Genomic DNA, 72,089 nt, shown 5'->3' with positions numbered 1-72,089 from the left:
GGTGTACGGTTTCCTTTCTAAGCAAGGGATTTTAACTAGAAGACTTCCAAGGTCCCTTCCAACTCTGTTATTCTATTCTATTCTATTCTATTCTATTCTATTCTATTCTATTCTATTCTATTCTATTCTATTCTATTCTATTCTATTCCATTCCCTTCCCTTCCCTTCCCTTCCATTCCATTCCATTCCATTCCATTCCATTCCATTCCATTCCATTCCATTCCATTCCATTCCATTCCATTCTATTCTATTCTATTCTATTCTATTCTATTCTATTCTATTCTATGCAAAGCTCTTTCTATTGCTTTGTGTCATACATTTCTTTCAGGCCCGGGGTTATTAAAAAAAAGACTGGAAATATTTATAGTGTGTTTGACAAAATGGACTTTTCAGGTTGGAGGAAATTAATAATTTTTTAATGCAGAAATAAAGACCTTTATAAATGTTTATCCCACTCTTCTTAGGTAATATATCGGGCCGGGGTAAACAATTTTCCTCATTGCTCCTCTTAACAGACCCTAATCGTAAATCAGCATTTATCTATTCAGTTAGTTAGAAATTCTGGAATTGCAATCTAAAGGCCTCTAGAGGGCATCAATTTGGAGACGGGCTGATCTGTTTTCGGTATAAGCACTTTAAGTATGGGGGATACGCATTTAAAACCCATCCGGGAGAGGCCGTGTAAAGTTTTAGTTTAGAGTTTCAGACTAAATCTGCTTCAGTTTCTGAACCTGGCGATTGGATCAGAAGCCTCCCAACTGGAAGCACCTTCTCCAGGCTTGCAAAATTTTGGAAACTGATTCAGATGGTCTGGTAGGATCCCATCAGGGATTCAGATCTGTTCAGCACTTGAACCAGTGGTGGGATTCAGCCAGTTCGCACCTATTTGGGAGAACCGGTTGTTAACTTTCTAAGCAGTTCAGAGAACCGGTTGTTGGAAGAAATGTCATTTTGTTTTTTTCCACTTTACAGGGCTAATCCTGTAAGGAAGGCAGGAAGGAAACATTCTGGTGTTGTTTCTAGCCTAATCTTTATTGCCCTGCTTACAGAAACTGCCTCTCTCGTTAACCCTTATTACATTGGAACAGCTAAGGTGAAGCGCCCATCAACGTGAATGACCTTGAGTTGGCCACACCCACCGAGTCACATGATCACCGAGCCCCAACTACCCAGCTGGACATTAGGGCAGAGAACTGGCTGTTAAATTATTTGAAACCCACCATTGAATTGAATATTTTCTGAGGGGTGAACCAAGCTGCATCTGGAGTAGAAATGAATATGGGATCAAGGTATTTCTTTAGACGCCTTTTACTCTCTGTTCCAAGCAGAGAGATGTAGGAAAAAAATAGAGAGGCCTGAACTGTGCAAAATTGTGTTGTAATTGTGGCAGCTTGTTGTGGACTTAACTAGCAGCGGGTTTCACATTTTGTTACCATTGGTTCACCACGCGCATGCTCACTTCACATGTCGGAAGTGGTGTACGGTTTCCTGTCTAAGTAGGGGGTTGGACTAGAAGACCTCCAAGGTCCCTTCCAATTCTGCTGCTTTGTTCTATTCCATTCCATTCCATTATATTCCATTTCATTCTATTCTATTCTTCCTCATAGCTATTTCTGTTGCTTTGCTGATCGTCCGTGTGTCATACATTTCTTTCGAGCCTGGTAGTTATTTAAAAAAAAGCTTGGAAATATTTATAGTGTATATTTGTATACAAATATACACCAATACACTATTTGTATTAGTATATTTGACAATTTGAAAATTGTGCTGTAATTGTGGCAGCTTGTTGTGGACTTAACCAGTGGTGGGTTTCACATTTTGTTACCATTGATTTGCGCGCAAACTGTTAGGTAAGCTGTTAGGTAAGCTGCCCATTGGGAGAGCGAGTACATTCAGAGAAGCGTTTTGAGAGTTGTGTTGGAGAACACACAGAGACACTCAGTTTAAATAGGCTTTTACTTTCATGGAAACAGAGGTATCAGAGTCCATCAAACAGTCCAAGTCATACACGGATAAGACAGTCAGTCACCAATGTCTTTCAGTTAAGGGATAATCCAAATAACATAGTCCAGTATCATATAATCAGTTCAGTACTCAAAGTTTACTAACAGTTGCAAAACTTACAATAGCTCATGGCACTTTCTAACAGCCAGCTTCCAAAACACTCAACTCAGATCAGCCCAGCATCTAACGAAAAGAGAGCTAACAGTCATTCTGGCTCCCTCTTATGGCCGATTGAGGAAAACGGCAACCAATCACAATTTACAGTATGATTCAAAGAAACAGGTACAACATTGTTACATGATTTATATATTGCCAACCCAACCGTTAGATTATATTCCTAACACTCGCTTCACATGTGGACGCCCCTTCCGCAGGTGCATGGGCCCAGCCTTCCACACATGTGCTTTGCTTGCATGTGCACCTTCCATGCATGTGCCCGCCTCAAAAACATACCTAAACAGGACAACATAGAACCGGGTGGGTGGGTGGCACCCACAATTTTCGCTGAACCGTTCCAAACCGGCTGAATACCACCTCTGGACTTAACCCCAAATTGCAGATCTGTTGCTGAAGGCTCCTGTCCCTTGGACAAAACATGATAAAAAGATGCCTTCTCTGTATTTCATACTTGTACCAAACCCAGGAAACCAACTGACCTTATGTCTCTTCTACAGGGAATTATGGAGACTGTTACCATATTAATACAAGCATCATGATTGCGATTGTAGTGGGAGACCTTCTTCTCACCCTCCTCCTCCTCGTCCCTGTTTATTGCTGTATCCGTCAAAAAAATGTGAGGAAGAGGAAAATAGGTAAGTGACCCATGCTTGAGAATGAGTTTCTTATGGCAGAAAGGGAAACGAGGAAGGAAGAACGGGGAGAATGGCCCACTGGACTCAAGTGCTATTCCTTTCTGCCTCATCCAGCCTTCCTCAACCCGGAGCCCACCAAATGTGCCACATTATAAATCACAACATCTCCAGTGATGGCCGGTAGAGATTCTCAGTCATCCAGGTCACGATTGTCCCAAAGGTGCTTTTTTCAGGAGGCAACTGGACTTCCTTGTTTTTCTTTTGAAGACGTTTTGCTTCTCATCCAAGAAGCTTCTTCACCTCGGTCAAGATAGTGGGGAGCGGAAGGATGTATATTCCGGTTTCCACCACAAAACTGCGCTAGAATAAACCGCACCCGACTAAACCGCGTCGCTGACATCATCAACAGGGCGACAACAGCGTGGAGACAGAAGCACGCTGTAAACCCTAAACCTAAAATTAACCCCTAAACCTAAACCTAACCTCCCTAAACCTAATCCTAATCCTAAACCTAACCCTAAACCTAATCCTTAACCTAACCCTAACCCTAACCCTAACCCTAACCCTAACCCTAACCCTTAACCTAACCCTAACCCTTAACCTAACCTAACCCTAACCCTAACCCTAACCCTAACCCTAACCCTAACCCTAACCCTTAACCTAACCCTAACCCTAACCCTAACCCTAACCCTAACCCTAACCCTAACCCTAACCCTTAACCTAACCCTAAAGCTAACCCTAAAGCTAACCCTAAAGCTAACCCTTACCTTAAGTTGAATCGGCTTGCTTTCAAAGCGCTATTTAAAGCGCCCTTCTTTCTCCGCGCTGGCTGTTGTCGCCCTGTTGATGATGTCAGCGACGCGGTTTAATCGGGCGCGGCTTAGTCGAGCGCGGTTTTGACGGGTCACGGTATATTCCTTGCAGGAAGCTGGTCATTTGCATCCTTTTTGAGGGTCGTTGAAGCACTGGGAGGTTTATCTGTGTCCTCAGGCCCACCTGAGTTGTGCTCCTGGTTCAACCACACTCTAAAAGAATGCAAATGGCTAGAAGTCTGGAAAGGAATATAAATCCTTCCATTCCCCACCACCATCCAGTCGGAACTGAAGAAGTAAACCCAAACTAGGTAACATCACCACAGCTAGTAAAGAGTGGGGTTTGCTCTTGTTTAGATTCTAGTGGCACATAAATTCTTAATCCTAACTCCATTCACATCAAGTGTGATATGGCAAGGCATATCCTAATTATCCCAGTTACTAATAACAAATAAGATCTCAAGGGTTCCAAGTAGTAATCCCATATCAAGCAACTTTGTTGTATACATGATGTACAATGACAATAAAGGCTATACTATATAAAACTCTGAGGCAGGTGAAGTCCTCAAGAAATAGCTTTATTGGAAATATCCTGTTGGCACAGATCTGGTGGAAACCGACTCTAAACATTCCCGTGGTTTTCACCTGATTAAAAGTAAAAGTTTGTCACTTCCTCCAAACCCTCAGTCACATGGTCCAATCAGCATACATTCCAGCTGCTAAATGACCTCAGTCTGCTCCAGTGGTGGGATTTCAACCAGTTCGCACCACTTCGGGAGAACCGCTTGTTAACTTTCTGAGTAATTTGGTGAACTGATTGTTGGAAGAAATAATTAGGGCAGAGAACCAATTGTTAAATTATTTGAATCCCACCACTGGTCTGCTCTTTCTGAACACCTGCAGGAATGTCCTTGGTTCCCAAGAGAAAGCATTTTGTTTTGGCTACAGCAACCCAACTATCTCTATTCCCCCCCCCTCCCTATCCCCCAGCTCCAGTATGTGTCAGCACTGAAGCGGAAAGCGGGAAGCCTTGGTTCAGCCAACTTCAGGGTTGATATCAGGAGTGTGCAAGGGAGATCAAGATGTTGGCTGGGGCCACCTGATAGAAGCCCCGCCTCAGTTTAGGCACACGGGAAAAAGGGAGGCCCTTCAATTGCATTGTAGCCGCTATTTGAATATTAGTTGGTCCCATTGAGAAGGTCAGGGTTCCAAGGAACACCCCCAAGGAAAGAAGACTCTGAGGCTTGAAGTTCCTCAAAGTTCCATTTTATCAGAGATGTCCTATTGGCACATCTGGGGAAACTCTGAAAGCTTCTAGGTTTCCCCAACCCAAATGAAAGTCCAAGCCCCTTCCCTTGCACCCACACACCCATCCCATGGCCCAAACAGTCACCATCCCAACTGGAGATGCCTTTTAATCACACCCTTCCAGGTGTAGGGCAAGATGTCCTTGACTCTCTGAGAAAGGAATGTTATTTTGACTATATATCTCCCATACTCCATATAATCCCCCCTCCCATTTTCCCACAGCATTACCGTATTTTTCACAGTATAAGATGCACTGGAGTATAGGAAACACCAAGATTTTGAAGAGGCAAATTAAAAAAAAAAGTTTTTGCACTCTGCAAACCTCACAAAAACAGCTCATTTTTCATGAAAACGGGGCCGGTTTTTGTAAAAAAAAAAAAGGGGGGGCATGCATAGTCTTTAGGAGGCTTATAGAGTCCTCCTGGGGACTGGGGGACAAAAACGAGCAAAAAACAGCCCATTTTTGGTTCCACCACAAAACCGCGTTCGACTAAACCGCGCTCGACGAAACCGCGTAGCTGATGTCATCAAGAGGGCGACAACAGCGCGGAGACAGAAGCAGCGTGGAGACAGAATGCTAAACCTAAAATTAACCCCTAAACCTAAACCTAACCCCGCTAAACCTAATCCTAAACCTAACCCTAAACCTAACTCTTAACCTAACCCTAAACCTAACCCTAACCCTTAACCTAACCCTAAACCTAATCCTAACCCTTAACCTAACCCTAACCCTAACGCTAACCCTAACCCTAACCCTAACCCTAACCCTAAACCCTAACCCTTAACCTAACCCTAACCCTAACCCTAACCCTAACCCTTAACCTAACCCTAACCCTTAACCTAACCCTAACCCTAACCCTAACCCTAACCCTAACCCTAACCCTAACCCTAACCCTAACCCTAACCCTAACCCTAACCCTAACCCTAACCCTAACCCTAACCCTAACCCTTAACCTAACCCTAACCCTTAACCTAACCCTAACCCTAGCCCTTAACCTAACCCTAACCCTAACCCTAACCCTAACCCTAACCCTAACCCTAACCCTAACCCTAACCCTAACCCTAACCCTAACCCTAACCCTAACCCTAACCCTAACCCTAACCCTAACCCTAACCCTTAACCTAACCCTAAACCTAATCCTTACCCTTAACCTAACCCTAACCCTTAACCTAACCCTAACCCTAACCCTTAACCTAACCCTAAAGCTAACCCTAAAGCTAACCCTTACCTTAAGTTGAATCGGCTTGCTTTCAAAGCGCTATTTAAAGCACCCTTCTTTCTCCGCGCTGGCTGTTGTTGCCCTGTTGATGACGTCAGCGACGCGGTTTAATCGGGGGCGGTTTAGTCGAGCGCGGTTTTGACGGGTCACGCCCATTTTTCATTCATTTTTGCCGTCCTCAGTTCCCAGGAGCACTTTGGAAGCCTCCTAAAGGCTGTGCATGGCCATTTTTGCAAAGGGAGCAGGGTTTCGAGAGGCCAAAAATGCTGTATTCAGTGAATAAGACGCACTCAGATTTTCACCCTCTTTTTTTTTAGGGAAAAAGGTGAGTCTTATACTCTGAAAAATACGGTAAATGTGGCAGGCCAGAAGGTCCAATGCAAAAAGTGGCTCCCAGGCCTGTCACTCTCTTTCATTGCCTATTCGGTGAGCATATGTGGGCCTTTCCAGAGCCCCTGACCTTAACTCTCTATCTGTGAAATTGGCCTAGCAGCTATTGCTTTTACCGCAAATATGAACAGGCTGGCAAGTTTTTATTATAATTCCTCTCCTAAACTCTAACCCCTGCCTATCATACAGTTACGTGTTCTTTGGGCGAGAAAATGCCAACCCTTGTTGTTTCGCTCAAAATTATTTTCAATTCATTTAAGTGCAGGCCATTACGATGCTGTCCTTTTGCAGAGAGGTGTTTTTTTCTTCTAATTAAAGCCGGAATATTAAAAATAAAAAAACCCCAACCCTATCAAAACTAATTGATTCTCCCCCCCTCCTCCCGCTTTATTCTTTCTACAGATGAACCAAGGAATTATGTTAACATGATTGGAATACAGAAATAATATCCCCTTCTGGTTGGAAGTGCATTTGTGCCATCTGCATCGGATACCATCAGACTTGTGCTTCTGCAGAATTAAATACCAGGAGGCAGAAACTGGTCCCTGGGATTGAGGATCGAAGCCTGGAATTGCCTCGACAGTGAATTCCCTGAGACTTCCTCCCTAAGTCTCTCAGAATCACCTTGCCCGTCAGAAATAGTTTGCAAATTCTCAAGCGCAATGTTTTCTTCCTTTCTGCCTTCCCTTCTCTTGGCAAAGCCCTTCATCAAGGAAAGCCAAAGATAATAGCAATAGCACTTAGACTTATATACCGCTTCACAGTGCTTTATAACCCTCTCTAAGCGGTTTTACAGAGTCAGCCTCTTGTCCCAAACAATCTGGGTCCTCATTTTACCCACCTTACCGCCAATTACCAATTACCTCCAATAGACCGATTAGATCCCACAGATTAGGCCTCCTCCGAATTCCATCCGCCGGCCAATGCCGACTGGCGACTACCCGGAGGAGAGTCTTCTCTGTGGCTGCTCTGACCCTCTGGAACAACCTCCCAGTGGGGATTCGAACCCTCACCACCCTCCAGGCCTTCCTCAAAGCCCTAAAAACCTGGATGTTCCAACAGGCCTGGGGCTAAAGAACTTTTGCACCCCTCCTCGAATGGTATGGCTGTTGTGGGCTTTTAAATTGTGTATTGTTCTGTTCGTCTTTTTTATCCCCTGTCTGTACCCCCTTCCCTGACTTGAATTGTGAGCCGCCCTGAGTCCCCTTCGGGGAAAAGGGTGGCATATAAATGTAATAAATCCAATCCAATCCAACCTTGGAAGGGCGGAAGGCTTGAGTCAACCTTGAGCCTGGTGAGATTCGAACTGCCGAACTGCAGCTAAAGTCAACTGAAGTAGTGCTGCACTCTAACCACTGTGCCACCGTGGCTCGGATAAGGTGACCTCTGATTAGATCATCGCACATCTGGCTGGCCCTTAAACCTTCAATACTGATTGGCATTTAGAACAGTATCGGTTCTTTTTTTTTTTGAAATGTATTTCTAATAGCTTTTAAAATAATAATGGAAAAAGAGAAACGAAGAAACCAAGCACGAAAATAATTGTAATGCAAACACATACGTACAAAGACACATAAAAGTGTCTTAAAAATGAAATATATATATATATAGAAAAGGAAACAAAAAGAAACAAAGTGTAATATATTGTTACGACTGTGAACTGATAAAATTCTATATATATATATGTAACTAATGTAAATATTATTCAAGTGCTTATATGTAGATTTTTTAAAGATCTATCATTCTTTTTAACCTACTATTCTTTCTATAAATGAGTTCTAAGTTTCATTATACTTGTCCGTACAAAATCTATGTCTGTGAACCACTTTTGGAAAATTTGGAATTGCCTGTTCTGACATCTGAACGTTCCACGTTTTCATCTCTCTTCCCAAACTGGGGACCAATGAAGGATCTATAGGTGGTTAGAAAACAAATTGTCCATTTTTAAAGGAAATTTTAAAATCCCTGCATGCTGCTTGGGAGAGAAACAGAACAACAGCGTTGGAAGGGACCTTGGAGGTCTTCTAGTCCAACCCCCTGCTCAAACAGGAGAAATCTCCAATGTTGGAGCATTCACAACTTCTGGAGGCAAGTCGTTCCACTGATTAATTGTTCTAACTGTCAGGAAATTTCTCCTTAGTTTTAGGTTAGGGAGAATAGAGCTAAGGGAGGATTCTAGGGAAAATGGGCTGTTGGACTGTTCTTACGTTATTGCTAGATATGTGCAGAAGTGGACTTCAAAAATTTCAGCAATGGGTTCTCTGCCCGGTTCCTAGGTGGGCATGGTCATGCTGGGGGTGGCATAGTCGCCCTCCTGAACCATGGTGGGTGGGCCTGTGTTCACCTTCTCCAGGTTTTGGAGGCTTTCCTTGAGCCTCCGGGAGGGCGAAAGCTGCCTTCCCCAGGCTCCAAAGGCCTTCTGGGAGGCCCGTTTCCCCCCTCCCCCAGCCTCCATGCAGGTCCTGCACCTACCTCGTATCCAAAACCGGCTGCATGGAAACTCTTGGGAGGGGAGGTGCGAGGGTGGGGCGGGGCCAGCTAGTGGGATTTCTAGGTTCTCTGAACTAGCCATAATGTCCGAATCAGGGCAAACCCATAGCAGCCCACCCCTAGATATGTGTATATCAAATCAAGCAGCAGATGGAAATTTCCCCCCAAAAGAGAACCATCCCACTTGTTGCACCATCCATAACATCGTATAGATCTGAACTCTGAACTCTGTATCTTGAATTTAATACATAGAAATAGTTGGAATTTTCCATCACGGCATCTTACACGTTCTACAATAAAAATTACTCATCAGACGTTCCTGGATATTTGCACACTTGTTTCATAAGTTCCTGTTGAGCCAGTCGGAAAAGAAGCCTGACCTGTGTCAATTCTGCTATGGGATTAATAAAAAAAAATGCTTCTCTAAATTAGTTCACTGGCTGTTCAGATAGCAATAGCAAAAGCACTTAGACTTATATACCGCTTCGCAGTGCTTTACAGCTCTCTCTAAGCAGTTCTACAGAGTCAGCCAGTGGTGGGTTTCAAAAATTGTTCGAACCTACTCTGTGGGTGTGGCCTCCTTTGTGGGAGTGGCTTGCCGCCCATGTGACCGGATGGGAGTGGCTTGCCGCCCATGTGACCGGATATGAAGATGCCGATGACACTTGTCAGAACCACCTTAAATTACCTGACACACAGCCCTGGCATGCATAAGAATATGATGTAAACTTGTTTTTTAAAAGGCATCTTTGGTTTGCATTAAAACAACTTCAACACACGCAATGTTCTGATTGCACCACAAACGCAGTAGTCATCCTTACCTTTCACAGAGGCACTGAGTTTTATAAATATGAGCATGATAGCGTAGGATAATCATATCCAAGGACCAGTGGTGGGTTTCAAAATTTTTTGGAACCTCTTCTGTAGGTGTGGCCTGCTTTCCGGGTCCACTGGTGGAACCTCTTCTAACTGGTTCGGTAGATTTGACAAACCGGTTCTACCGAATAGGTGCGAATTGGTAGGAACCCACCTCTGGAGTCAGCCTATTGCCCCAAATAATCTGGGTCCTCATTTTACCCACCTTGGAAGGGCGGAAGGCTTGAGTCAACCTTGAGCCTGCTGAGATTCGAACTGCCAAATTGCAGGCAGCAGGCAGTCAGCAGAAGTAGCCTGCAGTACTGCACTCTAACCACTGCGCCACCGTGGCTCGTATCCTAGTCTAGGGAGTCTCTGTATTAGAATATATAGCTAGGCCAATAAACACTAAAGGTGCAATTGGATCCACAAAGTACAGTAGGTGCCAATTATGGGTGCAATTCAATGTGCTGGCTATCACCTTTAACACCGAGGACCTGCTATCTTCAAGAGTGCTTGTAACCATTTGGTTAATGACTGTTCAATGCTACAACGGCACTAAACAAAGTGATTATCATATGCATGAGGACTTTACAAAAAAGAAGAGAAACAAAATGAAGGGGAGAAGTTGGATTCACTTAATGACCGCATAATTCACTTAAGGACTGCAGTGATTTGTTTAACAACCGTGGCAAAAAAAAGGTCATAAAATCTGGCACGGGTTACTTCATCACCAACTTGCTTTCGAGATAAGTTCCAGTCCCGATTTTGGTTATAAATTGAAGACCACCTGAATTCAGAAACAAATGTGTCTCTCTGCTAAGGGGCAGAACTGGGACTCTGCAAAGTGTCCCCTCTGTTGAGAAACTCCATCCACAGAGATGCCACAGCACAGGGGTGTCAAACTCAATTTCATTAAGGACTGCATCAGGGCGGTAGTTGACCTTGGGGGGCTAGGTCGGTGTGGCTGGCTGGGTGGGAGTGGCTGGCTGGCTGGGTGTGGCCAGCTGGCTGGGTATGGCCAGCTGGGTGGGAGTGGCCAGCTGGGTGGATGTGGCCAGCTGAATGGGCATGGCCAGCTTGATGCCACTCACTGGATGTGGCCGGCTGGGTAGGTGTCACCAACTGGGTGGGGGTGGCCAACTGGGTGGGGGTGGCCAGCTTAATGCCACTGCTGGCATGTTTCCTCTTCACATTGGGTAGTCCGGGCCGAAGCGACACAGGCTGGCCACTTACATTTTCCAGGACAGTCCTGTAGGCCGGATCCAATCACTTTGCGGGCCGAATCCGGCCTGCGGGCCTTGTGTTTGACACCCTTGCCATCGCACATTATCACACTGATGTCTCCCTGACTTTTATTTGAAGGATCTTGCCCATGTCAATAGAGTATTAACTCTTCTCCAATCTGTTTTCACAAGCAAGAAAAAGGTTCTCTGTAGAAAAGCTCTGGTTTTTGGGGGGGATGTATTAACATTTGATTTCTATCCCTGTTGATCAGTGCCATTAAATATTATTAGGATTCTGCTTCTAATATTATGGTGTTGTTGTTTTTTCTGCATACACTGCTCTGAACGTTGAGAATGGAGGGTCATGGAAATGTTAATTATCTGTAATAAAATAAATGCTACTTTCAGGGCAAAGCATGGGTAGCCCTTACAAAGGGCAGATCGTTGTAAGTCATGTGTGAATAGCGGCACTCTTGTTTTGTGGTGAAAGCAGAACTTCGGATACAGAAAGTCCCAGGGCACACAACCCACAACCCCACATCCCATTAAAGTATCTAAAGCATCACTCTGGATGCAGGGGGATAGCACTTTCAAAATTTGGCAGCACAATGGCCAATTGCCCTCCCTTGTTGTTCTTCTTAGAAGCCTAAAATGTAAAAGGGAGATGAAAATAATAATAATAATAATAGGTAGTTCTCTCCTGAAAGTGTGCTCAGCCAAAAGATTGGAAGGTTGAGTTATATCCAAAGTAAGAGAGTAGGAAGGGACCTTAGAGATCTTCTACACCAACCCACCAACTCAAACAAGAGATCTTATACCGTTTCAGACAAATAGCTGTCTAATCTCTTCTTTAAAATCTCCAGTGATGGAGCACCCACAATTTCTGGAGAAAAGCTTTTCACTGAATAAATCTTCTACCGTCAGATAATTTCGTGGTTTTCAGTTGGTTCTCTCCTTGATTAGTTTCCATCCATTGCTTCTTATCCTGCCCTTGGTGCTTTGTGGCAGTCCTCTTAAATATTGGCAGATTGCTATCACCCCTAGTCTTTCCCTTCACAAGACTGGACATGCCCGATTTCTGCAGCTGTTCTTCATATGTTTTACCTCCAGCCCCCCCTGTTGCACTTATCATTTAATAATATATATTTTTAACGATATAGATAATTGTTTATGCCCCTTATCTTCAAGGCTGTCTATCCCTACTCCAGTGGTGGGTTTCAAATTTTTTTTAGAACCTCTTCTATAGGTGTGGCCTGCTTTGTGGGAGTTGCTTGCCAGCCATGTGACTGGATGGGAGTGGCTTGCTGGCCATTTGACAGGGTGGGAGTGGCTTGCCAGCCATGTGACTGGGGGGGGGGAGTGCCAACTTGTAAAATGTGGTGAAACTCACTTAACAACGCTCTTGCTTAGCAATCAAAATGTTGGCTCAGAAACTCTGGCATTTGAAGCACGCAAGTCTTAAAGCTGTCAAGTTACAAGAAAAAAAACCCCAGAGGTGTTCAAACTTGACAGCTTTAAGACTTGTGGACTTCAACTCCCAGAATTCCTCCTCTCGCTCTTCATTTTGATGATGTGCAGACAGGTGGGGGGGAAGGAGCTGGAACCGGTTCTAAACGGCACTGTAGATTTGTGGAACCTCTTTTATAGAAAAGGTTAGAACTGCTCTAATTCTGAAAAATGTTGCATTGCAAATGGTCACAGTTTGCCAATGCAGCCTGTCTAAACAAAAGTGACTCTATAAATTTTGGATCTGTGACATGACAGCCCTCCCCGCCACAAAAGGAAGAATAGTGTAGTATAGAAATATTCAAGAGGAAATAATCAACTGCACTTGCCTTCCTCTTTCATTCCAGCAGGGGGAGAATTGAGTTAGAAAAACCTCTGCTCCTGGACATACGGGCCGTTGCCATATTTGTGTGGGTTCCTTTCTCGACTTCCTTTCTTGAGTTGTGATTTCGGGTAGCCATTCCAACTGCTCATGCAACCCTGAGTGATCTGTGCCCAAGAAGAGCCCCCCCCCTTTTTCCTGTCCTTCCTCACTTCCTCTTTCTTGTTGCAACTATTCAGCTCTAAAGATTTTGTTGTATTGGGTTTTTTGCACAGACGACACCCGGTGAATTGTAACCCAACATTTTACAAAAGTGAAAAGAAGGTTTAGGGATGTGTGTGACAGGATAGCACTGTTCCAATATCTCAGGAGTTGCCACAAAGATGAGGGAGTCAAGCTATTCTCCAAAGCAGAACTGAGGGCAGGACAAGAAGCAATGGGTGGAAACTAATCAAGGAGAGAAGCAACTTAGAACTAAGGAGAAATTTCCTGACAGTGAGAACAATTAATCAGTGCAACAACTTGCCTCTAGAAGTTGTGAATGCTCCCACACTGGAGGTTTTTAAGAAGAGGTTGGATATCCATTTGTCTGAAGTGGTGTAGGGTTTCCTGCCTAAGCAGGGGGTTGGACTAGAAGACCTTCAAAGTCCCTTCCAACTTGGTTATTCTATATCTATATCTATATCTATATCTATATCTATATCTATATCTATATCTATATCTATATCTATATCTATATCTATATCTATATCTATATCTATATCTATATCTATATCTATATCTATATCTATATCTATATCTATATCTATATCTATCTATATCTATATCTATATCTATATCTATATCTATATCTATATCTATGTCTGTCTACCTACCTACCTACCTACCTACCTACCTACCTACCTACCTACCTACCTATCATCCATCCATCCATCCATCCATCCATCCATCCATCCATCCATCCATCCATCCATCCATCCATCCATCCATCTATCTATCTATCTATCTATCTATCTATCTATCTGCAGAAGGCTGCAGTAGGGAGTCAAATGAATGACTACATCTCCGCAAGTATTGCATCGGCAAACATAACACTTTACCAAGGTTCATTGGGGGCGTTTGTGCATGTTCACACCAAATTTCATCTAAACCTGTAATGGTCAAGCAGGGAACCCCAGATCACTTGTCATGGGGTGATCCATAGGTCAGATTTCCAGGGAAAATGGGTATTGCTCTTGCTAGAGCTATGCACATTGACCATTCAAAGCGAACTTTTGAAATCAGATTAAGGACTCATTAAGGCTGCACATGGGACCCAATGTTGCACATTACTTACCCCTATCTTAGAGACTTATTGACTTCTCCCTTCCTCCCAGAGGCGGGGGGGAGGGGGGCTTTGGCTTTTTGGTCTTTAGCTTTATCTCTTATCTTCCTGTTTCTTTTATCAGACAATCTTCATTTTCTGAGATTGCGTAATGCCACAAATCATGAAGAGGCTCTACTTCATAACTCATGCTAGTGCTTGCACACATGTTCACTTATTAACCCATTCATAATCAAATTTACGCTAAACCTTTCACAGCAATGCAACGAAATTTCAGATTATATAGTCCTCATACTGATAGACTCTTATTAGTGTGGTTCCAGAGAAGTGGTGGGTTGCCATTTTTTTTTTACTATCGGTTCAGGCGCGCAACTGGTCCAGGTGGGTGGGCGGAGCCTCCCGCCACTGCTGCTACCGGTTCGCCTGATCCGGGCTGAACTGTCAGCAACCCACCAGCAACCAGAGAGTTAGTTTGATCTACCCGCCATGCTAGAAAAGAGGAGACCAGAAGTTCTCGTCCTGCTTTAGGCATGAAAACCAGCTGGGTGACTCTGTTTTTCCTTGAAGGCATTTCACTTTTCATCTAATAAGCTTCTTCAGTTGAGAACTGAACTGAAGAAGCTTCTTGGATGAGATGGGAAACTTTTTCCAGGAAAAACAACATCCAGCTGCCTTTTGGAGAAATAAAAAGCACCTTTGGATATTAACTGTGCCTTCAATTATCTGTAAAACCATAAAGGCAGGATACAAATTATAAACGAGTAAACAAATTTTCAGTAAAGGTTTTTTTTCAGTTGGCCGTGCCAATTTGTGAATACCGTTGTAGATTTATAACTTACAGGTCAAGCAACTCTCTTTTCTACGACATTCCAACTGCAGAGGGAAATGATGCTGCTTCCTCATAGGAGTAATAGGAGCATCTACCTAATGGGAGAAGGTCGGATGGAGAAAAGTCCTGATTCTTATGAGAGTCCCAAATATTTCTGAGCCGTCTTGGTTCTTTAAGGGGCCGCCGACGTCCTGATTTCATAAGAAAAATTGTGGTGTGCTCAAGAAAACAGAACCGACTGCTCTGACCCATTTTATCTAACTCCGTCCAGCCTTCCCTACAGCTTTCAGTCAAAAAAAAAAAAAAAAAGAAGAAGCAAATTTTGAATCAAACATGATCTTAAAACAGACTGAATATTAAGTAATGGAATTCGTTTAGCTGACTGCTGATTTCAGCAGAAAAATAAAAGGAACATTAGCTATAGAACGTAGCCAACAGACATTTACATCTCTCTCTCTCTCTCTTCTCTCTCTCTCTCTCTCTTTCTCTCTCAACATCTGAACTGGATAACTGCCTTTCTTTTTTCTTTTTTCTTTTTTCTCCTTGTTTGATGGTGTTGTTGTTGTACGAGACAGAAAATGGAAACTTTAGAAGAAGAAGAAAATTGAAAACCAGATGCCCTTCCTGACTCATCTCGTCACATGTGCCTATCGCAGGCCGAGTTTTTTGCAAGAAGGGCAGAACCAATGACACTGCGTTTCAAGACGACACTGGAAATGTGACAATATAGTAGCTGCAGGACACGATAAAGTTGTCTGTAGTTCTGCTTACAGACCTGACAATTTAATCACAATCAAAGGAGTTTTCCGCCGGTGCATAAAATATTGAAGCCTGACTTGTCAAACCAGGGAAGTCTAATCTAAGACCTTTTCACACAATCACAGGCTTTGGTGCAGCCCCACACAACCCCTAAGGATTTAATAGAATAGAACAGTGGTTCCCAAACTTGGCAACTTTAAGACTTGTGGACTTCAACTCCCAGAATTCTCCAGCCAGCTCTGCTCTGCTGGCTGGAGAATTCTGGGAGTTGAAGTCCACAAGTCTTAAAGTTGCCAAGTTTGGGAACCACTGGAATAGAATAACAAGAGTTGGAAGGGACCTTGAAGGTCTTCTAGTCCAACCCCCTGCTTAGGCAGGAAACTCTATACCACTTCAGACAAATGGATATCCAACCTCTTCTTAAAAACTTCCAGTGTTGGAGCATTCACAACTTCTGGAGGCAAGTTGTTCCACTGATTAATTGTTCTATCAGGAAATTTCTCCTTAGTTCTAGATTGCTTCTTTCCTTGACTGGTTTCCATCCATTGTTTCTTGTCCTGCCCTCAGGTGCTTTGGAGAATAGCTTCTTTGTGGCAAACCCTGAGATATTGGAACTCTGCTATCATGTCTCCCCTAGTCCTTCTTTTCATCAAACTAGACATACCCAGTTCCTGCAACCGTTCTTCATATGTTTTAGCCTCCAGTCCCCTAATCATCTTGGTTGCTCTTCTCTGCACTCTTTCTAGAGTCTCCACATCTTTTTTTTTTACATTGTGGCAACCAAAACTGCATGCAGTATTCCAAGTGTGGCCTTACCAAGGCATTAGAAACTTATTTTTTATAAGTTAGCGTGATTGTCCTCACCGAAGTGATTTAGCCCACGCAGCATGTTTTCTTTCGATCTGTCCCATTTTCCTCAGAGCTGGGCAGTGGCGGAAGAATAGAAAGATGGTGGCCAGGGGCTCCTCACTGTTTCTTGGTCATGTGTGACAAGGATGCAGAGAATAAAAGTAATAGCCGGTAGATTGGCAAAAAAAAGCATTTCTCAAATCTGCCTGAAATTGCAAAAAAAGAATGAGTTGCAAGGCCCGTGGTATCTGATCTCAAGAGGAAGGAAGGGAGGAAGGAACCCCAGAGTTACAGAGCGGTAAGATGAGGCAAGTGTTTTCATGGAGATGAAGAAACTTCTCACCACCCAGTTCCAGGTGAAACCTTGCACAATGGCCCTCCTATTTCTTGAGTGCAGCTGCCGAACTAATCCAGCTTGTGAAAACCATCCGTCTTGATGGCACAGGGAACTCGCGTGCACCTTCAACCGCAGGACGAATCCCGATCAGCCAAGGATCATCCTAATGTTAGGGAGCCTCTGGAAGGTTCCATCTCAAGGGCTTCGCCTTCTTTTTGAGATGCCTTCTCCTTTCGAAGCAATTTACAGCCCGATTCAGACCACGCGAAGCGTTGCTTAAAAAAAATTGGCTCAAAGCATTCATTGTTCCATTGTTTAAAATATGCAGAATACAACAAGCAGCAAAATAGATAAAAAAGAAGCCCATAAAAACAAAACAAAATCACAAGAGGAATGAGCCCCACAAGAGGAAATAAAGCCCCCCCCCCCCCTCAGGAGCACTCTATAAACCTCCTAAAGGCTATCCATACCCTTTTTTTTGACATAAAACAGGCCTGTTTTCGGGAGGTCCGCAGAGTGCAAAAACTTTTATTTTTAATTTGCCTCTTCAAAATCTTGGTGTGTCTTTACACGGTAATTAGTTATTTAATTTCTATCCCAGCCAGCTCACTAGCCAAAGCAACTCTCTATGAATAAAAGGGGAACTCATAGGTCTTCCTATCTTGGGCTTCTAGCGTGGGAAATGATTCTTTATTCCAAAAACTTGCCATGTGAGAAATAAATAAATAATAATCCAAAAATGTAGCTGCTTTGCTGCAAAAGATAGCAATAGTACTTCGACTTATATACTGCTTCACAATGTTTTTACAGCCCTCTCTAAGTGGTTTACAGAGTCAGTCTCTTGCCCCCAACCATCTGGGTCCTCACTTTACCTACCTCGGAAAGATGGAAGGCTGAGTCAACCTTGAGCCGGTGAGATTTGAACTGCCAAACTGCAGCAAGCTGCCAGCTGAAGTAGCCTGTAGTACTGCACTCTCACCACTGTGCCACCTCGGCTCTTATAGTATAGATGTACTATATGTTTGTGGATGAATTTGTTAACAAATGGAATTAATAATACACCCAGATCCCATTTGAAGATGATGTGCCAGTATAATCAAATAAGGCCATTGCAGCTGATCTAAAGCCTTAGAAATATCTAAAGTGTGGGTGGCAATGGGAGCTTTTAGTGTTTCTGCTGTAATACAGGCCATTCAGAATGTGACGAATCGGATCTGCTATCTGCCTGTCTTTAAGAAAACCTGCTTGGTCAGGATTTATATAATCCTCCATGAAAGAGTTTTGAGCCTTCTAAACCAAACAAGCTGTAAAAAATCTTTAACTCTTGATTAAGCTGGGTGAACGGACAATACGATTTCTACTAGTCCGGAGTTTAAGAGGCATGGTTGATCTCAAGGCAGTGGTAGGATTCAGCCAGTTCGCACCTATTCGCGAGAACCGGTTGTTAACTTTCTAAGCAGTTCAGAGAACCGGTTGTTGGAAGAAATCTCCTTTTGTTTTTTTCCACCTTACAGGTGGGCTAATCCTGTAAGGAAGGCAGGAAGGAGACATTCTGGTGTTGTTTCCAGCCTAATCTTTATTGCCCTGCTTACAGAAACTGCCTCTCTGGTTAACCCTTATTACATTGCCACAGCTAAGGCGAAGCGCCCATCGACCTAAGGGACGTTGAGTTGACCATGCCCACCCAGTCACATGACCACCAAGCCCCACCTACCTATCTGGTCATTAGGGCAGAGAACCGGTTGTTAAATTATTTGAATCCCACCACTGTCTCAAGGTGAGATCCGTGATTCTTAAACCTTTACGGCAGAGTTTAAAGGAGCCACTAATTTAGGGAAGTAGTACATCTCTGAATTTCTTGGTTGTGCAGCCACCTGGGTGGAGGCTGTGTGTGTGTGTGTGTGTGTGTGAGAATGTGATTTATGGCTTTTAAAATTTGAGATAACATCTTGCACTATACCTCATCTTTCATAAAGGGGGAGTTTAATTAATCTGGATGCTGCTGTCTCCAATCATTTCACTCACCTACTACGTTCCAGAAGAGTGGCTTTGCTCTAACTTCCCTCCATTAAATGTTGTCATCTTGCGAGATCAAGGAAGCATGAGTTCTTTGTTGTGGTCCCCGCCCTCTGGAACAGTGTCCCCCACAGCTGTGGGTTTCACATTTTGTTACCACTGGTTCATCACGTATGGACTTGCTCGCTTTGCATGCACGCACCTGCTTTGCAGGCATATGCGCACCTTCTGCGCATGCGCCCGGCCTTTGTGCATGTGCTTTGTTCGCTCACACGCCTTCACCAGTGCTGGGTTTCAAAAATTTTGGAACTTCTTCTGTAGGTGTGGCTTGCTTTCTGGGTCCACTGGTGGAACCTCTTCTAACCGGTTCGGTAGATTTGACGAACCGATTTTACCGAACCGGTGCGAACTGGTAGGAACCCACCTCTGGCCTTCACACATGCAACTGGCTTAAAAAATTGTGCCTAAATAGAACGGCACAGGGCTGGGGCCCACCTGTGATTTCCGTTACTGGTTTGGGTGAACCGGTCAAAGCCGGCTGAATACCTCCTCTGGTGTCCCCCAGGGAATAAGGATGGCCTTTTCTCTCTAGGGTCCTAGAATGTCTTTAAAATCTGGTTGGGGTCCTAGGCCTGCATCTGAAATTTATTAATTGTCCAAGGCACCTGTTTTGTTTTGTTGATTTTATTGTTTATTGCCGTATTTTTCGGACTATAAGACGCACCGGTATATAAGATTTCAAAGAAGTAAGTAAGAAAAAAAACGTTTTTGCCTTCCCTCAGCCCCCAGCAGCACTTTGCAGGCTTCAGCAGGACTGGGGCAAGGCAAAAATGCCCCCATTTCTACCTTGCTCCAACCCTGCTGAAGCCTGCAGAGGGCTGCTGGGGGCTGAGGGAAGGCAAAAAAGCCTCAATTTTTGCAAAAAATGGCCTGTTTTTCACACAAATGGGATGCAGGGGTGGGGCTTCGGGAGGCCAAAAATGACTGTATTCGGTCTATAAGATGCACCAACATTTCCACGCTCTTTTAGGGTGGGAAGGTACGTCATATACTCAGAAAAATACGGTAGCTCATTTTAGTCTGGATTTTCCATCTAATTTAACATTTTTGCTGTTTTTGTTTGTTTGTTTATTTCTGGAGTCCATTGGAGTCAGGTGGGCAATCCATTTAAATCAGGGTTTCTCAATCTCAGCAGCTTTCTGACATATGGACTTCAACTCCCAGAATTCCTCAGCCAGCTGCCGGCTGGGGAATTCTGGGTTGCTGAAGTCCCCACGTCTTAAAGCTGCAGAGGTTGAGAACCTCTGATTTTCAGAGACGAATTTGTAATGGGCATATCGATTTAAAATAAGTCATTTTCTTCTCTAGGGTGGAGAAAGTATGAAGATTGTAAAGATGAAATATCAGAACAATATAAATGATTTCCGATTTCTTAAATATTCAGAGTAGAAGATATACAGAAGGCAAAAGAAAACCAAGGAAAAGTGCTACGGAGTTCTTATCTCCAAATTATTCTAATGCCATTAGGATTTTTACCTGCTTACGTGGCTCCGTGTTTCCTTTTATTCCCCTCGAAAAAATCCATTTGCTTTTGTCTTGAGTTTTTTTATTCCCGTGTTCGTAAAAGTGTCTGCATTGTGTAAATTAAATTGGTGGCACTCTTCAAGAGCTTTCTTCTCTTTTGTGTGCATTTTTTAAAATATATTTTGCCCTTGATTTGGATCCTTTATGAATTGATTCTAACACTTCTCCTTTTTAAAGAGTTCTTGAATAAGGACTCTCTTCAAAGTGGTTTTTACAGCATCCAATAATGGGATGATGTTAAGAAGCCTCTGAAACTCTCGGTGTTAGTTCCTCGATGTTTCACGTGCGCTTCCTTGTGTTTCTATGTGCACATGATATGCTGCACCGCCGACTGGCCAATGGCACGTGAGCCTGCTCGGTCGATGGCAAAGCGATTTCCCAAATTTAAAACCTTTGCTTAAGTTTGCATCCCTGTGTTCTGCAACACAGAAGAAACCCAAAAGGTTCCTCCTTCAGATATGCAGCGCGCCAGGAGGAAGAAAACTGTGTGTGGCTATGTTGCAAGGCCACTAATTAAAAAAATAATAATTAAAAAGTGAGAGTGTGCCCAATGATCGCACAAGGCTGTAGTACAGATTGCTCCATTTTTGTAATTAGCCAGTTGGCTAAGATCATGCAGATGGCACATGGGTTTCACAATGCTTTGCATTGCCCTGTCCAGTTTTTGGCCCAGCCTAGTTAAATCAGAACAGAACAGAATAGCAGAGTCGGAAGGGACCATGGAGGTCTTCTAGTCCAAACCCTTGCTTAGGCTTTCGCCACTTCAGAAAAATGGTTATCCAGTCTTTTCTTAAAAACTTGCAGTGATGATGGTAATATAATAAATATCTGAGTTAAAATATTAGAATTAATATGAAATATATTTGATGACGGTGGAAGAGATGCACAAAAGCCTTTTGTAACCAACTGATACACTTTCTACAGTATGTAAAGGAGGATTTGTATGTTTGTTTTGAAAATAAAAATTTATATATAAATTGTGACACTAAATATATACCTTCTTCCCTGGCTTCAGCTGATAAGGAGGAGACCTGTGGCATAATGGCTAAGACGTTTGCCTAAGATGCAATACAGCACAGGTTCGAATCCTGGCTAGCTGATGAGAGCTAAATAGCTTGAAATAGATCTATACTAGTCTCCCTTTATTTATTTATCAGCACAAATAAAACTATATATATATATATATATATATATATATATATATATATATGTGTGTGTGTGTGTGTGTGTGTGTGTGTGTGTGTGTGTGTGTGTGTGTGTGTGTGTGTGTGTGTGTGTGTGTGTGTGTGTGTGTGTGTGTATGTATGTATGTATGTATATACAGTTATATATATATAACTTGCAGTGTTGGAGCATTTACAATTTCTGGAGGCAAGTTGTTCCACTGGTTAATTGTTCTCACTGCCAGGAAATTTCTCCTTAGTTCTAAGTTGCTTCTCTCCTTGATTAGTTTCCATCCATTGCTTCTAACCTTAGGTGCTTTGGGGAATAGCTTGACTCCCTCTTCTTTGGGGCAGCCCTGAGATATTGGAACACTGCTCTCATGTCTCCCCTAGTCCTTCTTTCCATTAAACTAGACATGCCCAGTTCAAGAAAACGTTCTTTATATGTTCTAGCCTCCAGTCTTCTAATCATCTTTGTGGCTCTTCTCTGCACTCTTTGATGAACAACTGGCAACTGGACAGTAGGGATGTTAGAGCTGCCATCCTTCACTCATATTTATGGTCCACTAAATTCCAGTCTGCCATAAATCACTGGGGGAGGGGGAAAGCTGTGGGAAGATGAAGGGGAAACTGAAAGTGGTCTTTGTACCATCTGGTGACGTCCCAAAGCCTCAGATCTGTCAATGGATAGCAACACCTATCCATCTACCCAACCGTTGTAGGGACAGTTATCAAAACATCTTCTTTGAATGTGGCTGAACAATGGGGAGATATCAGGGGGGTGGAATGGAGAATGGGAAGTTCATTAGGATTCCTAAATTCTTTGCGTGCAAACCTTTAGATCCGGCTTTACTACTTTTAACCACTTGGCTTGGAATAAAAGTAACCTTTTTGCTACCAATAGAGTCCAGAGTGTTTTTTTCCTAGGATAGCAGGCTGGGCCAGGCCTGACAGGGGGACCGATCTCTGTGGAGGGGCAAAGTTAATGCCAATAAGCCTAAGTGATCTTGAGTAATAGTTTCCCCACTGCTACAGATTCATTGTTCTGTCAGGAAATGGCTCCTTACTCCTTAAATTACTTCTCTCCTTGATTAGCTTCCACCCATTGATTCTTGTCCTGCCTTCAGGTGCTTTGGAGAAGCCCCTGAGATATCGGAACATTGCTATCATGTCTCCCCTAGTCCTTCTTTTCATCAGACTAGCCACGCCCAGTTCCTGCAAACGTCCATCGTATGTTTTTAGCCTCCAGCCCCCTAAATCATCTTGGTTGCTCTACTCTGCACTCTTTCTAGAGTCTCGACATCATTTTTATATTGTGTCCAACAAAACTGAATGCAAGATAGAGATCAAATATTACCCTAACTTCCTTCTCACCTTTGCCTTTTGAAGTGAAGGAAACAAAACTGAGAGCCACTATCTTTTAGAGTATCCAAGGGGCGTCTTTACAAGAATTACAATTTACAAGAAGTGAGCCCAGCATTTTAGGAGTGGAGAAGGAACTCTGAAGAGCAGACCAGTGGGATGAAACAAGTGCTCTCCCCAGTGAGAAAGTGTCCACCAACTCAGTTCCAGATGAAATCTTCCTTCTATGCTGTCCCAAAATTTCCAGAAGCTCAGCAACTGAACTAGAAATCATTGGCATTGCTTGTGACCACCGGCCCTTTGGTGCACGGAAGAGGTTCTACTTGGCTGCTGGTGTAGACGTTTCAACCAATAGCTGGAATGATAGGTAGCCCTCAACTCATGACCCCAGTTGAGCTAAGCAAGCATTTTTAAAAGTGAATTTTGCCCCATTGTTTGTTTGTTTGTTTGTTTATTTATTTATTAGATTTATATACCGCTTCATAGGGCTTTCAGCCCTCTCTAAGCGGTTTACATTTTTTTTTTTAGCAAATTGAGTCAGCAACTTGCCCCCACAGTCCAGGTCCTCATTTCACCCACCTCGGAAGGATGGAAGGCTGAGTCTACCTTGAGCCGGTGAGATTTGAACCGCTGAGCTGCAGATCACAGTCAGCTAAAGTGGCCTGCAGTACTGCACCCTAAACACTGCGCCACCTCGGCTCCTATAATTATTATATGAACTTTCTTGCATTGTTAACACAAGCACTGCAGTTGTTAAGTTAGCAACATGATTGTTAAGTGAATGTGGCCCGCCCATTGTCTTTGCTTGTCAGAAGGTCACCAAAGGGGGAGGTCACATGACTCTTGGACACTGCAACTGTCATAAATAGAAATCAGTGGCCAAGGATCGGAATTTTAAGCCCAAGGACCATGGGGAAGCTTCAATGGTTGTAAGTGTGAAAAGTGGTCATAAGCCACTCTTTCTGGTGTTGTTGCAACTTTGGGCAGTCACGAAATGAACTCTTGTATGCTGAGGACTACATGTATGTCAACGGAGAATGGGCTAATGTTAGCAAAACTCTGGAATAATCACTTCTGGTTTTTTGATACTTGGCATACATGCCCTTTGCATTTCTGTGTGCATACAATGCACATCACCCTAAACAAGCCAAGCCAACATGCAAGTATCTCATGGTTTATACCAGTGACAGCAAACCGTTTTGGCACCGAGTGTCGAAACTGGAACATACGTGTGCCAGAGCATAAAAACCCAAAGGCCAGCCAACTGGTTTCTGGTTTCCGGTGTGCACCAATGAGCTGGTCTTCGTGCCTGCTGGAGTGCCCAAAACTGGAAGACCAGCTGGCAACAGCCCATATGCCCAAAGAGAGGTCTCTGCATGCCACCTCTGGCATGCGTGCCATAGGTTGACCATCATGGGTTCATACTTGTCTGGCTAGTTGATGCTTCAGTGTGTAGGACTTACCCCAAACTTTCATTTTGGTATGGGTACTTGTCAGGGGTGGGTTGCTGCCGGCTATACTGCCGGTTCCCTTTGTGTACACGCTGATTGCTTTGCTCACACGTGCACCGGCTGCACATTGCTTGTGCATGCACAATTGCTTGTAAATTGTTCTGCGCATGCATAGAACATTATAAAAATGACTAAAAAAATCCCATGCTGGCAATGACATGGATGACCAGGAACTGGTTCCAGGGCATGGCCAGCCTGCCATCCCTACCGGTTCGGCAACCCAGTTGCAATTTACCGAACCGGTGCAAACTGGTTTGGTAAATCTGGTACCTGTGTGTTGCAGCAGCCTCCATGGGAAGGAACAGAGAGCGAATGTCCTCCATTGTCAGCTGCGCAGCTCTGCGACGAGCCAGCAGGAAATAGCCTGTGGCTTTACATTTATGCATGGCTATGTTGAAAAGCAGCTAATTAGAAAGAAGGGAAGCACACCGCAAACAACTGCCCAACTCCTGAATGCAGATTGGTACATTCTGTAATTAACTAGATGGCCAAGATCATGCAGATGGCAGATGGATTTCACTGCGGTTTGCATGCCCTGCCCATTTCCCTCCCCCACCGCCGTCCTTGCACAATTGATGAATCTGATCTTTGTAAGGGAGGGGCCCAGTTAAAAGCCAATCCCTCTCTAAGTGATCTTGATTAATAATTTCCCCACTGCTGCAGCGGTCTTGATTGAGCTCACTAAGGCTAAAAGGAATTTCAAGCTTGTACCCAAACTGAACCGACGGTCCGATAAAGGAGAATATTTACAGCTCGTGGTTGAAGTGAGGGGTTCTTGGTGCTCTCTGAGCTTCGTTGTTTCCCCACAGACGTTATGTGGCCCAAACTAGGTAACATCATCAGTGCTAGAAGTGGGGCTTTTAGATTAGATTAACAGAGTTGGAAGGGGTCTTGTAGGTCATCTAGTTCAACCCCCCCCCACTCAAGCAGGAGACCCTCCACCATTTCTGACAAATGGGAGCCCAGTCTCTTCTTGAAAGCTTCGAGTGATGAAGCTCCCATAACCTCTGAAGGCGACTTCTGTTCCATGGGTTGATTGTTCTCACTGTCAGAAAATTTCTCCTTATTTCCAGGTTGAATCTCCTTGTTCAGTTTCCATCCATTATTCCTTGTCTGGCCATCAGGTGTTTTGGAAAATAGCTTGACCCCTTCCTCCTCTCTGTGGCAGCCCCTCAAATTATTGGAAGACTACTATCATGTCTCCCCTGGTTCTTCTCTTCACTAGACTAGCCCTGCCCAGTTCCTGCAAATGTTCTTCATATGTTTTAGCCTCCTGTCCCCTGATCATCCTGGTTGCTCTTCTCTGCACTCTTTCTAGAGTCTCAACATCTTTTTTATAGTGTGGGGTAGGGGTGGCTTGCTGCTGGTGTTACTGCCAGTTTGCTTCATGCACGCTTTGTTTCGTGCTTCACTTGGGGGCTGAGCCAGCCTGCCATCCTTACCGGTTTGGTAATTCCATCCCAATTTCCACTACCTGTTCACCCAAACCTGTGTGAATCGATAGCATCCCACCTCTGGTGTGGTTATTCTAGGTGTGGTCTTAGTAAGGTTTCATAGAGTGGTATTAGTACCTTACTTGATCTTGATTGTATCCCTCTGTTAATGCAACTTAGGATTGTGTTGGCTTTTTTGGCCGCCACTGCACACTGTTGGCTCATATTTGAGAGCCGAGGTGGCGCAGTGGTTAAATGCAGCACTGCAGGCTACTTCAGCTGACTGCAGTTCTGCAGTTCGGCTGTTCAAATCTCACCGGCTCAGGGTTGACTCAGTCTTCCATCCTTCCGAGGTGGGTAAAATGAGGACCTGGATTGTTGTATGGGGCAATATGCTGACTCTGTAAACCGCTTAGAGAGGGCTGAAAGCTCTATGAAGCGGTATATAAGTCTAACTGCTATTGCTATTGCTAACTGCTATATTTAATTGGCTGTCCGCTAAGACTCCAAGGTCCCTCTCACAGTTACTGCTATTAAACCTGGTTTCATTTATTGAGATTAATACTGATATGATGGAGAAATCTGTTCTGCAGACATAGTCCTAGGCGCAAATAGAGCTTGATCCCCAGTAAACCAGCTTAGAGCTTCTCAACTTTTGAATGCTTTTTCTGTATGGCTAGAAATCTGGCAATTAAAGGTCATTGAATGCCACCACGATGCAAACTGTCTCCATAATTGTTGAAAGATATCACAAGACCAGAGAGCTTGTGAAATTCCAGCTATTGTTTTACTTTTATTTTAAATTTTGCATTTGAGAAATCAAACTAGGAGACACTCACCGGTGGCGTCCGTCCTGTGTGGTAATCTTTAATTTAGTTTGAGATGAGGATCCAGCCATTAGCTTGCAGGCCTGTCAAACTGGCGGCCCGCAGGTTGATTGCGTCCTGTGCAGGCCACGCCCACCCCGGCTCAGCAAAGGCAGAAAACATCACAATAAATCATGATACGTCACGTGATGTCACTTGAATTTGACACCCCTGCTTTACAGCAATCAGAGGCATGGGATTTTCTCCATATTATAGCAAAGCAAACTTTATTGAAGGGGGAAAAAAACCTCAGTGAAAAAATATAACATAAATTATATGCAAAAAAAGATAATAAATGTATAGCGAATCCATAAACAATATGCCGAATGTCTCAGCCATGTACTTAAACAGGAAGCAAAGACAATGAGGATCTCTTATATTAGGGGTGTCCAACTTCGACAACATTACGACTTGTGGACTTCAACTCCCACAATTCCTCAGACAGCCATGATCGCTGGGGAATTCTGGGAGTTGAAAGTCCCCAAGTCCTAAAGTTGCCAAGGCCGAACACCCTTGTTTTAGATGTCCTCTTCCTTTAGTTGATAGAACAACTGCTTGCATGTTGGAGGTCCAAGGCTGACTTTCTAGACTTTCTGATTAAAAGCAGTTGATGGGAAATGCTTCTCCCTGGAACTCAGTGTACACCAGAAGTAATTAATAAACAAGTAGCATTGATAAAAGCAATTTATACATCTTCCATAACAATCAATGTATTTGGGCTTTCCAGAGGACTGGGCCTTTAAATTGGATATAAATTATTGGATTGGAAGTGAATTTAATGAACTTCATTGAAATCAAACATATCAGGTTTGAAGACCCTATTAATTTCAATTCATGTAAATTTCCTCAAAATCTAAAGGTGGCTGTGTCTGAATGCAATCTTTTTGTTTTTGAGCAAAAATAAAAAAGGTACTAAGAGGCTTCCACAGAGAAAAAAAATCTACTGTGTTTTCCCCAAAAATAAGACAGGGACTTATTTTCCCTTGACCCCTGAAATAAGCACTTGGCTTTATTTTCGGGAGGTCTTATTATTTTTGAGGTGCAGGAGACGGTGAGCGTGGTCACCTCATGGCTGCTGCTGTGTTGCAATATTTTTGGGGAGGGCTTATTTTAGGGAGAGGGCTTATTTTAGTGCATGCGCCCAAAAGCCTGATTGGGCTTATTATCTGGGGAGGTCTTATTTTCGGGGAAACAGGGTAATAGATTCCCCAAATCTTCCAGGCAAGCCGCCTTTGGATATATGGTTATGGTGGCAACTCAGATTCAGTTAGGTCTGTGAGTTTGATAAGAGACGTGGGCTGGATTGCTACGCCAGAATTTGTCTATTTTGAAATTTATTATTATTATTATTTTATTTCGTTTTTATGCCGTTCATCTCCCCTATCTGGGCAGAAATAATGTCTCTGTTTGGAGAATAGTGAGTTCACACTTCCTGAACAAACTCTTTCAATGGGGTGGAACAGATGGTGATTTCAGGTAGTCCTGGTAATACTGTCTTAAATATGTCTAATTTTATTTATTTATTGGTTCAATGCATAAGCCTCATCCATTGCCCAAGTGATCCTAGGCGACACACTTATTAAAAGAGTAGCAAGGATGGGTAGTGGGAGACACGGGCAGTTTGGAAAATAGACTAACATGTTGATTGAAGTTGCAAGATGTGATCGAGGGAAAGCCCTCAGGTAGAACTTCACAGTAGAAAGCTTGCACACAAGAGTGGAGCGGATCTTCTGAAAGTGACTTCAATCTCAGAATTTCTTATTCAATGTTAGAAGGTCAAGGAAGCAGAGGAAGATTATCTGTAAGAAATTCGGGAACCTGGATTTTTCAAGTCACTGTATATATCCACTCGCTGCCCTTGAAGTTCCTGTGGGGTCAAAAAAGAGGATGAATGTACATTATCATTCTCCTTTTTTCCCAAAGAATCGTAAACTCTGATAGATTAGCCACTAGTCCAACGTTTCCTTTTTATAGCAATAGCAGTAGACTTATATACTGCTTCATAGGCCTTTCAGGCCTCTCTAAGCGGTTTACAGAGAGTCAGCATATTGCCCCCAACAATCTGGGTCCTCATTTTACCCACCTCGGAAGGATGGAAGGCTGAGTCAACCCTGAGCCGGTGAGATTTGAACCGCTGACCTGCTGATCTAGCAGTAGCCTGCAGTGCTGCATTTAACCACTGCGCCACCTTGGCTCTTTTGAGCCTAACCAGAGGTCTTCAGGAAATCTGCAAACCAGGCATAACATTAACCAGCCATCCTCCGGTTATATTTCCCCCAAATCTGTACTCTCCAGAGTAAAGATTATTTGAGAATGTATGAACATTCTATTTAGCCAAGAGATGACAACAATTATGAATTAGCTGCATTTAGTGTTCCCCTAGGGATGCAGTGGCTCAGTGGCTAAGATGCTAAGCTTGTCGATCAGAAGGTCAGCAGTTTGGCGGTTCGAATCCCTAGCGCCACATAACAGAGTAAGTCCCTGTTACTTGTCCCATCTTCTGCCAACCTAGCAGTTTGAAAGCTTGTAAAAAATGCAAGTAGAAAAATAGGAACCACCTTTGGTGGGAAGGTAACAGCGTTCCATGCGCCTTTGGCATTAGTCATGCCGGCCACATGACCACGGAGATGTCTTTGGACAGCGCTGGCTCTTTGGCTTTGAAATGGAGGTGAGCACTGCCCCCTAGAGTTGGGAACACCTAGCACATATGTGCGAGGGAAACTTTTAGCTTTACCTTAGTTTCCCCCTTCTTAGTAACATTTACAGATATTGGAACTAAACTCTCAGACTTTCTGACAAATCTGTGATAAAATTCTTAGTTATTGGGGAATGCCTGGTGAACACCAGCTTGATAGCACAGAATCGATAACACACATTTAACAAACAATCATGATTGCATTCACGTTAAGTCAAAACCCAAGAAATCACATAGTGGCCTACATTCTCTCTGACTCGTTGGTTCCTACAACACCCTAAATTCTAAACTCCGCTTAACAAAAGACAGCCATTGTGTTCAAAACAACTTGCCCAAATTGTGGAGGGTTCACCATCACGACAAGCTGACCCACAAACAAACCCAGCCTTACTACCCTGTGCAACCTGCCTTCTTGTAGTAGGGCCAATGTTGTGTCCGTGCAGGCAATATTAAATGTCAACAACTCATTAGCTTTCCAGGCTAGTAGAGAAGCTGCAGCTGTCACTCCACAGCCCACAGTAGAGACCTTAGGAAGAAAAGTAAATATAGTGTTTGTACGTTATACTTACCTCATAGGTAGGTTCATGCTGTGTCTTCTCTGTTAAGAAGAAAGAGAAGAGTATGAGTGTATGAAACATATTTTTGAGAATTCACCCGAAGAGAACCAAGAGGTGGGAGCGGAGGTTGTATTATCTCACTTGACGAAAGGATGTGACACGGAAACTGTGGTTGATGGTTTATTGAAAGGCTGCGGCTGCAAGCTACTATTGCCCAACTTGAATCTTCCAACAAACCCACCTGACCTTCTCTGGGCTTAAAAATGAAAAAAAAAGACTGACTTCCTTAGACTGACTTCCTTAGAAAGGTGGCTCTCTGAAGAACAAGAAATAATAAGTAAGATACTGACATGCGCAGAAATGGACAGACTGACTCTAGAATTCAGAGACGAGGGTGAGACGGAATATCGCGAAATCTGGGACAAGTGGCACCGATGGTTAGAAACGAGGGGAAAAGGCTGGGACAGAAAAACTCAGACAAGTTAAGAATGGGAAAATATGGTATTAAGAATGTGTGCTAGGTAGGAATTGGATATGTATTTGTATGGTTAGTAATTATATAAAAGAAAGGATCAACGGACAGGTAATCTGTCTGACTGCACATACCTACGGGATGGATATAAAATGTAATTGTTGTAAGATCCAATCACTATATGGAAAGTTCATGCCAGAAATGCCGCACTATGTTCAATGTTTTTCATGTTTTTCTAATAAAAAACTTCAAAAGAAAAGGAAGGTGGCTTTCTGAAGAACTCTGTCTTGTTCCTCCTCTGCCTTCCTCCATTTCAATGCCTCTTTTTTGTAATATTTCAGATGACAGATAGGTATTAAAGAAATAGATAGATACAGATAGGATATAAATATAGATTTTTATTTATTTATTTATTTATTTAATTTGTATGCCGCCCACTCTCAAAGAGACTCAGATTATAGATATAGATCTAGCTCTATAGCTATAGATAGTTTGAGGGAAGCTCTTCCTTCTCATCTGCTAAAAACCAGAAAAGGAAAGCATTTAATTTAGTTTGAGATGAGAATCCAGCCATTTTCTTGCAGGCCTGTCAAACTGGCGGCCCACAGGCAGGATGTGTCCTGCACTGGCCACGCCCACCCCAGCTCTGCAATGGCAGAAAATGTCACGGGACATCACGGGACGCAATCGAGTTTGACACCCTTGCTTTGCAGCAATCAGAGGCATGGGTTTTCCCCCCCTATATTATAGCAAAACAAACTATTCAATGGGGGGGAAATATACACAAATTGTATAGATAAAGAAAGCAGAGGCCAGCGATAAACCTTTTCGGTACCAAGTGCCGAAAAGGGAGGGAGCATGTCGTGAGCACGCACTTGTCGGGGTCGTGACCAGGAAGAAGAGCTGCCCAGTGGGGTTTGTATTTGTATTTGGTTTATTTGTATGCCGCCCTTCTCCAGGAGGGACTCAGGGGGGCGAACAACTCAGGGGGAAAGGGGACATAAACACAGTACACATAATTAAAATACACGAAAATCACACAGCCATACAAGTCGAGAGGGGAGGGGAACTCATCAACCCCAGGCCTGCCGACACAGCCAGGTTTTGATGGCTTTCCGGAAGGCCTGGAGAGAGGTGAAGGTCCGGATCTCCGCGGGGAGTTCATTCCAAAGGTCCGGAGCTGCTACAGAGAAGGCCCTCCCCCGGGTGGTAGCCAGATGGCATTGGCTGGTGGATGGAACCCGGAGGAGGCCGACCCTGTGAGATCTAACGGGTCTTTGGGAGGTAATTGGCAGCAGGCGGTCTCTCAAGTACCCAGATCCAATACCATGAAGGGCTTTATAAGTTACGACTAGCACTTTGAAGCGTATCCAGAGACCGATCGGTAGCCAGTGCAGCTCGCGGAGGATAGGTGTAATGTGGGTGTATCGAGGTGCACCCACAATCACTCGCGCGGCTGCATTCTGGGTTCCAGAGGTCTTCTGGTTACTGCCGCACAAAAGCCAGCTTATCAGCACATGTACATGGGCACCAGAAACCTGGAAGAGGAACGGGCAATGCCATGCGTGCCGGGTGACATGACTCCATGTGCTCCTTCAGGCACGTGTGCCAAAGGCTTGCCATCACGGGCATAGGCCCTCCTCCTCCTGCTCCTGCTCCTGCTCCTGCTCCTCCTTCTGCTCCCCTTCCCCCTCCTCCCCCTCCCCCTCCCCCTCCTCCTCCTCCTCCTCCTTCTTTTCTTTCCAAAAGCACCAGGGTTGTGTTACAATCTAGAATGGCGTTTTTCAAACATGACAACTTTAAGGTGGGTGGACTTCAACTCCTAGAATTCCCCAGCCAGTGATGCTTAAACTTGGCACCTTAAAGTTGCCGAGTTTGAAAAACTCCGCTTCTGCGACCTTGTCTTCTGGAGGCTGTGCAGAATATACTTGGCACGGGCGGTGTGCTAAAACAGTGAGGGTCAAGACCCTCACACGCCGTCTACTCTGCCAACTGCGCTTTCAGCACACCGCCATTTGCTGGGGGGGGGCACACAGCCTCTTTCACTTAAATCCATGCGCCATCGAGCACTGGCCTTCCTTTCAAGGGGAAAGTGTGCACTGGGGACGTGGGAATCTCTCCTCTTTCTTACCCTTGCTGGTTGCTTTCTGTTTATAGATGCAGCTGACCACGTAATAGACTCCCAGAGCAATGAGCAAAGTCAGGAACAAATCTCCCAGCACGATTCCCGCAATGGTGCCGGGATCGATCCGAAAGCAATGGCCACAATCTGAGGATTTTAAAAAAAAGAAAAAAGGATGGAACGGCGAGAAGCATAGAGACCTGCTTTCTGGGGCTTCAAGTATCTTTTCAACCCTAATTTCTTGGCAATGAGAAGCTGGTCCCACCATGAGGCCCTAAGTGCTCCCTGAGCTTGGTTGTTCGCTTGCAAAACAGATGCTTCATTATCTGGTCAGGTAACATCATCAGTGCACTGAGGATGTTACCTGGTTAGGTAGATAGCACTCTAGAAAGAGTGCAGAGAAGAGCAACAGAAATCATTAGGGGACTGGAGGCTAAAAGATATGAGGAACGGTTGCAGGCACTGGGGATGTCTAGTTTAATGAAAAGAAGGACTAGAGGAGACACGATAGCAGTGTTCCAATATTTCAGGGGCTGCCACAAAGAAGAGGCAGTGAGTTTCATAATTAGGGGCGCTTCTCCATTAACAGTACAGCAGCAGGCAAAAATTCAAAACGAGCGAAAATTCATGGTGCCGACTGCCGACCTTTCTGATCAACAAGCTCAGCGTATAAACATGAAGAACGGTTACAGGAACTGGGTATGTCTAGTTTAATGAAAAGAAGGACTAGGGGAGACATGATAGCAGTCTTCCAATATCTCAAGGGCTGCCACAAAGAAGAGAGGGTCAAGGTATTCTCCAAAGCACCTGAGTGTAATTTTCTTCTAGTTGTGTACACACACATTGATGCTTGCCTCCTTCATCTCAGTTTTACCAATGGAAGACCGTGGGAAGCTTTCTAGCTTTAAGATCTCCTCAGCTTTTTCCAGTCTTCTTAAAAACATATAAATAACGGTTGCTGGAACTGGATGACTTTAGTCTTATGAAAAGAAGGACTAGGGGGATACATGATAGCAGAGTTCCAATATCTCAGGGGCCGCCACAAAGAAGAGGGAGCCAAGCTATTCTCCGAAGTCCCCGAGGGCAGAACAAGAAGCAATGGGTGGAAACTAATCAAGGAGAGAAGCAACTTAGAACTGAGGAGAAATTTCCTGACAGTGAGAACAATTAATCCGTGGAACAACTTGCCTCCAGAAGTTGTAAATGCTCCAACACAACACGTTTTTAAGAAGATGTTGGATATCCATTTGTCTGAAACAGGGTTTCCTGCCTAAGCAGGGAGTTGGACTAGAAGATCTCCAAGGTCCCTTCCAACTCTGCTATTCTATTATTCTATTCTGTTATTCTAGTGAGGCATCTGCAACTGAACAACCAAGCTCGGAGCGCAACAAGAATTCCATAGCTCAGCCCTGAGCTATGGATATTCTCTTCTATTGGGCTGATCTTACTATTAAACCAAAGTAACCTTCACTGCAGAATCACCCCAACTTAGGACAGTTAGGGAGTCTCCTTGCATCTTTAATGTCAGAAGAGTTAGCAGCAATATGCACATTTTCTGCTTTCTACCAGATGCGGTTACTCACTCCATTTCCTGCCTGCCTTTGCAGCCTACAATTGTTGGAGCAGGTTCGGGGAAAGGGTCAGACAATCGGAGCAGGTGAGAAACAGTTTTCCGTTTGAATTTATGATAATCGAAGATCAGCAGAAGAAAACAGGAAAAGCGAGTCGCGGTTGCTCTTGCCTAAATTGGGAGTTTTAAAAGTTCAGCTTGTAATTTTTATTTATCGCTCCCGAGACTGAATGCAAGGACGAGCATTCTTTCACTTTTATAGAATTATATAGCATCGGTAAAGTAAAGTACCGGCTGCATATTAAAAAGCACCTTCGTGCGCAATTCTCCGCGTCTTGCTATCTTTTTTTTCAGGTGGTGACCATTTCTGCAAGCTATTTCCCACCCACCCCCCACCCCTTACACCTAGTGCAGTTTTCTCCATGTGAGTTTCATCATTAGGGGCGCTTCTCCATTAACAGTACAGCAGCAGGGCAGAAATTCAAAACAAGCGAAAATTCACGGTGCACATAAATTTCCAGTAGGCCTATCGGTTTAAGAGGAAGGAGTGAAGAAATTGCAAATGGCATTTTCTTCTTTTAATAAGGACGGCCAGACTGAATCTATAAATAAAATACAATAGAATGCAGAACTTGAAGGCGAGATGGAAAACACCAGATGCATCGCCATGGCTGAGAGCAAAGCAGGTGGGTTTGTTCCACAACCCGGAGAAGCCAATAGAGCAGCAAAGGCGAACCTATGATATGCATGTCAAAGGTGTCACACCACAATGTGGGTTTCTTTTTTGGGGGGATGCATCAACACTAGATGACAGCTTTTCTTGAAAGCACCCCCCCCCACACCTTTCTCACACAATTTTCAGAGGCCGCATGGGAATGAGGTGAGCTCTCTTGCAGCTTCTGAGGTCTCCAGAAGTGGAGCTGATAAAACCCTTGTGAGGATGGGCTGTGCAGTTTTTGGAGGCTGCAGAGGCTGCAGAAGAGCACTCTTTGAAGCTGCTTCAAGAAGATTAATAGCAATAGCAATAGCAATAGCAGTTAGACTTATATACTGCTTCATAGGGCTTTCAGCCCTCTCTAAGCGGTTTACAGAGTCAGCATATTGCCCCCAACAACAATCTGGGTCCTCATTTTACCCACCTCGGAAGGATGGAAGGCTGAGTCAACCTTGAGCCTGGTGAGATTTGAACCGCCGAACTGCAGATAACAGTCAGCTGAAGTAGCCTGCAGTACTGCACTCTACCCACTGCGCCACCTCGGCTCTTGACACCATCTTGACATTAAGGTGACACCATTACCCCAAAGCTCACAGACCTTGAAGAATGGCACAAAGTGGTCTTTTTCAGTGACAGTGGTGGTGGCACTAGTGTTGAAGCAGAGGCCTGGGGTGTTGAGAATTGTTTTACTTTTGCTCTCTCTCTGTCTCTGTTTCTGTGTCTCTCTCTCTTTGTCCCTTTCTTTGTCCCTCTCTGTGTCTCTCTCTGTCCCTCCCTCTCTCTCTGTCTCTCTCTCTCTCTGTCCCTCTTTTTTCTCTGTTCCTCTCTCTGTCCCTCTTTCTCTCTCTCTTTCTCTGTCTCTGTCCCTCTCTGTGTCTTTCTCTGTTTCTCTGTCTCTGCCCCTCTCTGTCTCTCTCTCTGTGTCCCTCTTTTTCCTCTGTTCCTCTCTCTGTCCCCCCCTCTCTGTCTCTCTGTCTCTGTCCCTCTCTGTCCCTCTCTCTGTCCCTCCCTCTCTCTCTCTCTCTGTCCCTCTCTGTCCCTCTCTCTGTCCCTCCCTCTCTCTCTGTCTCTCTCTCTCTGTCTCTCTCTCTGTCCCTCTCTCTCTCTCTCTCTGTCCCTCTCTCTCTATGTGTGTGTGTGTCCCTCTCTGTCCCTCCCTCTCTCTCTGTCTCTCTTTCTGTCCCTCTCTATGTCTCTCCCTCTCTGTCCCTCTCTCTGTCCCTCCCTCTCTCTCTCTGTCCCTCTCTGTCCCTCCCCCCCTCTCTGTCTCTCCCTCTCTGTCTCTCTCTCTGTCCCTCTCTCTCTCTATGTTTGTGTGTCCCTCCCTATGTCCCTCTCTGTCCCTCCCTCTCTCTGTCTCTCTCTGTCTCTCTGTCTTTCTCCCTCCCTCTCTCTGTCTTCCTCCCTCCCTCCCTCCCTCCCTCTCTGTGCATGTGTGTGCATATGAGACGCCAGCAGAGTCAAGTTGGGCATTTTCCAAATTTTTGACACGCTAAGCCTACAAGTTTCGCCATTCCTGCTAGAGAGAAATCTACCTGAGAATGGAACATGCACTTAAGAAATATATACCTACGGAGCATATTAATTACCAATGTTAGTAGTTCTCCCGCAGGGAAGCAGTGTGGAGAAACAATTGGTGCGGCACTAAAATCTTAAACAGCTACGGTTCGCCTATTTGTATATCAGAGGACAAGCTGCCTTGTCTAAATCATCTTTATCCAACGTAATGCCTTAGGGATATGACTGGATTTTAATTCCAGATCTAGTGTGGCAAAATGCTAGACAAGGATTTGCAGCCAGTCACTCTCTCTCTCCCCCAACCCACTTCACACAATTTGCTCTTTGGGGTCAAACAGGGGAGCAGCCAGTGCCATCTCCAGCTGGTGAAACAACAATATGATATAAATCAGATTGATTTATTACATGCCATCAAGTCAGGTTTGACTTCTAGTGACCACTTAGATTTTTCTCCGTGGGAAATATATATATATATATATATATATATATATATATATATATATATATATATATATATATATATATATATATATATATATATATATATATATATATATATATATATATATATATATATATATATATATCTGATAAACAAACTCCCACAATCTTCCAGGCAGCATAAATACTCCAACAAAGAGTTGGAGGGGAGTTGCAGTTCAAAACCTATGCATGGCAACCAGACTCCCAAAGGCTGTTCCTAAGACACATTTATTTTTCTGGCACTTCCCTGTTTTCTCTCTCTGTGTCACTTACAGGCGAGGCAACTATTTACAAACAGGGAAGGGAAATGACTCTTACCGTTTGCAACTTGGGCAGCTCCTGTGAAAGAGATAAAAAAACGAAGAGGCTGAGTCTGTTATCTAGTTTGCGAGACCATTTTCAACAAAGCCACCATTTAAACCCTCTAGTTTGCGACACCATTTAAAGAAGCCACCGTTTAAACAAGAAGAAATGGACAAATTAACAAAAGAAATCCAGGGAAAAGAAGAAACAGAATATTATCAGATATGGGATAAATGGTATAGGTGGATGGAGGAAAGAAACAAGGATCAATGAAATAAGTCATTAAATCCAAAGATAGTAGTTAAGGAGAATTAATATCTATCTATCTATCTATCTATCTATCTATCTATCTATCTATCTATCTATCTATCTATCTATCATCTATCTATCTACCTACCTACCTACCTACCTACCTACCTACCTATCATCTATCTATATATCTATCATCTATCTATCTATCTATCATCTATCTATCTATCTATCTATCTATCTATCTATCTATCTATCTATCTATCTCTATCTATCTATCTATCTATCTATCTATCTATCTATCTATCTATCTATCTATCTATGCATCCAAGAGAGTTTAAATGTACTAGAGGTAATCACCCAATATAGCAGGTAGATGAGTAAAATAAGAGGGTTAAAAATGGTGAAATGCAAATGAAACATACTAGAAGGGGAAATAACATAAGGAGAATTGTATCAATTGGTCATTGCCATTAGAAAGAACAGGAAGTTCCTGTTCCTATTGTATTGTGCAAATGTAGTGTACGTCTAAGTTTTGTGGTGTGTGTATTTTGTATGTTTGTAAACAAATAAAAATATTTTTAAAAAATATTAAAAATAAATAAACAAGAAGAAATTCCTTCCTTCCAGGGATGACTTTGATAGAATGAGTAGTTCTAACGCCGAGTTAGACCAACGTAGGATTTCAGTGGGGAAGGTGGGAGAAAGGAAAGGGAGAGGGGGATGGTTAAGCAGACTCAAGTTACACAGGAGACACATTACAAGCAAATAATCAATGAACAGATGTAATGTGCTAAAAACCTCACAGGGTTGGAGGCCGTCGGAGAGTGCCTGACACTTTTCGATTTGTGTGCGTTTAGCCGTGGCTCCCACTTCACCCCAACGGAATCCCACATCAACCCAGCCACTTGGATGCTGTGAGCTGCAGCTCGTGGAAGCATTAAGTACTCAAGAAAAGATTCTGCCACCTATTCTTTTTTTTAATTTTTATTTTATTTTGCCACCATAGATTCTCCAGAAAGGGACTCTGATAGAGAGTTTGCATCTACAGGGGGAATTTTAGGTTTATAAAGTCATCAGAGAGGCAAAAACAATCACTTCCCTTCTAGTTCCCTTGGATTGCTTTAATCTGCCGAAATCAACAAAGATTCCACATTTGTGAAAAATAAGCCTTAAATTTTTTTCCAACCTTTTCCAAGAAGGGGAAAAAGGAAGCTCAGCCTGGCAGATGTCGAGAGGCGATTGTGCTGGTTGCTCTTGTTAGTTTCCCTCGGCGTAATTAACTGTGTTACTAAATCAATAGATTTTCTGAGATTGCGCAAGGGGTTGAGTTATATATGGAGCCTAGTGAGTTGACAGTGCACCAGGCCACAAAAAACCCAACTGAGATTAAAATTATGCCACCTTTATGCCAGGCATATGAATAGAGGCACTATTGCTTAATCTGGTATTTTGTGAGTGTGTACCCAACTATTGGTGATATTTTCAAGCCCAAAGATGTTGGGTAGAGTTGGAGGGGGGAATCCATCTCCCAATGTATTTCTCTCCCCCACCCCAGTTCTCTCGTGATTTAGAAGAGAAGGAGTAGGAGAAAAACACTGTCTTTTAAACATTTTAAAATAAAAGAAGAGTAGGGAAGGAGGATTTATCTTTGTGGCACATTGTAGCTGTACCGTTGTACACAATAAGCCATAATGCATGTCCTCTGAGGGATGTATCACAAGGCTATTATATCATGCAGAGGGCACAACTTGTGTGCCGGCCCTGCTCTCCTTCCCTCCCCCCAGATCAGATTCTTTGCAACTGATAGGAAGGCTTGTACATTTTGGACATGATGGAACAGGAATTACAAAGCCTGTAACTGAGAGCTGAACAGAGACTCAAGGAATCGTTTTGTACTCCTATCCTCATAGTGCATTTCCCTAGTTGTGACACCCCAACATTTTCCAGAGATATTTTCCCCTCTCAGACTGTTTGGTAAAGTGCCCTGTAACATCACAGGCTTTAGAGAAGCTATCAACCTTTAGAGATATGGTAAACGGTGGTTTTGAAAAGATGATCTGGGCGGCTGTAGCTAGAAAAGGGCCAGAAGGAGGAGGAGGAGGAGGAGGAGGAGGAGGAGGAGGAGGAGGAGGAGGAGGAGGAGGAGGAGAAGGAGAAGGAGAAGGAGAAGGAGAAGGAGAAGGAGAAGGAGAAGGAGAAGGAGAAGGAGAAGGAGGATGAATTATTTGGTTTTGGGAGGCCACCCCCACCCCCAGAAGACTAGAGAGAAGGATCTACGTGCTTTAACACGTTTTTTCCTCTTAAAATGCAGCCTGAGAAAATGCCTGGAAATTATATTCATCAAGGGATAGTCAATTAAAGGTGAATTCTTCTTAAGCCAGAAAGCCAGAGGACATAAATAATGGGACCATGGATAGAGGAGGAGGCCAAAATAGAGAAGGAAGCAAGAAAGGGTTGTTCCAACTCACCCAACTGAGGCCAGGCCAAACCCAGGAGAATGGGGAGGATGGGGAATCCTAACTGTGCCATATTAGAGGTTCCCAAGTTGGGGGATTGCCGTTGACCCTGAAGACTTTCTTGTTGGGAGTGTGCGTCCAAGAGTGAGGGCGTTGGGACTGGAGGGGCAGTGGCGACATCCGTCTGAAGAGTGAGAGAACAGGAAAAGAAATAGCTCTGGGCAGGAAACCTCAGAAAAAGGGAAGAACTTGTCATCGTGATGGGATCAAGTCAGCAAGAACCCTCCTGCTCACCCCCACCCCCACCCCCACCCCCGTTTTCCGGAAGTGACTCCAACTTAAAAAGAAGTGGCCGAGAGCTCAGCTTTGCTTCTGACCTGAAGCAGCTTCGGTCACGTTGCCTGTATGTTTATCCTTCCTTCTCCTTTTTTCCTCCTTCTTCTTCTTCTTCTTTGACTTTTGGGGTTTGCTTAGTTCTGCCTCTCTCCCCCCCCCCATCTTTTAATTCTTCCAATTTTACTTTTGAGTTATGGTATATGCCACCCAGAGTTTTTATGGAATTGAGTGGCCTAGAAATAATAAGAAATGTAAAAGTATCTGTCTGTCCGTCTGTCCATCTGTCACCCTCTGTCTCTGTCTGTCTGTCAGTCTGTCCATCTATCTGTCCATCCGTCCACTTTTCTATCCATTCATCCATCTGTCCACCCACCTATTATAGAATAGAATAGAATAACAGAGTTGGAAGGCCAAAGGCCAAAGAAATTGGAGGGCACATCATACAATACAATAGCAGAGTTGGAAGGGACCTTGGAGGTCTTCTAGTCCAACCCCCTGCCTAGGCAGGAAACCCTATGCCGTTCTTTTACATAATTATTAAGTGAATCACTGCAGTTGTTAAAATTATTAACGGTTGTTAAGTGAATCTGGATTTCCCATTGTCTTTGTTTGTCAGAAGATCACAAAAGGTGATCACATGATCCCAAGGGTCTGCAACAGCCCCCATGATGAATTTTGGCCAGCCGGGGGCTGCAGGAGGACATCCAGACAAAAAACAGGGCACAGGGGGACCCATGCGTGTCCCCCTGCCCCATTTTGATCAACAGAGTGCTGCAGGAGGCGTCCGTTCCAAGGGATCTTGGAAGTTTTCTAGTCCAACCCCCTGCTTAGGCAGGAAACCCTACACCACTTCAGACAAATGGTTGTCCAACATCTTGAACAGGAGATTGAAGTCCGGTTGATAACCACAGTTGCCAAAAGTAGAATCAATAAGTAGTGATCTAAATTGAGAAGGAAGGAAGGAAGGAAGGAAGGAAGGAAGGAAGGAAGGAAGGAAGGAAGGAAGGAAGGAAGGAAGGAAGGAAGGAAGGGCTATGGGAGGTATTAAGAAGGCAAGTATTTTAACAGTGGGGTGGAAGGTAGGCAGCAGGAAAACACCTCAAGAAATAACTTATTAAAGCTTCTGCCCATTTTTGTTGTTCCTAGACAAATCGAGAACATCAAGACAACAAGCAAATAAAAGAACCTTCTCAGGCAACAAGGTAAGAGCTAGTGTTGCAAATGCATATTCCCTTTTTCTACGAAAATGTCTTCTCAGTGCGTCTAAAGCAGTGTTTTTCAACCTTGGCAACTTGAAGATGTCTGGACTTCAACTCCCAGAATTCCCCAGCCAGCGTTCGCTGGCTGGGGAATTCTGGGAGTTGAAGTCCAGACATCTTCAAGTTGCCAAGGTTGAAAAACACTGGTCTAAAGAAGAGCCAAGGTGGCGCAGTGGTTAAAAGCAGCACTGCAGGCTACTGCTAGATCAGCAGGTCAGCGGTTCAAATCTCACCGGCTCAGGGTTGACTCAGCCTTCCATCCTTCCGAGGTGGGTAAAATGAGGACCCAGATTGTTGGGGGCAATATGCTGACTCTCTGTAAACCGCTTAGAGAGGCCTGAAAGGCCTATGAAGCGGTATATAAGTCTACTGCTATTGCTATTGCTATGGGTCTGGAAACTATGAATGTGGGGGGAAAAAGAATGATTCCCATCGATAAACTTATTTTGCAGCTTTCAATCAATCCCCAACCAAATGTATTTATTCATTATTTGAAACTTGGTGTCGTAGGCATCTAAACTTTGTAGTGCAGCTTGATGATAATGTTGGCGATAACATTGAAAGGATCTGAAAAAAAAAAAAAGCTGCATATGGCTAAAATTAATATACCCTAAAACATGAAATCAGGGAAAGATCTTTGCAAAAGCTCTGTGCCTTAGACCAAATTCATGGAAAAATTCACACGTGGGACAATATATGTCAGTGTTAAGACAAACATTCTCTGCATTTATTTATTAGAATGTTTAAATACAATGCAGAAGCTGGGACAAGTAACGGGAGCTCACTCAGTTACATGGCACTAGGGATTCGAACCGCCAAACTGCCAACCTTTCTGACTGTTAACAGTGCTCCGTGTGCCTTCGGTATTTAGTCATGCTGGCCACATGACCATGGAGACGTCTTTGGACAGCGCTGGCTCTTTGGCTTTGAAACGGAGATGAACACCGCCCCCTAGAGTTGGGAACGACTAGCACATATGTGCGAGGGGAAACTTTACCTTTTACCTAAATACAATGCAAGTACAAAGAATCAAAGGAAAAATAAGAAAAAGTAAATATGGAATTAGGATTTTTGCCCTTCTTTCCATTGAGTGGTTACCATCTTCCCCCTCCCTCCCTCTTTTCATTTATTAATTAATCAATTACATTTATATGTCGTTCATCCCAAGCTGTAAAGTCCCTCTGGGCTTTTACTTCTTCCTCTTCTTATTTTATAATTCCCCCTTTTAACTCTTTTTAATTCTCAAATCGATAAATCATCAATTCCGTCTTTTCTTGTTTCAGCAAAAGAAGTGTATGAGGTTTCCAATCTTTCAAAAAAAAAAAAAAAACTGTTTATCATTCCCTTCACCATTTTTGCAACTTCTGTAAAGTTTATAATCTAATCTTCCACTGGGGGTATTTCATTATTCTTCCCTCTTGCTGCAGTTACTATGTATAATATTAAGTTCCCTTATTGCTTTTAGAATAGATAGAAATCTTCATTGGCCAAATGTGATTGGACACACAAGGAATTTGTCTTTGGTGCAGATGCCCTCGGTGTACATAAGGAAACTAAAAATACATTCATCAAGAATAGAAAGATACAACACTTAGTCACGATTACTAATAAGCTATCAAATCTTACTAGGAAACAAATAAAAACAATAGAAATTGAAATATGCAAGCAACATGGCTATAGTCATAAGTGAGGAGTGATAGATACTAGGAAGGAAGAGAATAACAACAACAACAACAACAACAACAACAACAATAATAATAATGGCACAAACCAGCAGTGGTAATTCCAGTGGTAATCGGCACACTGGGTGCTATTCCAAAAGCACTGGAATTACATTTAAAACAGTTAAAAATTGATAAAATCACCATCAATCAAATGCAAAAAGTTGCACTGCTTGGATCCGCATGCATATTACGAAAATACGTTATGACTAGTAATCAATGCCAAATCCAGCAAAATAACTGGCCACTATGATACAATTCTGTTGTTGTGATAATAATAATAATAATAATAATAATAATAATAATAATAATAATAATAATAATAATAATAATAATTATAATTCAACGATTATGGCACAAACCAGCAGTGGTAATTCCAGTGGTAATTGGCACACTGGGTGCTATTCCAAAAGCACTGGAATTACATTTAAAACAGTTAAAAATTGACAAAATTAAAATACATTACGACATCCTAGGCCTCTGGGTGGGGCCCGACTACTAATCAATGCCTAATCCGGTGAAACAACTGGCCACTGTGATACAATTGTATAATAATACATTCTTGGTAAATTATTGAGCGTGTTCTGAGTATTAGTTGTTAAGCAGAGTGATGGCATTTGGGAAAAACTGTCCTTGCATCTAGTTGTTCTGGTGTTCAGTGCCTTATAGTGTCATTTTGAGGGTAGGAGTTGAAATAATTTATGCCCAGGATCTGAAGGGTCTGTAGATATTTTCATGGCCCACTTTTTGACTCATGCAATGTACAGGTCTTTGATGGAAGGCAGGTTTGGTAGCCATTGTTTTTTCTGCAGTTCTAATTATCCGTTGAAGTCTGTGTCTGTCTTGTTTGGTTGCAGAGCCAAACCAATATTCATAAAACCCAACAGAGACAAGTTAAGGCATTCTCAAAGTTGCAATGACATACTGACATGTTTGCAGTTTGCTCATTGCTAACCTTCATCCCTTGGAGGTGGATAGCATTACAAGAAGCCTCTTATCTTCCGAAATATGAAGCAAGGCGGCTTTATTTCATACATCCCAATCCCAGCATGCACTTCTGCTATTTCCAAGATAGCCACAGTCTGGATGTTTGAGCTGTCTTCTCAACTTGGGGAAGTCCCTGATTTTCTTACTTCCTTGCTCAATCTTCGAGGAGATTCATGAGCTAGACAAACTGGTCTCAGAGTGGGGAACCCATTGCTTTCAAATGCCCCAGATCAGGGGTCACCAACCTTTCAGACTTCCGGGACCACTAAATTCCTAATTTTAAATCCCGCGGACCACTAATATGATTTTTTTAAAAAAGAGATAAATAGTATTTAGTGCAATATATGAAATGCAAATATTGTTTCTGTAGACCATAAAATTTTCTCACGGACCAACAGTGGTCGACAGATAGCCAGTTACTGACCGCTGCCCCAGATGGCATTTTTCCTCTTAGGTGCTGTGATAACCTGGAAAGGGACCCGGGAGAAGATAATTCAAATGCGCTCATGGATTTTTATCAAGCCAATACGAGGTGGTTTCCCATTTTTCCCAGATTATATTGATTGTTTCCTGATTGCTTATTTGTACCCTATAACTATCATTAAGTGTAGTACCTTATGATTTGTGATGAATGTATCTTTTCTTTTATGTTCACTGAGAGCTTATGCACCAGAGACAAATTCCTTGTGTGTCCAATCACATTTGGCTAATAAAGAATTCTATTCTATTCTATTCTATTCTATTCTATTCTATTCTATTCTATTCTATTGTTCTTGATGAGTGTATTTTATTCTCCTTATGTCCACTGAGAGCATAAGCACCAAAGACAAATTCCTTGTGTGTCCAATCACATTTGGCTAATAAAGAATTCTATTCTATTCTATTCTATTCTATTCTATTCTATTCTATTCTATTCTATTCTATTCTATTCTATTCTATTCTATTCTATTCTATTCTATTGTTCTTGATGAATGTATTTTATTCTCCTTATGTCCACTGAGAGCATAACCACCAAAGACAAATTCCTTGTGTGTCCAATCACACTTGGCCAATAAAGAATTCTATTCTATTCTATTCTATTCTATTCTATTCTATTCTATTCTATTCTATTCTATTCTATTCTATTCTATTCTATTCTATTCTATGTTTTGGTGCTTTTGAATCAGTCTTGCCTCCTGATGGATAGCCTAGAATTTTCTGGGCCAGGATTTTCAGATGTGGCTTGCAATTTCCTTCTCCTTGGGGCTCAGAGAGAATGACTGGCCCGAGGTCATCCAGCTGGCTTTCTGCCTAAAATGGGATTAGAATTCATGCCTTCCGGGTTTCTAGCCCGATGTCTTAACTGCTAGACCAAATGGACTGTTTTTGATTTTACAGCCCCTTTGTCTAAGTCAGTGGAACTGTTTTGAATGAGGTGGTGAAGTTAAAGGAACAGAACAGAACAGAATACCAGTTTAATGCAGTGTAATAATCTCTCACCTTGGAAGAGGATTTTGCTTAGTGTGCCCTCTAGTGGTCAAGGGGAGCTTCACAGAAGCCTAGCTAAGGCATTTGAACAGGTGTTTTGCTTGGAGCTCATTGGGTATTAGAGACAGAAACGACTGGAGGATTGTTTGCACCCACAACTTTGTCTGTAGTTGCAATGTCGCGTCTCCTTTGACATCAATGGCATCCTTGGTACGCTCTAAACTTGACCGTCTGCTTGCAGTAATTTCATTACCAGATTCGGTAACGTCTTCAGGGCTGGAAGGAAGCGGGATTTTGTTTGCTTATATTAAATGCTTGTTTGGCCAAAGAGCCATTAAAAAGACATCTGAAATCACTTTCAAATAACAGCAGCCAGTTTTAAAAAAAGTTTACATCAGGAACATGAATGTTTAAAAAACTGCCTTAGGGAAATTCGTACAAAGTGATGCTGGAAAAATATGTGTAAAGCAACAGGCCCCCCTAGTCATTTACACAAATAGTTATGAACATGGAGAAGATTGCAGAAAACCTCCATAGGTAGGATGCAGGCATAAGGGGCATGGTTATAATCCCCCCCCTCTCCCGTCCTAGGGATTTGTTTCAGAACAGATTATGGATACTGCCTCATTGCGTAAACAAGAAATGGACCAGAATTTTTACCCATCTGCAATTATTAGTCTCCATGCAAGTTGCCTATCCTAATCACCACACTGTAAAAAAAAGATGTTGAGACTCTAGAAAAAGTGCAGAGAAGAGCAAACAGGATGATTAGGGGACTGGAGGATAAAATATAGGATGAATGGTTGTAGGAACTGGGCGTGGCTGGTCTAGTGGAGAGAAGGACCAGGGGAGACATGATAGCAGTCTTCCAATATTTGAGGGGCTGCCATAGAGAGAAGGAAGGGGTCAAGCTATTTTCCAAAGCACCTGAAGGCCAGACTAGGAATAATGGATGGAAACTGACCAAGGAGAGATTCAACTTAGTGGTAAGGACAGTAATGGTATTCTATCTTCTTTACTATTGGTTCAGTAGTGTGAGTGCATACAGACATGCCTTAATGATGTTTGGGTGGATAGGTGGAGCCACGCGCTGTCGCCACTACTGGTACACCCGAACCAGTGCGAACTGGCAGCATGTCACCTCTGGAACTTTCTGACAGTGAGAACAATCAACCCATGGAACAGAAGTTGCCTTCAGAAGTTGTGGGAGCTTCATCACTTGAGACTTTCAAGAAGAGACTGGACAGAAATGGTATAGGGTTTCCTGCTTGAGCAGAGGGTTGGACTAGATGACCTACAAGATCCCTTCCAACTCTGTTCATTTAATCTAAAAAACCCAGCTCTAGCACTGATGACGTTACCTAGTTCGGGCCATGAAATGCCTGCGAGGAAACAACGAAGCGGAGAGGGCACCAAGGACCCCTCATTTCAACCGCGAGCTATAAATATTCTCCTCCATTGGACCCCCGGTTCAGTTTCAGGCTCAGGCATACAGATCTGCTTGCGTGTTCCACTTGCAGACCCAACATTTGGAAAACAATCCGTGCCAGAATTCATGTAAAAGCAAGATGGGTTTGATGACAAGGCAGCCTTAATGCGGATGGATGGGTTGGGGAGGTGGAGGCTACAATAATCTTTTCCAGGTGACTAGATTTCCCATGTTTCTGTGTCCAGAGGAGTTGCCTTCTGGATCAGCCGTTTTGCTGCACCCGTTGAGACTGATCCTATCCGAAGGCTACGTCTTTCCCAGAAATTAAAACTACCTCTCCATTTAGAGGGAAATTCTGAATGACTAGTTAAATCAGCTTTGATTGTGCTAAGTTTCCAGATAATATAGGTCAATGGATGCTCCGGGATGCCTGGCCCCATCAAATCAAAACACCTAGATTTTAGTTGGTTGCTTTGAAGATTCCTCGGGACCTCAGGCTGATCAAAATAACACTGTGCCTTGTACTGTATGCCTGCTCGAACCGTGTTGATGGTACTTTCTGTCCCATTAATTTTGGATAATAGGACATCAGGATTCCGTTGTGGGAAAGACTAAGAAACGACTGTAGAATGCAAGAGGCGCACAAATGAATTGCACACAATCTAGCTGGGTGTTGATTAAAAAAAAAAAACAGGACTTTTTGGGGGGAATCTCGTGTATTAAAATAATTTTAATTGAACTCTAAAGACCGGTGGACTTGAATGTGGTTCATGACATGGCAGGCAACATTCCACCCCAACTCCACCAGGGACACATTAACTTGACCTTTAGTGGACGACTGACATGAGCATTTTTAAAATAAAGATAGGGTAGCAGGTTGCACCTGCTGTTTCCTCCAAGCAGAGGGGAATGCAAACAATTCCAGATGGAGGATAAGGAGAAGCTGAGCTTCACTACTCAAACTATATAAATGGGTGACATGAACACAGCAGTGGGATCCACAGAACTTGTCTGCAGGTGAGAGGACAGACAAGTGAAGTACAGTGGAAGAGGGTCCTTTCTTGTTCCGTTGGGTGGGCTTGCTGTGTTTCTAGATGGGTGGAGTAATGCTACTATTCTGGCAACAAGCTGGGAAGTCATGTTTGACTCTAACGGAGTAGACCAAGAGCAAACGACAACAAGCTTGAAATGAGCTTAGGGTTCCTTTTGTCTCAAATTGTGTAGTTTGAAGAAGGAGTTTCTACGTTCCTAGCTTCACTTAGCTTAGTTCTGTCGTGTTATCTGGCTAGCTATGTCCAATGCTAAATTCGATTTCTTGGCATTTCCAATTAAACAGGTTACTTTGAATGCACCGGAGGTGGTATTCAGCCGGTTCGGACTGGTTCAGGCAAACCGGTAGCGGAAATTTTGAGTAGGTTGGAAAACCGGTAAATATCACCTCTAGCTGCCCCTGCCATCCCATCCCCGTCATTTCCTGTCCTGTATTCCCTTGTTTTTTTTTAGCTCAGCTGATTCATGTGGCTGAGTAGATTGCCCCTCCTTAGCTGAGCTATAAAAAAAACAGCTCCGCTCACCAGCGCTGACACCGAGGGCGGTCTTTGAGTGCTGTGCACGCGTGTGAAGTGGAACCGGAAGTAGAACCGGAAAGGAAAAGATTTGGAATCCCACCACTGGAATGCACCACTTCTGGCTCGAACCAAATCAAGAATGCTTATGAAATGCTGAAGAGTTACTAATGGTGCTAATGTAAACTAGAGCAAAATTGTTAACGCTTCTCTAAGGTCGCAGGTGGGGAGAGGAGAAGAGAGAGGGGCACTAGAGCGCCAAGCTAGCTGTGACTCCTGCTCCTCTGGCTAACCCAAAGTGTACAACTTCCATTCGTTCATAAGAAGCATAATGCTTTGCAATGTCAGGCTAAAGGTTGCATTGCTGTATTAAATTGTGTGTGGCCAGGATTCAAGATTGGCCCAGTTATGGGCCAGAGATGGATGCCTGAAGCCTCTGTAAAGACTCAAACACCTATTTGGTCTCTTTGGCATCCTATGAAAAGGACTACTGAAAGATGCCAAAGAGGTCCTTGTGGTATATGAACTTTGCTGCTCTGCTCAAACTATGGTTTGGCACGACATCTTAATGCGCCTATTAGTCTGATTCGCAATACGAAGCCAGAGTGTAACGAATGTGTAAATGGAGGTGAAGATTCAAATCCTTCTTCCCTTTGCAAGTTGCTTCCTTAAAGGCTGTATTCTTACAAGGCATGGAAAAAAAATACAGCTTCTTCTGTTCTCTCAATATGCTGTGTACGTAACGTAATATCCAGAGGTAGGTTGCTACCTGTTCGTAACGGTTCGGGCAAACTGGTAGTGAAAATTAGGACTGGGTCCACGAACATATAGGGACGGCAGGCTGGCCATGCCCCTGAACCGGTTCCCTGGTCGCTGCTGCTGTTGCCAGCTTGTTTTTTTACTAATCTTTTCATGTTCTGCGCATGCACAGAACAATTCGCAGTCAACTGTGCATGCGGGAAGCGAACCAGCAGCAATGCCGGCAACAACCCACCCCGGTAAGATCTTCCTCTTAAGGTAAAGGTATCCTTTCCAGGCCTAGTTTAAAAGTAAAGAGCCGCATAAATAAAACAGTCTTCTGATTTCTCTCTCCTGTTATGGCGAGGACTATGGCGTTCCTTCTTAACTGATTGTTATTTCAAAATGCGTATGTTTGTGCATGCATAAAATATAGAAATCTGTTCCTTTTTTTTATTACACATGCCTTCTTCTTTCCCATAAGTTTGTTTTATAGCCATTGTGATCATCTAGTTAATTTTTAAGGCGTCACAGGACTTGTTTTGTTTCCCTGCGATGATACCAGCAGTTTCTTCTAAACTTAAGTTCTCAGGAACGCTTTGGAAAATAGCAACAATGGAACTGTGATGGAGACTCCTATCTGAGTGAAGCTTCTTGGCGTTTCAGGTATCGCATCCAAGAACTGTTGATCTGAAGGCTTTCTCTTTCTTCTTTTTCAGCACCTATGGGGAGGATCAAAGGCATCCTCCTCTGCTTCGGGCTCTGCAGCTCGGTCTTCTGGGGTGAGTAAGACCAAAGTTTTAAAAATACTGTATTTTTCAGATTATAAGACGCACCCGACTATAAGACACGACTATATTTAGAAGAGGAAAACAATCCCCCAAAACAGGTTTTTGGCTTCTGCACACCGCATTTTCAGCGCTTTTTTGGGGGGGATTTTTTGGCCCTTTTCCAGCCTTTTTTCTACCCATTTTCAAGGCTTTTTTCTACCCGTTTTTGAGGCTTTTGGGGGGGGGGGCGTTTTCAAGGCTTTTTTCAGCCTGTGTTTGAGGCTTTTTTGGCCCATTTTTGAGGCTTTTTTCAGGCTTTTTTTTCCCAAAAAAAGGGCCAAAGAAAACCTCAAAAATGGGCCAAAAAGGCCTGAAAGAGGCCAAAAAAAGTCCCCAAAATGGGGCGTGCAGAGCCCAAAAAATGGCCTGTGGGTGAGCGGGGCTTTGGCAATATTCAGTCTATAAGATGTACAGATATTTTCACCCCTTTTGGGATACAAAGAGGTGCATCTTATAGTCTGAAAAATACAGTACCTTTGTTTTAAAGAAACTGTTTCTTGCTCTCTCTATTGAAATACCCTTGAACTGTCCTCATTGAGAAATAGATTATCACCATCATCATCTTCTTCTTTTTTTTAATGACCCAATAATTCCTCGCAGGTGTGGTGTCTGGGCAGCTGAATGGAGCTAGCAGAGTGTTTTAATGTCCAGATGCCCTTCCTGTCACCAATGCGGAGTTTTGTTCAGCAGATATATTCTCAGGGTGCTCAGAGAGAGAGAGAAATATCTGCCTCTACCTGGGATTGAACTCACAGCCTCCTGATTGTGAGGTGAGAGCTCCATCTCGAGGCCACTGCATCACTCCTGAGAAAGACATTGCCATGTTCCACTTGTTTTAGGATGAGGAACCAGTCAGAGAAAGATGCCCAGGGGTACTTCTTGATTTTGAAACCTCAAGAAAAGGCTGAGTTGGTGGAAATGGTTAGGAAGACGAAGGGAGCCAAAGTTACTAACTGTGTGGAAGTAGAATCTGGTTACCTATGGGACTTCGCATAGAGCCCAGGTTGCGCAGTGGTTAGAATGTAGTATTGCAGGCAAACTCTGCCCACAGCTTGGAGATCGATCCTGACAGGGTTCAAGGTTGATTCAGCCTTCGGTCCTTCCGAGGTTGGTAAAATGAGGACCCAGATTGTTGGGGGCAATATGCAAATAATGCTGATATTGTAAACCACTCAGAGAGCACTGTAAAGTACTATGGAGCAGTAGATAAGCCTCAAATACTAAATTTGGATTCTACACAAGCACAACAAATTGTTAATATTCAGTGCTGATCAGTTAAATAATTAACTGTCAGTGATAGAGAAGAGTCCTCCTCTCCCTCCTCTCCCTCTTCCTCTCCACTCCCTCTCCTCTCTCTCCTCTCTCTTCTGCTCCTCTCCCCTCCCTTCCCCTCTGCTCTTTTCCTTTCTTTTCCTCTCTTTTCCTCTTCTCCTCTCTTCTCCTCTCTCCCTCTCCTCTCCCTTTCCCTCTGCTCTTCTCCTCTCTCTCCCCTCTCTTCTGCTCATCTCCCTTCCCTTCCCCTCCCCTCTGCTCTTTTCCTTTCTTTTTCTCTTTTCCTCTCCTCTCCACTCCCTTTCCCTATTCTCTTCTCCTCTCTTCTCCTTTTCCCCTCTCCTCTCCCTTTCCCTCTGCTCTTTTCCTCTCTTCTCCTCTCTCTTCTCTCTCTTCTGCTCATCTCCCTTCCCTTCCCCTCCCTTCTGCTCTTTTCCTTTCTTTTTCTCTTTTCCTCTCCTCTCCACTCCCTTTCCCTCTGCTCTTCTCTTCTCCTCTCTTCTCCTTTTTCCCTGTCCTCTCCTCTCCCTTTCCCTCTGCTCTTCTCTCTTCTCCTCTCTTCTCCTCTCCTCTCCTCTCTTCTCCTCTCCTTTTCCCTCTGCTCCTCTCCCCTCCCCTCCCCTTCTCCCCATATAAAAGGAAATGGTTACGGGTGCTATACATCTTGGTTTGGGTAGATAGGTAGGTCGAATGAGCTATTTTATGAAAGGCAAAGGGATGGCCCCCTTTGCCTTTCCTAAAATGGAAATACGTGAGAGTTAAAATTGCCCACTTTTTCTGAGGCCCTGAGGCTACATCTCCTACCTGTCCTAACCATCCTGACCAGGAGGGAGAGAACATCTGGAAGGACCTAGATCAGAGAAACCTGCTTGAAAAATGTAGGTGTTGTGTGGCCCCTCTGTACCTCCCTGAGATGCCTGCAGAAAAATATTGCATTATGATGTTCTTCTGTGATGTCTTCCCAGAGGCCCTCAGGAAGAATGCCTGAGAATCATGACTGAGGCTTCAAAAAGACTATGCACAATCATTCTATGAAAGCCAAGATTGCTGGTTTCTTCAGCTAAAATCTTCCCATCTTTATCCTAATTTTGGGGTTTTGTTTCCATCCTTCTTTCAGCCTGTGAGTACAGGAATAGTCATAATTGAGATCATGACCTGGGAACATACAATGACATTACATTAGTTCCTTTGAATCCTAGGTGTGGGGAATTAATAATGGGAGCAGTTCCTCATTCTTCCTTTTGTCTATGGAGATTCTCATTCAGCCAGGTCATGGTTGTCCCAAAGTTGCTTTTCGAAGAGGCAACTGGACTTCCTTTGTTTTTTCTTGAAGACATTTCGCTTTTCATCCAAGAAGCTTCTTCAGTTTCTGATTGAATGGTCAGCCATCCTTCAGTCAGAACTGAAGAAGCTTCTTGGATGAGAAGCGAAACGTCTTCACGGGAAAACAAAAGAAACTCCCTTGGGGGGGGGAAAAAAGGACCTTTGGCACAATTCTTCCTTTCAAACAGAAGCTAAAATGGGGCTGAAGCTGCTTGTTAGGTAAGCACCCGTTGGGAGAGCGAGTATGTTCAGAGAAGCGTTGTGAGAGTGTTGTTGGAGAACACACAAGCCAGCATACAGAGAAACTGCTGTTTAAATAGGCTTTTACTTTCATGGAAATAGAGGCATCGGAGTCCATCAAACAGTCCAAGTCATACACGGATAAGACAGTCAGTCATCAATGTCTTTCAGTTAAGGGATAATCCAAATAACAACTTCGAACGGTACCTGCTGGATATGGGGCAACCCTCACCACAATACATTTGATAAGCTTAAGTACGATTTCCAAGGGACTTGCACCTACACAATTGCCAAGACATGTGGCAATGCCTTCGGACTCCCGTCTTTCCACATCTACGCTAAGAATGAAAACCGAGGGAGTAAACGTGTCTCCTATATTGGGGTGGTGACCCTTGAAGTTGATGGATACACGATCACCATAACCAGATCGGAAAACGGTTACGTGAAGGTGAGAGATGATTCAGAATTGATCCCAGCTGCATTAAGAATTGGTTCCCAACCCCATTGAGATGAGGGTTACACCGTAACCATTTTAAGATGGCGGACTTCCAACTCCCAGAATACTCCAGCTTAAGCAAGGAAAACCAAACGCCCAAATATAGAGTAGGTGATTCAACAACTGTAACTGGGAGAGGGACCCCCACAGTGGACAACCACTTAAGTATGAGCCAGCAGTGTGCTTCAGCTTCCAAAAAAAGCCCCAATGCAGTCCTAGGTTGCATGAACAGAGGGATAGCATCAAGGTCACGTGAAGTGTTAATAATGCTTTACACTATTTTGGTAACACCACACTTGGAATACAGTGTTCAGTTTTGGTCACCACCAGTGGTGGGATTCAGCCAGTTCGCACCTATTTGGGAGAACTGGTTGTTAACTTTCAAAGCAGTTCGGAGAACTGGTTGTTGGAAGAAATCTCCTTTTGTTTTTTTCCACTTTACAGGGCTAATCCTGTAAGGAAGGCAGGAAGGAAACATTCTGGTGTTGTTTCTAGCTTAATTTTTATTGCCTTGCTTACAGAAACTGCCTCTCCGGTTAACCCTTATTACATTGTAACAGCTAAGGCGAAGTGCCCATCGATGTGAGTGACATTGAGTTGGCCACACCCACCCAGTCACATGACCACCGAGCCACACCTTTCCAGCTGGTCATTAGGGCAGAGAACCGGTTGTTAAATTATTTGAATCCCACCACTGGTCACCACGATAGAAAAAGATGTTGAGACTCTAGAAAGGGTGCAGAGAAGAGTTATGAAGATGATTAGACATCTGGAGACTAAAACATATAGCAGATGGTTAAGGGAACTGGGAATATCAAGTCTAATGAAGAGAAGGACTATGGGTAGTATGATAGCAGTCATCCAATATTTGACGGGCTGCCACAGAGAAGAGTGGGGGCAACCTATTTTCTGAAGCACTTGAGGGCAGAACAAGAAGAATGGATAGAAACTTATCAAGGAGAGATCTAACCTAGAACTAAGGGGGAATTTCCTGATGGAGAGAACAATTAACCAGTGAAATGGCTTGCCTTTAGAAGTTATGGATGGAAAACTTTCAATCACTGGAGGTTTTAAAGAAGGGATTGGACAGACATTTGTCTGGAATGGTGTAGCACAAGGGTCAGCAACCTTAACCCTCAGAGAGCCACAAAGGTCCTAAATGGAAGCCCCCCATTCAATTCTGGAGCTGACCGGAAATCTGGTTTCCCCACCTTAGAATCTCCTCCTAGAGTGTTGTTCTTTTTTCCTCTGCCTACCAGAAGTCTGGTCCCCACACCATAGAGTCTCCTCCTAGCATGGCATCCTTTTTCCTCTTCCTGTCCTAACCGAAAGCCCTAGCAATTTTGGAGCTAACCAGCCGCAGGGAGCCACAGCAGAGGGATGAAAGAGCCACATGTGGCTCCAGAGCCACAGGTGGCTGACCCCATAGCATCTCCGGATTGAACAGGGGGGAGAAGGTAGACTGGAAGATCTCCGAGCTCCCTTCCAACTGTGTTATTCTGTAAACCCACGTATCTTTAAAATAGCTAAGATTGGTAAACACTGATTTAGATGGCCTTTCTCTACCCATTCAAATTTGTAAAAATGACCGTAGTAATAATTCTGGGGGAAATGCTGTATTTATTTGTACTGTTCCTCAAACATCAGAGCATGAACATTTTGTCAGCTAACATAAAAGCTAGAGATGGAGTTAAAGGCAGCTGCAGAGGTAAGGTGGCCCTGGGAAAAACCCTACCGGATAACATTTCCAAGACTTATTTCAGGTTCACAGGAAACCTGTTGAAGGTGAATTCAAAGATAGTTTTTATTACTTGCCCTAAGCCCTTGTTAGAACAATGACAACTGGCCTATTTTTGTAGATTTAACTTAACGGCTATAGATGTTGATTTAATTTTTGGAGTAATAGTTAAGAAAAGAAGCTGAAAAAAGGGAAACATAGCAGCTCATTAAATATAGCAATTAAATGCATACATGGAATTAACTTTAAAGGGAAAGCAGAATGAGCAAAGCAAGCAGAACAAGAATCAAAGCTCAGATTTATTTATTTAAAATTAATGTTAGGCTGATTTTCAAGCCAACCTCTCTCCACCCCCCAATAATAAGGGGGGGGGGAAAAAGCTTTTCATTGTTGATGGAATGCTATTTTGCATATAATGTGTCATAAAATATTCATTTAAACGTACAGCATAGGTTTAAATTAGTCATAACGAATCCCTTTTTAAGTTGATTTCACACAATATGCTGCTTTAACAAAATGCAACGGCTGCATTCACAAAAGCACCGATACAGAAAAAAATAAATCAGAACATGGCACAATATGGTGTCTACTTCACACAATAGTTGGGTACTTTCAGTATGCTAAAATATCAACTACCGAACCAGTGGTGGGATTCAAATTGTTTTACTACCAGTTCTGGGAGTGGTGGTGGCTTGGTGGGCATGGCAGTAGAAGGTTACTGCAAAAATCTCCACTTCCACCCCGTTCCAGGGGAAGGATACTGTAAAATCCCTATTCCCTCCCCACCCCACTAATCTCCTTTCCTCCTCCATTCTGTGCAGGGCAACATAAGAAGTCCCAGCCGATCAGCTGGGACTCGGAAGGCAGTGAATAGTTTGGGGCTGGGCCAACCAGAAGTGGTATTTGCTGGTTCTCTGAACTACTCAAAATTTCCGCTACTGGTTCGCCAGAACAGTTCAGAACTGGCTGAATATCACCTCTGTACCTTACCCCATTTTAGTTTCGAGTAGTGTGTTATGAAAACTTAGCTTATGTTTTCGTGGATTTAAGAATTTCTCGTATCCGAGTGCCCAGTAGACTTCAGGCTTCCCTGGAAAATAATTCCTTCCTCTCTTAGAGAGTAATATTCAATTGAAATGAGAACTTTTGTTGGTGGGATTATTAGAAAACCAATTGGAAAAAAGCCATGGCAGCTTATTTTTTTAAAATCTATGATTATTTCTACGAGATATGTTATATGCGCAAAAATGGAAGGTTTTTGAAATACCTACAATGGAGGAATAGTTGGTGAAGATGAACGAATTAGCAGAGATAACAACATTGACTTGTCTGATTAGAGAAAGGAGATTATATTTATTCGTGACTGGAAACCCTTTATGGATTTTTTACCGGAAAAAGGGGGAAAAAATGATCTTGTGATTTAAGGGGTTTGATAATTAGGAAAGGTAAACTATAGAAAGAAGGAAATTATGCTGTGACCTTAAAATAGGGTAAAATATAAATGAACTTGTAACTGCTGTGAAGATCAAAAGCTGCTTTGTTTGTATCTTTTTTCCTCTTTTTTCTTTTCTTTTATTTATTACTTTTCTTTACTTCTCTTTGCTTCCCTTCTCTTTAAATTTTGATGTTTTAAAAATTATGCAGTAAAAATTAAATATAAATATAACACTCAGATTCCTAAATCCCCTCTTTATTAGTTTGATAGTCTTTTCTTTATTTATTTTCTTGCCGCCAACCCTGGACCAAAATATCTTAGCAATCGCTTAGCTTTCCAGATGGAGATGCAATTCAATTCAATTCAATTCAATTCAATCCTTTATTGTAGGAGTAACAACATGTGTACAATGAGCCTCCCTTCGTGCACCTCCTCCCCCAACACAATACAACTCACACAGCGGTGGGATTCCCTTACCTTCCCTATCGGTTTGCAAATGTGAGTGCACGCACCTCATCTGTGCATGCAATAGCAATAGCAATAGCAGTTAGACTTATATACCGCTTCATAGGGCTTTCAGCCCTCTCTAAGCGGTTTACAGAGTTAGCATATTGCCCCCACAGTCTGGGTCCTCATTTCACCCACCTCGGAAGGATGGAAGGCTGAGTCAACCTTGAGCCGGTGAGATTAGAACTGCTGAACTGCAGATAACAGTCAGCTGAAGTGGCCTGCAGTACTGCAATAGCAATAGCAGTAGACTTATATACCGCTTCATAGGGCTTTCAGCCCTCTCTAAGCGGTTTACAGAGAGTCAGCATATTGCCCCCAACAATCTGGGTCCTCATTTTACCCACCTCGGAAGGATGGAAGGCTGAGTCAACCCTGAGCCGGTGAGATTTGAACCGCTGAACTGCTGATCTAGCAGTAGCCTGCAGTGCTGCATTTAACCACTGCGCCACCTCGGCTCTTGCACACCACCTTCTGCGCATGTGAAGTGCTTGTGCATTATGTTGGGGCCAGTGGTGGGATTCAGCCAGTTCGCACCTATTCGGGAGAACCGGTTCTTAACTTTCTAAGAGGTTCAGAGAACTGGTTGTTGGAAGAAATCTTCTTTTGGTTTTTTTCTGCTTTACAGGGCTAATCCTGTAAGAAAGGCAGGAGGGAAACATTCTGGTGTTGTTCCTAGCCTAATCTTTATTGCCCTGCTTACAGAAACTGCCTCTCCGGTTAACCCCTATTACATTGTAACAGCTAAGGCAAAGTGCCTATCGACTTGAATAATGTTGAGTTGGCCACGCCCACACGGTCACATGACCACTAAGCCCTGCCTACTCACCTGGTCATTAGGACAGAGAACCGGTTGGTAAATTATTTGAATCCCACCACTGGTTGGGGCGGATGGGCGGAGCCTCCCGCAGCCGGTGCTGACAATTCTCCCGAACCGGAGAGAACTGGCTGAATATCACCTCTGAACTCACAGTAAGATAAAAAAAAACCTAATCCAGGGACTCCTACTAACAAACACCCAGTTCCTATCACGCCATGTGAACTTATTGCATGTCACGCCATCCCCGCAGGTCGATCGCACAGATTACAACTAGCCGAGGTGGCGCAGTGGTTAGGGTGAAGTACTGCAGGCCACTTCAGCTGACTGTTATCTGCAGTTCGGCGGTTCTAGTCTCACCAGTTCAAGGTTGACTCAGCCTTCCATCCTTCCGAGGTGGGTGAAATGAGGACCCAGACTGTGGGGGCGATATGCTGACTCTGTAAATCGCTTAGAGAGGGCTGAAAGCCCTATGAAGCGGTATATAAGTCTAACTGCTATTGCTATTGCTATTGCTTCTGTTTGCCATTGCAATGCTGCTACCCTTGTAATTGTCCTTTCTTCTGATGCAGATAAATGGCATTCGGGCACACCTCCCTGTCTTCCTAAATGGCAGGGCTATCCAGATCTTGCAAAGTGGAGGGTTCGCCGTAGTGGTGACTGATTTTCACCTCCAGGCTTCTTATGACTGGAATCAACAACTCCGCGTCACCATCGGCAGCAATTTCCAGGGAAGCCTCTGTGGCCTTTGCGGGAACTATAATGAAGATCCCGCAGATGACTTCCAAACACCCGCAGGAACAAAGGCCCCGGATGCCAACGCCTTTGGCAAGAGTTGGAAGGTGGACGTTGGCGACAAAGACACTTGTTGGGATGATTGCCATGGGCCTTGCGTGCCTTGCCCAGCTGACCAAGCCCAGAAATACCAGTCTGAAGAATACTGTGGTCTAATCATCAAGGCTTCCGTTGGTCCCTTTTCTGCTTGCCATTCTACAGTGGACCCCAAGTTCTACTTTGAAGGTTGTGTTTACGATGTTTGCGCCAATGAAGGACACCAGCAATCCATATGTGATGCCCTGGAGTCCTACGCAGATGCCTGCCAGAAACATGGGGTCGGGATTGGTGAATGGAGAAAATTGGCCGGATGCTGTAAGTATGCAAGGAATTCAGTATTGGAAGAAATATTCATCTGGTTCAGTTCCAAGCTGGGGGAAAGGCACTGGAGACCAAATGGAAGCTAGAGGCTGATTGGAAAGATAGTTTAATGATGAAGCAGAGCCACATGGGTTTGTGATTCTGGGCAGTTGACCACATAAAGTTGAGAGTAGATTTTTTTTATATACCTTCTCTGAGATTTGCAGTTGAGTTTCCTGTTCCTGTGCAAGAACATATATTCTATTGGCTGCTGCAGGGGTTATGTAGGGGTCATAACTGGCTCTATTGGTTGTCTGAGCTAGGTTGTCTGAGGTTTGGTCTGCTCAGAGATGATGCATGAAGAAACCTGTGTTCCGAAAGGATGTTGGGCAATTCCTCTTATGGTTTGTCCTGATTTGGATCTTGAGTGAGGGCTAATCCTACCTTTGTTCAGACCTTGCTGCAGGGAATTTTTGCCTATGAATAGAGCTACCCAGATCTTTGGCTTCTTCCAAGAAGCTCTTCACCTCTTAGGTGCTGACATCTGCTGAGGGCTATTAAGAAGGGTGGGGGCTGCTTTCTCCCTCTAAAAAAAACATGTTTCTCAATTTCTCATCCAGGGAAATATAATATTCTGTCTTTTTGAATATTTCTCAAAATAGTTCATTCTTCTAGGGGTGGGCGCTAACTTTCTACAGTGGGAATGCTTCCCCCTGGCCCCACCCCATTTAAAATGAGTGAGAACCGGATGCGATTCAAAGGCACAAATGTCAAATATTACCTGGGGGCTATTGGTAGTGCGCAATCACAGACACATGATGGTTCAGGAGCTAATTTTGTAAACTAGCCCCAAGCTCCTCTGCTATCAGTAAAAAAAAAACTGTCAGCGTTTGAAATATCATCCAGAATTAAATCAGAGTTCAAGGCATAGCTTTCATCAAAGTTCCAATGTAATAAGAGAGACATGTTGGTACAAACTGTGGAAACCCGAATCTGAAAGCTTCCTGGGTTTCCACCCAGTTGAAAATTCAAAACCTTGCCCTCAAGTTCGTCACCTGGGCCAATCTTCCACTGCCACGCTGGCAAATCCACGCATCTAGTCCAGGTCAGGCTCAGAGGTGCGGAGACAAAAATTGACCTTGGGCTTCTAGAAAGAAATGTTTTATTATGACAACACATTCTACAATTCTACTCCTTACTATTCCCCCTCCCAATTACCCCATTAATGAAACAACATAGTAAAATAATGGAGAGTGTGGCAGGCCAAAGATCCCCCCCCCTTCCCACAAGTCCATCACATGGTCCAATCTTCTACTGCCACGCTGGCCTTTCCACCCATCTAGTTCCGGTCAGGTGCAGAGGTGCGGAGACAAAAGATGACCTTGGACTTCTAGAAAGGAATGTTTTATTTTGACAACACATTCTGCTCCTTACTATTCTCCCCTCCCAATCTCCCACTAATGAAACAGCATAGTAAAATAATAGAAAGTGTGGCAAGCCAAAGACCCTAAAAGGAATTTGCCTGCAGGCCTTACAAGAACTTTGCTCCAAATACGGTTAGAGAGAAACTGAGAAAGTCTTCACCTGTATGTACAGGTAGTTCTTGATTTGTAACAGTTCATTTAGTGAACATTCAGTGCTGGAAAAAAGCAACTTATGACCATTTTTCACCCTTACAATCATTTCAGCATCCAAATGGTCTCTTGGTCAAAATCTAGATGCTTGGCAAGGGACTCGTATTTATGACGTTTGCAGTGTCCTGGGGTCATGTGTTCTCCTTTTTGCAACCTTTCGACAAGCAAAGTCAATTCAGTCAGATTCACTTAACAACCATGTTACTGACTTAACAGATGCAGCGATTTGCTGAACAAATGTGGCAAGAGAGGTCGTAAAATGGGGGCAACAATTCACTTCACGACTGTCTCCCTTAGCAACAGAAATGTTGGGCTTACTTGTGGTTGTAAGCTGAGGACTACCCGTATCATGGGTAAAATGGTCGTAAATAGGAAATAGTTGAGAAGCTGAAATTCTTGTAAAATCCCCCTGTCGCTTTCATCTCAATAAATCTGGTTAAAGAAGTTTGCTTGACAATCTGGAATGGTAAGAATTACTTTCAATTTGAACTGGCTTCCAAAGACACTGTGTGTATCTTTAAATCTCCATTGGATTCCAAGCTATTCTTAAAAGCCGATGAGTCAGCACTTCATGTTTATGATCATGCTCAGTTTTCACGAGCTCTCTTCCTTTTATTTCCTCCTTTCGTTCTTTTCTCTAAGGAATATGTGTACTTCCGAAAATTTGAGGGCATCTTTAAGCCAGGGGAACATCTTTGTATATAAATACTGATATCTGTAGAATAGAGGGATGCAGTGACTCAGTGGCTCAGACACTGAACTTGTTGATCAGAAAGATCGGCAGCTTGGCGGTTTGAATCCCTAGCGCCGCATAACGGAGTGATCTCCTGTTACTTGTCCCAACTTCTGCCAACCTAGCAGTTCAAAAGCACGTAAAAATGCAAGTAGAAAAATAGGAACCACCTTTGGTGGGAAAGTAACAGCGTTCCATGCGCCTTCGCCATTTAGTTATGCCGGCCACATGACCACGGAGACATCTTCGGAGAGAGCTGGCTCTTTGGTTTTGAAAGGGAGATGAGCACTGCCCCCTAGAGTCAGGAACGACTAGCACATATGTACGAGGGGAACCTTTACCTTTACCTTATCTGTAGGATTAGATTTCTACAAGTATCAACAGCCAAAGCACCAAGTCAGTATATTCTTGAATAAATCATATTTCTTAAAATCCAGCTATTCTGTCATATTAATTCATCTATCTTTACCTCCCCTACGTTACCCAGTTTTAAGTACACCTTTAATTCACTAAACAAAATGATACATTGCTGAAAATACATTTAGGAACACTGTAAAAACCAGAATGAGGATTTTATGTGGCTTCCTACATGGTAGGCCCATCATTTTGAACAGGAAAACTCAATGTTTTTCATGCAGGGTGAGGATTGCCTTTAATCTTTGAGTTGGGGTTGAATCTATAGTCCAAGGAAGGCAACTTCTAAACTGGAGTGACAGCAATTGATTCAGAATGAATGAGTTAACATTTCCCTGTTATTTCCCCATTAAAAACTTTAAAAGGAGTCCTGGAAAAGTAATTCAGTCTTCAGATATGGCCACTTGCCACCCTGGTGGCCTCAAACAGTGGCCTCTTTTATTTTATTTTATTTGTTTGTTTAGTTTGTTAAACATGTATGAGATAACAGCAGTGGTGGGATTCAGCCAGTTCGCACCTATTCGGGAGAACCGGTTGGTAACTTTCTAAGCAGTTCAGAGAACCGATTGTTGGAAGAAATCTCCTTTTGTTTTTTTCCACTTTACAGGGCTAATCCTGTAAGGAAGGCAGGAAGGAAACATTCTGGTGTTGTTTCTAGCCTCATCTTTATTGACCTGCTTACAAAAACTGCCTCTCCGATTAACCCTTATTACATTGTAACAGCTACGGCGAAGCGCCCATCGACCTGAGTGACCTTGAGTTGGCCAAGCCCACTCAGTCACATGACCACGGAGCCACACCTACCCAGGACTGGTTGTTAAATTATTTGAATCCCATCACTGGATAACAGGTATAAGTATAAACAGGGGCATGAACACAGGAAATGGGTATGAATAAGTGGGGACAGTAGGACAGGGATGGTAGGCATGCTGGTGCACTGATGCACGCCCCCTTTACGGACCTCTTAGGAATGGTGTGTGGTCCACAGTAGACAGCTTAAGGTTGAAGCTATGGGGGTTTGAGGAAGCAACAACGAATGTTTGTTTTCCATTGTGACCTTGTGATCACCATAGAATTGTTGGCAAACTTGTGAAACCAATGCCCTTGCTAACGGTCCGGGTGACGAATTTGCATGAAATTGGCATCTAGAGTGGCAAAAACATGGAACCCCCAATCAATACGAATGGATTGAGTGACAATTGATTGATATATTTAGACACATTCCGACGCATAAAATGCGCAGCTCTTTTCAAAGAGCTGAAGTGACACCGAACACAGAGTGGTTATCCCAAATTTACCAGCCCTTTTGCAGCTGGCCGTTTTGGGAGCGTATTCTATCTAATTACGGGGAATGAGGATTAATTTGATTTTTAAATGGTTTCAACAGGTGAAGATCTTATTACGGTTAATGTGCTCTCTAGGCAGCAGCCACTTATCAATCTGGGATAAATATAGCTTTGCCGTTGCATATTGGCATGTCTCTAAAGAGACGCCATCTCAACATCTCCGTGTTCTGACCCAGGCTTCCTTAGAAAGCAAGAAGCGGAGTCTTGGTCCCAGCAAAACCCCTTTTATTTACACAACTGTGAATTCCTGTCATTCGCAGTCCACAAGGCTTAGCAAACAGTCTTTCAGAGGAATGTTTATCCACACGAACCTTATCTCGTTTGGCAAGCTGCCCAAAAACTAGTTTCCAAATGCAGGGCAAGGCACAAGCATGAAGGCTACGTCTATGCCCCCAATGAGGGTTTCTGGGCCGACGATAAGTGCACAAAGAGATGCGTGTGCAACCCAGCCACGAACCGGGTTGAGTGCACCCAACAAGCTTGCAAATCCACAGAAAAATGTCTGTCGTGAGTAGCAATCAAGAAGCATTACCCATGTTTTCCCCAAAATAAGACAGGGTCTTATTTTCTTTTAATTCCCAAAGTAAGCGCTTGGTCTTATTTTTGGGGAAGTCTTATTATTTTTGAGGTGCAGGAGGCAGCGAGTGTGGTCACCTCATGGCTGCTGCTGTGTTGCAATATTTTCAGGGAGGGCTTATTTTTTTGGGGGAGGGCTTATTTTAGCACATGTGCTCAAAAGCCCGGTTGGGCTTATTATCCGGGGAGGTCTTATTTTTGGGGAAACATGGTGCTAATGGGAACCCAGTTTGAAAAAGGTGGATGTCCCTGCTCTAAAGACTAAAGGGCTGTGTGAACCAGCTTGGATTCTGTGATTCAGGTCCAGGCGTTGTTGCAAAATTAAAGAGTCAGTGCAATCTAAAGAGTTGATCTGATCAAAGCACATGCCCACATAGATAAAAGTCCACCAGATCTTCAAAGGTCCCTAATTTTGTTTGCTGCATTGAATTGTTAGAAGATCCGGTGTGAGGATTCAGCTCAAACGATGATTTGACCACACTGCCTATAAATAGAATCTTTGATGCTTCACACAGCTTTAATTAAGAACCCCGAAGAGAGAAAGAGAATTAAGTTGATAATTGGAAGGTAATCAGCACTTAACATCCCCTTTCCCTTCACTTGGCCACCGCCCAGGGGAGTTCCTTGCTTTGGCTACTATCACACCTTGCACTCCCAAATAGGAAAGATTGCTGTCTACTACCTCTGCAATAATCATTGGGGCTAACGTTAGGGAAGGCAGAGGAGGAGGCTAATCCGGAGTCTCCAGCGTAGAGCCGTTCCCACCAGGAACCACCTTCTCTCTACTCCTTTGACCTCAGTGAACCTGATTGAACTGGTAGCAATGCTACATTTTGACTGCAAGCATCCAAGTGACCATTAGATGGTAGCAAAGAGAGTTTCTCTATTTTGACCCAGCTCCCCAAGCATGACAAATCTTCTGAACTCAAAGATCCCTTTATAAGGAGTGCTAGCAGCCCCAGCAAAAAGTTTCTCCCTCACTGCAGGATAACAAGTCCATCCGGCAGGGAGATGAAGAGTTGTCTGCCACATCTATTCATCTCCCCCCCACCACCACCATGCATTTTATCTGCAGAGCTAGAGTGGAAGACCAGTGGCTCTTCCTTCCCAAGGATCGGCCCACGGATTTCCACTGCTCTCCTCTCCTCTGCCTTCTGCGCATCCGCGGGTCAGGCACTGGACCCAACTGTTCCTCCTCTTCTTTATTAGCTACTTCCAGACCTGGGGGCTGTTGACTCGCCATCTGAGGGCTGATGGATGGTTCAGGCTCCAATACCATTCCACCAATAATCAGCATAGATTAACTCCAAGGTTAAATTTAGGGCAACAGTCAAGTAAGCAAACACCCTCATCAAGAAGCTGCCAAAGAGCCATCAGTAAATAGCCCAACAAAGAATCTCTAAGGCCGTCCCCATCTACATAGACAGGCAAGTCACCAGAATATACTGACAGCAAACAGCACCCCATACTAGCACTGATGCTGTTACTTAGGTGTTGTGGCCCAGCAGGTGCCGTTGGAGCTGCCACCAGACTCCAACAGTGAGGGGCCCTCTGAGTCGGTTCTGGAGGATGTGGAGGACCCTGGACAGGGTTCCGACCCCGAGCAGGGCACAGAGAGGCTGGTTGGCCACCAGGAGGCACCTGAGCCTTGGATCAGTGGGAAGGAGACAAGGGAGAGTGAGCCGGAGGCCAGCAGTGAGTTGTTCCTGGATACATGCCATCGAAGAGCTAATAGGCATCAGGAACAATTACACAATTACAGGAGGTGATTGTACTCAGCTGGTGGTCATTAGGCTCCTCTCCATATAAAAAGCTACTTGTGCACACGGCCCTCTTTGCAGAAGTCAAAGCAGGATTGAATGTCGGAGGACAGTACTGGGAGCTTGGAAGGCTGGATTGTTACCAATCTTTATCTGTGTTTATTGCTGCCTGAGTTTGTCTGAGTTGCTGCCAAGGTCCTTATCTGTTTGTTTTGCTTGGCTTTCAGCCACTGAGGTTTTGGTGTCTTGTTATTAAAGGACATTCCATTTAAGCTTGTCTTGGCATTCGTTACTGGACGGAGGAGAGGGTCAGAACACTTAGGTAATGAAGCAACTGCCAGAAAACAAGCAAGCTCAGAGAGCACCAAGGACCCCTCACTAGATGCTTGTAAGAAAATCCAGACAATGCTAACAGTCGCCACCTACTGGTAGTTGCAGTTTGACAACTCCTGCTTGCTGGAGAGTTCTGGAAATCAAAGTTCACACAGTTTATACTTGCCAACGCAGCCGCGCGAGTGATCGCGGGTGCACCCCGATTCACCCGCATTACACCTATCCTCCGCGAGCTGCGCTGGCTACCTGTCGATCTCCGGATGCGCTTCAAGGTGCTATTGACCACCCATAAAGCCCTACATGGCAGTGGATCTGGATACTTGAGAGACCGCCTTCTGCCAATTACCTCCCTACGGCCTATAAGATCTCATAGGTTGGGCCTCCTCCGCATCCCATCGGCCAGCCAATGTCGGCTGGCAACCACAAGGAGGAGGGCCTTCTCAGTAGCGGCCCCGACCCTTTGGAACGAACTCCCCGTAGAGATCCGTACCCTCACCACCGTCCAGGCCTTCCGCACAGCCTTGAAGAACTGGCTCGCCCGTCAGGCCTGGGGATAAGGACCATTACCCCGCCCGAATGTTGTATGCATGTTGTGTATTATTTTATTATGTGTTGTCGTCTTAGTACTGTATTGTATTGTATTCCCCTCTCCCTGGTTTCTGTGAGCCGCCCTGAGTCCCCTCAGGGAAAAGGGCGGCCTACAAATAAAATCAATTCCAATTCCAATTCCAATTCCAAGGTTGAGAAACATGGCTTTAGCTGATTAGTTCCCCTTGCTTTTTCTTCTGCAGCAATAACCTGTCCAGCCAATAGCCATTACACCCTCTGTTCTAACATCTGTGAAGTCACCTGTGCTGGGCTTATGGATAACCTTCAGTGCCCAGAGACCTGTGTTGAAGGTTGTCAGTGTGATGATGGCTTCTTCTTTGATGGCCTCAAATGCCTCTCCCTGGATGAATGTGGCTGCTTTGAACACAACAAGTACTATCCGGTAGGTTGAAAAGGAAGGAAATACTGGACCTTACAATGTTTCTCTGCCTGACTGCAAAAATCACATCTGTATTAGACATTTAGTCTAGCATTATCATGTTTGTTACGTACCTTTCAGGGGGAGTCAAAATGACACCACCATTAATTTTTTGCAGGACATGTCTTTGTTCTGACCTGGCTACTAAGTATGACAAACCCTCTGTAGTTAAATAAATGTTTCCTTTATTAGGAGTGCCAGCTCTCTCTCTCTCTCTCCCTCCCTCCCTCCCTCCCTCCCTCCCTCCCTCCCTCCCTCTCTCTCTCTCTCTAACAGCAGGCTAACAAGTCTGTCTGGCAGGGATATGAAGAGTTGTCTGCCACACCTATTCATCTCTGCCCCCTGCATTTTATCCCTAGAGCTAGGGTGGGATTCTGCTGGCAGTGGTGGCTCTTCCATCCCAAGGATCAGCCCATAGATTTCCACTGCTCTCCTCTCCTCTCCTCTGTCTTCTGTGCATCTGTGTGTCAGGCACTGGATCCAGCTCTTCCTCCTCTTCCGCATCAGCCACTCCAGACCTGGGGGCTGTTGACTCTCCATCTGAGGGATGACGGATGGCCCAGGCTCCACCTCTGTCTGTCTGTCTGTCTGTCTCTTTCTGACAGTTCCATTCCCTCTTCCCCCTCAAAGCTCTCAGGTTGCCTTGATGCTGGCCCTGATTTTCATACCTTCTCCTCATCTGATTTAGCTGCTGAAGGGGCCGGTGGCCCAGAGGCCACAGCTATCTTTTTTTCAGTCCAATTTTTGGAGGTTTCCCTTCCATCCTCCTTCCCCAATTTGATGCAGTGGTAGCCTATCTTTGGTAGACTGTTACTGTGGTTGTAATCAGAAGCTAATTTCATTTGGTAACTATTTACTGCACCTTCCTGTTAAGTGCAGCTCAATCTTATAGGAGAATTACTGTACTCCTTAATTAGTACTCCCTGTTCCCTGTAGAGTGTTTTAGTAATCTCTTGATGTTGTGACTCGCTCTATGATGGTCTTAGGGATGAATTAAGCTGGGAGCTGATAAGTTGCTATAGATGAGAACTTCACAGCAAAAGCAAACCATTCAAGGTGTCTTCAGGGGATTGTAGTCCTTTTATGAATGGCTCCATTGTAAATTAATGCAGTGGAAGGAAAAACTCTGAATATGATGACATACTTTGTGACATTTTATAAAATCCATGAGACAAGTGGCTCTGATTGCTGAGATCCAATCCAATCTAAAGGCTTTTAAGAACAGACTGGACAGCCACTTGTCCGAAATGGTATAGGGTTGGACTAGAAGACCTCCAAGATTCCTTCCAATGCTGTTATTCTATGATTTTAAGGGCACAAATTGATATGGATCAATGTAGAAGAGCATAGAGGCTCATGAAAATAACGGCCCCAAGTATGGAAAATGTATAGAAAAGATTGTTGGTTACATGGAGTTTAGAGAATGGTAAAATCATAGTTACTATGAGCCAGGGTGGCGCAGTGGTTAGAGTGCAGTACTGCAGGCTACTTCTGCTGACTGCTGGCTGCCTGTAATTTGGCAGTTCAAATCTCACCAGGCTCAAGGTTGACTCAGCCTTCCATCCTTCCCAGGTTAGTAAAATGAGGATCCAGATTATTGGGGGGCAAGAGGCTGCCTCTGTAAACACCTTAGAGAGGGCTGTACAAGCACTGTGAAGCTGTATATATAAGTCTAAGTGCTATTGCTATTTAATGTTTCCTTCCTTTCACAGCTCTCCCTTGTCCTGAAAACAGCCACTATGTGCAATGTGGAAGTAGGTGTCCAGCGACATGTGCCTCCCGCAACACACCCGTGCCTTGCACATTGGAATGTGTGGAAACCTGCCAGTGTAACGATGGCTATGTCCTTAGCACCGACAAATGTGTGCCCATCGAAAGCTGTGGTTGCTCAAACAATGGCGACTACTACAACCCCGACGAAGAATTCTGGAATAAGGACTGCACTCTGCGCTGCAAATGTGACTCCAGGTTTGGGGCCGTGGTGTGCACCCTAGCTGCCTGCCAAACTGGGGAGCAGTGCAAATTGGTCAATGGAGTCCGAGGGTGCTACGCTAGCACCTCCACTTGCACCTCTGCAGGAAACTACCAATACATCACCTTTGATGGTTATGGTTATAGGTTTCTGCCTTCCCAGGCCTGACTTGATACCGTTTGACCTCTCAGCTCAGAACAATCTAGCTCCTGAAGGCCGTGAAGTTATATTAAAAGTTTACGGAAAGAGCATTATTGTCCGTACCGACCAGGTTCAGGTAAGATCTCTTTACTCAATAGGTTTGAACCAGGTCAGTTTAAGTTCTAACTGCAGCATTTGTGTGACTTGCTAATCTAGTTTGTTTTAATTTTGGATAGTGTTTCTTCTCTTGTTTTCCGATGTAATGGTTCCTTTCTGGTTTTCTGTCAAACCAGACCATTGGATTTATTTCCAGATCAAGATATGGTGTAGATCAGGAGCGTCAAACTTGATTTCACTGAGGTGTCAGGTTTCCGAAAGATGCCTTAATTGATTTATGAGACTCAAGCCAAGTTTCAAAAGAAACCCAGTCATTTATTAGGAGCCCCATTTTGGCAATACCCTACTGCAGTCAGATCTGAGCCTCATTTGAATTATAGCTGAACTTTACCCCTGTTCCTCCCCTCTCCTCAGTCTGTGTCATAAATCACACTCCCCAATGAGGTGCACCCGCCCAAACCTGCTGTAGTGATCTGAGATCCGACTCTAGCCATAAGTATGTGTGGGATGCGCTCCCCCACTTTCCTCGCCATGGCAACTTTATGAGTTCACATGAGGGCCACATCAGGATTGTGTTTGACTTGGGGGGGGGGCAGCTATGGCCAGGGCGGATGTGACTAGTGCAATGTCACTCGTGTTTGGTGTGCCTGTGGTGGCCCGAGCACTCTGCCAGTGAAAATGGAGTTCGGGAAGCCTCCTGAGCTCCGTTTTCACTGGCAGAGGTTGCAGGAGGCTGTTGCAGCCAAAAACGGAGCTCAGGAGGGCCATATGTAGCCTCCCAAGCTCCATTTTCTCTAACAGAGAAGTAGGAGGCCATCGTAGTCAAAAATGGAGCTTGTGCTGTTTCCAGGGTAGCCCTGTGGGCCAGATCTAAGAACCCTGCAGGATATATCTGGCCCATGGGCCTTGAGTCTACACTCCTGGTGTAGATATAGGAAAAGTGGTTAATTCAGTAATCAGGTTGACCGTCGATACCAAAGAATGCCAGGCTAAACATTTAAATAATAATTAAACAGAATGTTTACTGCCCTTGTAGGGTTTACAAATTTTGCAGTAGTAAGAGCTGAGGTGGCGAAGTGGTTAAAGTGCAGTACTGCAGGCTACTTCAGCTGACTGCTAGCTGCAGTTCAGCAGTTCAAATCCCACCAGGGTCAAGGTTGACTCAGCCTTCCATCCTTCCGAGGTGGGTAAAATGAGGACCCAGATTGTTGGGGGGGGGGGGAGAGCAATAGGCTGACTCTGTAAACCAGCTAGAGAGGGCTGTAAAAGCACTATGAAGTGGTAAATAAGTCTAAGTGCTAAGTGCTATTGCTAGTAGTATTGCTATAATAATAGTTTTACCATTATTAGAATTTTTTTGGCTTTGGATAGCATGGTTATGATACAGTTAGCACACCAAATAGGCACAGCTGAATTTTTTTAATTGTGGTTTGAGTGTAGGTTTTTTTTTTTAATAACAGAAAAATGGTTTATTGATCCACCCAGAATATTAACATGCTTATTTGGGGTTTTCATTTTTTAAAAAATGGGTCACATATAATGTTGCTGAAAATTACTATTTTACAGAATTGAATTTCAGCAATATGATCCTAACGACCCCACTGGGGACTGCAACACTTAATCTGAAGATGCACATGTGATCTTTAGGCAATTACATATCTACCCATATTTAAGGGCAGAGGGTGTTTAAGTGTCATTTAGAAATATACGTGATCTTAAGATTAAAAGTGCTCTGGCTCTGCAGCACGAAAGGCTGGCTTTTTCAAACTGTGTAATTTACTCTGAATTTGTTACCAAACTACATTGATTAATCTAGTTGAAGATTCATTATGGGGAAAAGCAGAAAATCTTAAAGGTCAACATTCAAACACCTGTTTCTCCTGCTTCCCAAAATAATTACCTTTGTTTAGATTGTATTTCCAAACAGTCATTTAAGAAGAAGTGAATAGAGAGAGAAATAACAGTGGGACATCAAATCATCTCATGAAGTTCAGTAGTGGAATATTAAGACAGAATAATAAAGTTGGAAGGGACCTTGGAGGTCTTGTAGACAAACCCACTGCTCAAGCAGGAGACCCTATACCATTTTAGACAAATGGTTGTCCAATCTCTTCTTAAAAATCTCCAGCGTTAGAACCCCTACAACCTCTGGAGGCAAATCGTTCCAATGATTAATTGTTCGGTCATGAAATTTCTCCTTAGTTCTAGGTTAGCACTCTCTTTGATCCGTTTCCATCCCTTGCTTCCTGCCCTGCCCTGCCCAGAGGTAGATTTCTGGCGGCATTACTGCCGGTTCGGTGCATGCACAATTTTGTATATGCGTGTGCGCAGTTGCCTATAAATAGGTCTGCACATATGCAGAACATTTAAAAATGTCAAAGAAACATATCATGGCGACCGGGGAACAGGTTTGGGGGCGTGGTGAGCATGCCGTCCCTACTGGTTTGGAGACTCAGTCGCCATTTCCACTACTGGTTCCACCGATCCAGTGTGAACTGGTAGGAACCCACCTCTGGTCTTGCTTTCAGGTGCTTTAGAGAATACCTTGACCCTCTCTTCTTTGTGGCAGTCCCTTAGATATTGGAAGACTGCTATCATGTCTCCCCTAGTCCTTCTTTTCA

The 72,089-nt window shown here is 43.8% G+C and overlaps 1 protein-coding gene across 1 annotated transcript; it reads right to left on the bottom strand.

Annotated features, from left to right (window-relative positions):
- Positions 1-27,188: 27,188 nt before the first annotated feature.
- Positions 27,189-40,331, bottom strand: TYROBP (transmembrane immune signaling adaptor TYROBP). The gene is made up of 5 exons (XM_087727559.1): positions 40,134-40,331; positions 37,429-37,449; positions 32,834-32,971; positions 30,243-30,271; positions 27,189-28,845 (listed from the first exon to the last, which is right to left on the bottom strand). The coding sequence occupies exons 1-5, from the start codon at positions 40,192-40,194 to the stop codon at positions 28,774-28,776; spliced, it is 321 nt and encodes a 106-aa protein (XP_087583685.1). The 5' UTR covers positions 40,195-40,331; the 3' UTR covers positions 27,189-28,773.
- Between the last annotated feature and the right edge of the window lie 31,758 nt (positions 40,332-72,089).

This window comes from Thamnophis sirtalis, unplaced genomic scaffold, assembly GCF_051295495.1.
Source record: "Thamnophis sirtalis isolate CommonGarterSnake01/CBP01778 unplaced genomic scaffold, rThaSir2_p1.2 scaffold_13, whole genome shotgun sequence".
Lineage (NCBI taxonomy): Eukaryota > Metazoa > Chordata > Lepidosauria > Squamata > Natricidae > Thamnophis > Thamnophis sirtalis.
The sequence above is the reverse complement of the archived record's forward strand: the minus strand, read 5'-3'. Positions and strand labels throughout refer to the sequence as shown.

Excerpts from the sequence above, each read along its gene's own strand:
- TYROBP (XM_087727559.1), bottom strand. The coding sequence starts at position 40,194 with ATGGCACAGTTAGGATTCCCCATCCTCCCCATTCTCCTGGGTTTGGCC. Across the intron at positions 37,450-40,133 it reads TTTGGCCTGGCCTCAGTTGG|GAGCTGCCCAAGTTGCAAAC; the intron begins GTGAGTTGGAAC and ends TCTCTTTCACAG. Across the intron at positions 32,972-37,428 it reads AGCTGCCCAAGTTGCAAACG|ATTGTGGCCATTGCTTTCGG; the intron begins GTAAGAGTCATT and ends TAAAATCCTCAG.